Raw genomic sequence first — 51,422 nt, 5'->3', positions numbered from 1 at the left:
ATATTACATACCATATTATACATATTTCTAAGTAGAAATTATATTAAAATAATTAAAAATGTACGTATATTCCCAATGAGCAAAATGGTGCAAATTGAGCGCAAATTTGCAGCAAATTCGATCAAAACTTGATGCCAAAACTATATGCAACTGTGTCCTTTTTAGGATTGTGTTTTGAACGTTCAAGGCTTGATGCGGGGCAACTTGCAGTAAATTTGCAGTAAAAACCGCGCAAGTTTTTGTAGCGCATAACTTAGCACCAAATAAGCACCAAACATCCAAGTAGAGAACACTTGCGCACAAGAGCACACGAGAGCAAATTGGCAAGCAAGATCCGCAGCAAGCCTTGCACTCAATCAGCTGATCGAGATGGTGTGGCGACGTAGCTGGTTGGGTTTTTAAATGGCTCCTGGACCTATATATTGCTAAATTTTAATTCAATTCTTGCATTTAAAAAGGGAAAGGGTGTATATAGATGAACATATATTTGACAAAACAGACTGTGTAATTTGATTATATAAATATATTCATAGATAAGCATCACGATATTCGTAATTATCATTATTTACATGAAACGAAAGGTGAGAAATGAAATATATCGGTGGGACAAATATTGACTTGTGTATTCTGATATAAATATTTTTACACCTATAGGTACTATTCTGAATTTTGAAATTTTGACTACAAATTCATAATCAGCAATTCTAAAACTTTAGTAAAACGTGAATTAGACGCAAATTATTTCTAGAAAAAAGTCAGACACGAAAAGGGTTAAGTCACATTGCATAGTTTTATGTTATGACTACGAAAGAAATATTAGTATTACAAAACTATTCAGAATTCTTATTTCTACTTTTCACTACATGAAACGAGCTAACACGCGCACGGTAATCGTTACATATTACAAGAATTTACGAGAAAAGATTACAAAAAAGTATCAAAACTTGCGACCAATTTTTCACGCGTCAAGAGAATACTTAGAAGAAAAGATCTCTTTCTCATTTCTTCGCGAGAAGTTCGCGACATCGCGTTCTGAATTAACGTTCGCTCAAATATTTTCAGCTAAGAGTCCCGTTTTTTCGGGACTGACGACGATATGGTCCGCCGGCGAAGATGCTGCGCAAACAGTGTGACGCCTGGCGATTTGAAACCCGCATACGCCAAAAACTGTTCCCATTGGGCGACCCAACCAGATACACGCAAATCGTCTTCCACAGTTTCGATAAGGACGGCGACGGTTTCGTCAGCTTCAGCGATCTTCTGGATGCCACAGCATCGATCGTGAACGGCATGGTCGATCAGCTTTCTTGGATATTTGGGTGAGCAGTAATCGCTGTTAGTAACGGATTGTCTGATTCCAGGTTCATTTTCGAGCGCAACCTGAAAGATTTTTATTTCGTGTTAGTTAAGAAGTTCGGTTTGATTTTCTGTAACTTCTTCGGGCACAGACTGACCACTTTGTACTTTTTTCTTGCTGTTTAATGATGGCTGTGCAGAGAAAATTTACATATATAATCATTTTTCCTCGGAATAATACTCAAAGTTAAAAAGTGACATTTAAAAATGTTAATATTAGTCGCAATAGAAATTTTACTTGATTATTGGATATTTATTAAATATTTGATCACTAATACTTATTGAAGTCAATAATCTCGAATTATAACATGCGAAATACTCTCTGGATTTACTTTTCATCAGATTCTACGATCTTGATGGAGACGGTTGCATCACGAAGCGAGAAATGTTGGTCATAATATTTGCGATTTATGAGATGGTGCAAGACGCGCAGACCATCCAGCCCGCAGTTAACATCCAAGTGGACAAGTTCTTCAAGAAGATGGACGCAGACAGAGACGAAATAGTCACCAGGAAGGAATTCATAAACGGTTGTAAAAATGTACGAGCAATTAGTTTCCATAGCATCTCGCGATACGACATCGTTATTTTAATGATAATGAATAGTAGAAACGTGTATACATTTTGAAATTTAATAAATATTTTATCTTCTTACAGGATACCATTATATACAACCAGTTGAGTTTATTTAATAAGATTTGATGACCGAATGAAAACGTCCTTCAGAGATTAACGAGCAATTTATCTACACACGCGTAAAGTCATTAAAATACTTGTAAAGCCCGTGTCACCCGATTTCTCCTCTTAAATAGTACATACATTTTCTATGTCATTTATCGTGAGAATTCCTGCGCAATATGTTACAGTCGCGATATCACCGTAAATGATCAGTCCATTTCATTAATATCACATACAAAGGGCTTTCAGACCAGTCTCTTTTGTGAAATGTAAAACATGCAGGCGAGGAAGAACGCGAAGGCCAGTGCAAGTAATACTTTATCGGTGACTTCGCATTTACCATATTTTCCTAAGAGCTTTCCCGATTGCACTATCACTTGCTGTTGATGCTCCAGCTCGTTTCTCGTGTTATCAACTTTGTCAGAGGATGTTACTGAAACAAAACAGCAAAATCGGTAGAATCGTAATAATTATTCTTAAACAGACAATATATAGTGAGGCGATAATAATAAATAATAATTTATCTAACAAAGAGAAATTACATGGTGCAGAAGTAATCCTTGCGGTGGTAACGCTTTTTTTCAGGTGATTCCCAAGATTTGAAGGTCATCTTTGTTTTTTTTAATGGAATGCTGTTTCTGAATTTATTTCTCGATAACAGTTATTAGAAGAAATACAACAACCTATAATAAAGAACGATTCAAAATCAGTTATGATACAAAAAAACATTTTAATAAATTTTATTACATTAAAACATTTTATTTAAAAAATAATTTAGGAAAAAACGATAAAGGATTTAGATTTTTAAAGCTTAGTTTATTAGAAAATAAAACTTTGCTACTATAAGACAATTGTTTCAGTATATTTTCTGTTAAATATTTTTCTATTCTCATATCTCATATATTCAAGATATTCAAGATAAGATAATAGTTACTGCTTCATTCTGCATGATAGATATCTAATAAATTCCATATTTTTATGAAATGATTCAAAAATATAGTACGTACACAATATGTCCAATGTATCAGCACTTCTCTGAGTTGTCTCAGCTAGATGCCTTACGATGCTGAATAATTTGTCTGTGATTTGGCTAGAAGAATCTGTCAAACTTTGTTTGTCTCATCGTTTACGAAGAGCATTTTGCCGCTCCTCTGGTAGAGAGAGCAGATTCTCCCAAACTAATTTATCTATGACACAAGTGCTAATGACATTAGCCTTGCGAAAGACCGCCAAGAACACATTTAATTGCTCCTTATCTCAACAATGGAAAACAACTGTCTTCTTCTTCTCATTTGGTTCGGTTTCAGCGACAGACGCTAATCGCTCTATGGAGGATTCTAACACTGCAATTTTGGTCCTACCTTCAGCATTGAGTTCGTCTAACGCTTTGTACAACCCAGTGCATTGTTATATGTCCTTCATAGAAAATACATGGTGATTTGTTATTTGCCTTATCATTATAATATAATTCCTAACATATTATTTATTATTGTAAACATGATCCTACTATTTATTATTGTAAAACATGATGTTAATTTTCTCTTCTTCTTTTCTTCTTTTTCCGGAATTGATGTTAATCTAAAGTTGAGATTGAGGTTATATCTCATAGTTTATGACATAGAATCACACATATATATACATATATTTACTTGTATTAAAGCGTTCACTTGAAGATGATCCTTCACAATATTCTGACATATTAGTTCTACCGTGTAATTCTCGGAATTCATTTATGTGTAAATTATTTACTCCTACGTGTCACTCCTCTCTGTATGCTACGTGGACAACAAAACTCTGGGGCTCAATTATTTGGTCTGTTCTTTTCAGCTGCACTGCGGTCACTGCGGAACTAGTGCAATAAGTTAGAATGAGACAACTATATTTTTGGTAATTATTCAGTTTAGCCACATCATCTCCGATTTTGATGAAACTAGGCTCATTCAACGCGTTTTTGCAAAACAAACAATTTTTTTCTGTAGCAAATCGTCGCTCTGCCTTCCGAAGCGAGATATTAAGCGTTAAAGCAGATAACAGTTTAAGTTATGAATCCTGTCAGATGGATTGAATGTAACAACACGAACAAACTGCACGAAGTATATGAGCATCACCACACACACACACACACACACACACACACACACACACACACACGCACGCACGCACACACACAGACACACACCACAGACACACACACGCACGCACACCACACACACACACACACACACACACACACACACACACACACACACACATCGAAGGGGGTGCGGGGGGGCCTTCGACCCCCCCACCCGCACCCCTCCTCGATGGGTGGAACTCGCGTCCGTGGAAAGTCGCAAACTCACATGTGACACAAAGTCATATTGTTCTAGGTAATTATTTAGAAGACGGGCCTCACCTTGGATTTCGCTCAAACTCACCTATCTTGTATTTTAACGTGTAGAAGCCGAATCTGCAAATCTAAAAATGGTCGCTCGGCTTTAGTTTGCGAGAAATAAATAGTTAAAAAGTGACACATGCGAGGTTAGGAAATCTGTCATGTCGGTAATACAGAGACTTATGGATATAACTTTCAAGGCGCAACGAGAACGAGGAAGATGCGGGAGGGGGATATGTAACAAATGAAAAAGTCTCAAACATGTATATACATGCAGTACCACATATGTACACACACACACACACACACACGAGAGGTGCAAGGGGCGCCTTCGGCCCCCCCTTCCGCACCCTCCCCGTCCTCGTTACACGTGGAAAGTTATAGCAACTTTCCACGTGTAACGAGGACGGGGAGGGTGCGGAAGGGGGGCCGAAGGCGCCCCCTTGCACCTCCCGTGCGTATGTGTACATATGTTGGTACTGCATGTATACATATTTTGAGCCATTTTCATATATTAAACATATGAATTTTTAGCTCATGTATCAATGGTTATTTTTGTTGTGTAATAACCACTGATACATGAGCTAAAAATTCATATGTTTAATATATGAAAATGTCTTTGAGGAGAGGGCTTCGCCCCTTCCCAGCATGTACTATTTTACACTTTTCGACTAAAAAGAACAGACCATAAGTCTCTGTATTACCGACATGACAGATTTCCTAACCTCGCATGTGTCACTTTTTAACTGTTTATTTCTCGCAAACTAGAGCCGAGCGACCATTTTTACTTGCAGATTCGGCTTCTACACGTCAAAATACACAAGATAGGTGAGTTTGAGCGAAATCCAAGGTGAGGCCCGTCTTCTAAATAATTACCTAGAACAATATGACTTTGTGTCACATGTGAGTTTGCGACTTTCCACGGACGCGAGTTCCACCCATCGAGGAGGGGTACGGGTGGGGAGGTCGAAGGCCCCCCCGCACCCCCTTCGATGTGTGTGTGTGTGTGTGGTGATGCTCATATACTTCGTGCAGTTTGTTCGTGTCGTTACATTCAATCCATCTGACAGGATTCATAACTTAAACTGTTATCTGCTTTAACGCTTAATATCTCGCTTCGGAAGGCAGAGCGACGATTTTGCTACAGGGAAAAATTGTTTGTTTTGTAAAAACGCGTTGAATGAGCCTAGTTTCATCAAAATCGGTGATGATGTGGCTAAACTGAATAATTACCATATTTTTTCTCACTTTAACTTATTGCACCAGTTCAGTAGTGCGGCTAAAAAGAACATATTACTTAAAAGCGTACGAGATATGTCGCATGCGACAATTGTCACCTGTGACAATTATCGCATGCGACTCGAGAGCGGTGTTGTCGTTACTGTCAGGAGACTCTTAACTAATAGAGAAAAAGCAATAACAAGAGCGGGAATTTTTCTCCACATGACGATTAATAGAGATGGATACAAAAAGCAGATATAATATTGATAGATATGGAAGCAAGTAACTTACTTCCATAGATGCATCTAATGCTGAAGATCTTTTTGGATGATGGTATTGCTCTACGATATCAATAATATTGTCAGCCTGTCTTCTAGTTAATCGAAATAATTTTATGAATTGGTTTTCTAGAAGTTCAAATGGAACTTCTCGGGTTCGGAAATGTCTCCCATTTCTTTGTACATGTCTTTCTGCTTCAGTAAGCATATCAGCACCAATAATATTTACTATATTGGCCATATTAACCAACTTCTGTAACAAAATTATTTAAGAGTATACGCTCGAACAATGTGTATAACTAACTGGGATGTTTCCAAAACTTACCTTATTCAAAATGCAATAACATAGACAACAATATAGGCTATGTTCTGATATTCACTGCCAATACTGAAAATATATAGTTTATGAAAATTTATAGTTTGTGTCACGTAAACTATAAATTTTCAGCGCTGGCAGTAAAGTTGGGTAGATCCAAACTTTTGAAGTTAGGAATTAAAGCTTAAGGCCGATTTCTCTCAGTAATAAATAAGATAAGCCAATAAGAAAAATTATTTAGGCACATGTACACGTTTTCACGCACGTTTCGATCTGATTTGGCAAAATGTCCGACAACGAAGAATATGTTGCTGACACTGCTCAGGTAGAACAGAAAATAACGATGACATCAAAATATATCAAAATGATGAGAAAAACTCTTTTTCTCATCATGATTCGGTCCTTTTCTTGTCATTTCGATGTCATCATGATTTTTTATTCTACTTGGGTGACGACGAAGTTTTAATAACAATTATACAAGCAAATCCCTGTTTGTATGCAAAAGATAATAAATATTGGGTGAGTGCAAAAGTTCGTGCGGAGTTTGTGAGTAAAAGTCACACAGTGATTAGGCAAACAAAAATCTTTATTCAATCAATGATATATTCTCCATCGTTTTCTATAATCTTTTCCCAACGTTCTGGCAGCATACGGATGCCTCGATCATAAAAACTGCGCGGTTTAGATTCGAAGAACGAAGAGACGCCGTTTTTTAAGGCCTCCAAAGAGTCAAAGTTTTTTCCATTTAAATAATTTTGCAATGACCGGAACAAGTGATAGTCAGATGGTGCGATATCAGGATGCGTTAAGACATCCCATTTCCGGCTCTTCAGTTTGCGCAGCGTCTTTTTCGAAACGTGTAGTCTGGCGTTGTCGTGATGAAAGATGACTCCCTTGCGATTTGACAAAATCGGACGTTTCTCTTTTATTTCTCGATTCAGATTGGTTAATTGGCGACAGTACTTGTCCGAATCAATCGTTTCGCCAGCGGGGAGAAGCTCGAAATAGATTACCCTTGCAATCCCACCAAACAGAGAGCATCACCTTCATCGGGTGCAAACTGGCCTTTGGCATTGCGTCACCATGCTCACCTGATTGTTTCCATGTCCGTTTGCGCTGAACATTGTTGTAGAGGACCCATTTCTCATCGCCCGTCACTAGTCGATCCAAAAACGACTCGTTATTGAGCCGCCCGAGTAAAGAAACGGCTGCAGAAATTCGCTTGATTTTGTTCTTCTCGGTCAGCAAATGGGGCACCCATATATCGAGCTTCAAATCGAATCCCATCTTTTTTAAACGCCGAAAACCGTTTGATCAACCGACCGGTTGATCGGTCAACGTTTAGTGCTGTAGCAACTTCTTCTGTTGAAATTCGCGGATTATTGAGCACTAAAGTACCCAAAACATCGTCATCAATGTCAGAAGGTCGACCAGAGCGTGGCTCGTCTTCAAGGTTAAATTCTCCGCGCCGAAATTTAGCAAACCATTTTTCCACAGTTCATTTAGCTGGTGCTTCATCCTGATAAACATCCTGAATGTTTTTTACGGCTGCAGCAACGTTTATTCCCTTCCGAAACTCGTAAAGCAAAACATGCCGTAAATGCACCTTATCGATACTCATTTTTAAAGTGATATTTCTCGAAGCAGTTTGTATGAAAACAAATGATTTTTTTTTTAATAACAGCTGAAGACGTCACCTTTCCAACGTTATATAATATGTAGATGGAAGTATTAATGACAACACTTTACGACGCTTATAACTCCATCTATTGAAACTCCGCACGAACTTTTGCACTCACCCAATATTATAAAAATCACAACATAAAGAAAATGAAATGGGAAGTGATTGGTAAAGCTTAGACTAAATAGCTAAAAGCTTATTACACCTATTGTAGACCCGGCCTAATGAAAACATATAATAAGCACAAATTAAATTAAGTAAGAAAGAGATATGTATTAGTATAGTATAAGGAGGTATTAAATATATGCTTGTACCTTCCATCATTTTTGCCAAGAGTTTCATTGTACTTAACACCAGTCCAGCAGTCATCTTTAACCCTTTGCACTCCGTGCGTTTTCTTATCACTGCCTACTCTGGCAACTCCGGCAACACTTTTGCAGTGGAGCGTCTGGGAAAGAGAAATTTTACTTTGAACGGAAAAAATTACAAGTACTTGTAATTTTAAAAAGCAACTAGAGATATTGATGTTAATACTAGAATGACTCCACAGCGGAGCCACCGGAGTTACGAAATAAATGATGGATGTCTCCACAGCGGAGCCAACGGAGCGCTAAGGGTTAAATTCAATTTTACCTATAGTTATAAAATATTTAATATAGAATCAGGATATATGATTCAAACAAAGATGAATTTTATTGGTATAAGATTATTTTATAAATAATAATTTTCTGCTGACCAACATATAAAACTGTAGGTCTTTGCTTTCGTTGATTTGGAATAGATACCTTACAGCGATTTCCAATTTTACATAGACTGACTAAACGTTCTTCTACCTCCTCACGTTTTTTCTCTTCTTTTTCTTTTTTTTTTCGTTTCTACTCTTTTCCTCATATCTTCTTCATTATATTTTCCTACTTTGTTCTTCTCAAGAAATGCTTTGACAGTATCTACAATATAAAACATAATTATAGATATTTACCTTTTCACCCAAGTGTGGAAATGATACGTGAGATATCCTTTTAAAATACTATTTCCACTTTGCAGTCTTCAGAAAGAGATGGACGAGATGAATCATCAGTTGCAACGAATGCACAAGTTAATGTCCCACCGCATATATTTCATTTCTCGCCTTTCGTTTACATGTAAATAGCGATAATTAGGAATATCGTGATCTTATATGTATATATGTTTGTATAATAAATTATACAGTCTGTTTTGTCAAATATTTATTTCTATATACACCTTTCTCTTTTTAAATGCAAAATTGCAATTAAAATTTATCAATATACAGGTTAGGAACCATTTAAAATCCAACACACGTCGCAACCATCTCGATCAGCTGATTGAGTGCAAGGCTTGCTGCGGATTTGCTGCCAATTTGGTTTCGTGTCTTGTGCGTAAGTGTTGCTCAGTGTTTGGTGCTTATTTGCTGCTAAGTTATGCGCTGCAAAACTTGCGCGGTTTTTGCTGCAAATTTGCTGCAAATTGCTCCGCACCAAGCCTTGTTGCACATTTGGTGGCAGTTTGCCAGCAGAATTTGATAACATAAAGTTTATTGCAAAGTTGTTGCATATTTGCCATCAACACTTGATGTCAACTCTTGCGCGGAATTTGTTCGCTCAGGTTTGGCTATCTGGGATAATATACTAAAAAGGACAATATCTAAACAGAACCATCAACAAAGTTAATAAAGATAACATCGTAACAGCATGATTACACAACAATACATGAAAGGATTCTAGGTAAGCAGAAAGCTTTTTTTCACTCTTTACCTTCATTTCCCTGTCTTCAAGACTTTTCTAACCAAATCGTAATCATGTTTTCCCTAACTTTATAAATATAACTAAAGAGTTTGAGGTTAGGAGGTTAGGAGTGGGCTGGTCTGCACATTATGCCACAGTAAAGTTTTATCCTATCTCAGTAGCTTTAATTTCATCTCAATTATTGCGAAGTCTAAAATCTAACAAATACTAGAAGAATCAGTGGACAAAAAATATTTGTATGAAAATAATTATCAATACCTTCAATGGAGTCATTTTCTTCCTATTTTCAAGCACAGTCGAATCACGTCGAAACATAAATAGTGATGATATCACTTCCGCAACATAAACAGTGGCTGCGTTCAGCAGAACAAAATGATCAATGAGTGCTTAATGATTCTCGCTCCTGATTGGTAAATACTTCTGGGTCATGAAGAATATAAAAGAATGCTCCAATCACAGACAATAATCACTAAGCGCTCACTGATCATTTTGTTCTACTGAACGCAGCCAATAATGGAAATGTGGAAAATCCATTTTCTTGTGAATTCTTCTCTTGTGGAACTTTTTCGATATTAATAAATCTGGCACACAATACGCGGTAACATTTCCCACGAGGCAGAATTCATTCATTCATTCAATATATGGCACTGAGCAGAGTTATTATATTATAGTTATTATATTATAGTCTCCAAGATCAATAATATGCGTAGTTACGGGAAACACATCCAACCGCCGCGGTGGCGAACAAAAGACTCTCCGCACGGCAGAGGTTTACGCGGTAGCAAAACGATGTGCTGTTTTGCAATAACCAATCAACACCAAAGTATCGATCTCAATGCCTTCAATATATCAATATTCAATATATAGATGACGTCACAATGACATCATCTTGACATTACTACATAGTCTTGATGAAAAATTGACTATTTAAAGTCAAAACGACATCTTTTTGATGTTATCGTGACTTCTTGTTCTCTTTGGGCATATTCGGCCTGTTTTCTGTATTAATAGTTTTTTATATCTTCCGAAATGTACATACATATTTTGAAACATTAGAACACTACGCGCGCGCCATTTTAGCGTATTCATAAATTTATTAGTATTAAATAATTAGTATTAAAGTTAAGAACAAATATTATAAATAAAAAATAAAACCTGGAGTATAAGTTCGATAATATCCGACTCCAACATACGATGTATTAGAAGCATACATTTTAAAATTCCATAACACATATTTCCTGCATAGTAATACGTTACCGTCTAACCAATGAAAATTTCAACGTTTAGAATTTCTATTCAAGACCATCTTAAGCTCTCTCTCCTTCCCTCCCCCTCCCCCCCCTCTCTCTCCCCCTATCTTCCTCATACTCTCTCTCTCACACTCTCCTCTCTCTCTCCCCTTCTCGCGGTTTTTCTGTTTCGTTCACTCTCTCTCATACACTCTCTCTTTCTCACACACCCTCTCCCATACTCTCACACACCCTCTCTCATACTCTCAATCTCTCTCTCTCTCTCTCTCTCTCTCTCTCTCTCTCTCTCTCTCTCTCTCTCTCTCTCTCTTACATACACACTCTCTCTCACTCCTTCCCTCACATTCTCCTTTCTCTTACACACACCTCTCTCACACACACACACACACACACATATACACACACTCTCTCTCTCTCTCTCTCTCTCTCTTTCTCTCTCTCTCTCTATCTCTCTCTCTCTCACACTCTGTCCCTCTCTCATTCTCTCTCTTTCACAATCTCTCTCTCTCTCTGACACTCTCTCACACACACACTCTCTCTCTCATATTTTCTGTCTCACACACACTCTCTCACTCCCTCTCTCTGCCTCACTCCCTCACGCTCAAACTCTTTCTCTCTGTCTCTCTCTCTCTCTCTCTCTCTCTCTCTCTCTCTCTCTCTCTCTCTCTCTCTCTCTCTCTCATCCACTCTTTCTCATATTCTCTCTCTCCATCCCTCCCTCCCTCCCCCCTCTCTCTCTCATTCTCCCTCTCATTCCTTTTCCCACACACTCTCTCTCTCTCTCTCTCTCTCTCTCTCTTTCTCTCTCTCTCTCTCTCACACAATCTCTCTCTCACACTCTCTCCCACTCTCATCCCCTCTCTCTCGTACTCCCTCTCTCTCACTCTCTCTCACCTCCATTCTCTCTCACATTCTCATTCTCTCACTCTCTCTCTCCCACTCTCCTCTTTCTACACTCTCTCCCACTCACTCCCCCTCTCACACTTTCTCGCACAATCTTTCTCTCATATCCCCTCTCTCTCACACTATCTCTGACACACACTCTCTCTTACACTCACTCTGTCACATTCTCTCTCTCTCACTCTCTCCGCCTCACACTCTCCTCTCTCTCACACAATCTCTTTCATCCAAACTCTCACTCTCTCACATTCTCTCTCCCACACTCTCTCACTCACACTCTCCTCTCTCCCACACTGTCTTCTGTCGTACACTCTCTCTCACTCTCTCACTCTCCTCTCTCACTTTCCTCTCTCATATACTCGCTCTCACTCACTCTCTCTCTCTCACACACTGTTTCTCTCACACTTTCTCACACAATATTTCTCTCATATCTTCTCTCTCTCACACTCTCTTTCAGATTGTCTCTCCCATACTCTCTCACTCACACACTCCTCTGTCGTACATTCTTTCTCACTCTCTCTTCTTCACACTTTCTCTCTCTCACACACTCTCTGTTACACGATCTCTTTCTCATATTCGCTCTCTCACACACACACACTCTCTCTCTCTCTCTCTCTCTCTCTTCCTCTCTCAATCACTCACTCCTTTTCACACACTCATACACTCTCTCTCCCTTTGACACACTCACACACTCCCCTCTCGCACGCTGTCTCTCCCTCTCATATACTTTCTCTCTGCCACATGCTCTCTCTCATCCTTTCTCTCTCTCTCCCCCTCTCCATCTCACACACTCTCTTTCATACTCTCCTCTCTTTCTCTCTCTCCCCCTCTCTGCTCCCTCCCTCTCCTCTCTCTCTCTCTCTCTCTCTCTCTCTCTCTGCCTTTCTCTATCTCCCATTCCCTCCCTCACACTCCCCTCTCTTACACTCTCCTCTCCCTTACACTCTCCTTTACTCACATTTTCCCTATCTCACACATTCTCTCTTTCCCACATTCTCTATGTCTCACACTCTCTTCCTCTCTCTTTCTCTCTCCCATACACTCTCTCTCTCTCTCTCTCTCACACTCTTTTCCTCTTTCATTCTCTCTCTCACACTCTTCCCCTCTCTCATTCTCTCTCTCACACTCTCTCACTCACACTCTCTTTCTCAGATTCTCTCTCTCTCCCATCTTTTCTCTCTCACACTCTCTCTCCCTCACTCCCTCACTCTTTCTCCCTCTTCCTCTCTCCTTCGTACATTCTCCCTCTCACACTCCCTCTCTAACACACTCCCTCTCTCACATTCTCTTTCTTACACTCTCCCGCACTCCCTCACTCACTCTCTCCATCTCATTCTCTCTCTCACATTCTCTCCCTCTCACACTCGCTCTCACGCACACTCTCTCTCTCACACTTCTCTCTTTCTTTCCCGCACTCTCTCTCTCCCTCTCTCGCCCTATCTTGCCCCCTCTGTCTTTCTCTCCCACTCTCCCTCTCTCTCTCTCTCTCTTCCTCTCTCTCTCATTCTCCCTCCCTCGCACTCTCTCTCACACACTGTCTCTCTCACACTCTCACACAATGTCTCTGCCACAATCTCTCTCATACTCTCTTTCTCATACACACCTTCTCTCTCACACTTTCCCTCCTCCACGTTCTCCCTCTTTCTCTCTCACTCTCTCTCTCACACACACTCTCTTTCTCAGATTCTCTCTCTCCCATCCTTTCTTTCTCACACTCTCTCCCTCACTCTCTCTCTTTGTCTATCTCTCTCTCTCCTTCACACATTCTCCCTCTCACATTCCCTCTCTAACACACTCCCTCTCTCACATTCTCTCTCTCACACTCTCCCTCACTCTCTCACTCTCTCTCTCTTCATCTCATTCTCTCCCTCTCTTTTTCACACTCTCCCTCACGCGCACTCTCTCACTTTCTCTCTTTCTCTCCCACACACACTCTCTCTCTCCCTCTCGCCCTCTCTGGCCCCCTCTGTCTTTCTCTCCCATTTTCTCTCTCACCCCTCCTTCTCTCTCTCTTCCTCCCTTGCACTCTCTCTCTCTCTCTCTCTCACACTCTCTCTCTCTCACACTCTCTGTCACATACTCTCACACAATCTCTCTCTCACAATTTCTCTCTCATACTCTCTTTCTCACACACTCTATCACACTTTCCCTTCCCCTCCCCCTCTCTCCCTCGCTCTTTCTAACTCTCTCTCATACACACACTCTCTCTCTCTCTCTCTCTCTCTCTCTCTCTCTCTCTCTCTCTCTCTCTAAATTCTATATGATTAAGAAATCAGTTGGATTCACATGCCGCTATTACTTTACTTTATTTTTCGAATTAAATTGCACTCCATGAAATTAAATATTACGTAATTCACGTTCTGATTTCCTAATTATAATTAATTAAACGTTATATTAATATGTATACAATTACCTGATGTAATTTGATATTCAAGCAAAAAAAACGACTGCCGTAAAAATGTCGAACTGTAAAGAACATTGATAGTAGCAGTAAAACATATAACCTCTCTTTCCCTCTTCCACTCTCCTTCCACTTCCTTTCTCTCTCTCTCTCTCTCTCTCTCTCTCTCTCTCTCTCTCTCTCACACAATCTCTCACATTCTCTCCCTCTCACACTCTCACTCTCTCATACTCCTCCTCTCTGACATTCTCTCCCTCACACTCTCCTCTCTCTTACACTCGTTCTCTCTCTCACACTCTCTCTCTCACACAATCTCTCTCTCATACTTTTTCTTTCTCTTTCTCACTCTTTCTCTCTTACACTCAGTCTCTCTCACGCTGTCCCTTTCTCACACACTCTCTCCCCCTCTCACACACTCTCTTTCCCTCTCATACACTCTCTCTCTTTCTTTCACACTCAATCTCTCTCTCTCTCTCTCTCTCACTCTGTCACTTTCCCTCTCACTCTCTCACTTTCACACACACACACTCTCTCTCACACTCAATCTCACTCACACTCCCACACGCACACGCACGCACGCACGCACGCACGCACGCACGCACGCACGCACGCACGCACGCACGACACACACGCACACACATACACGCGCGCGCGCGCACATGCACACGCATACGCATACTTTCCCTCTCACACACATTAAAAAACTATTATATATATGAAAGATGTAACCTGATAAAACCCGCAGCTGTCATTCACCGCGATGACAGCCACAAACGACATGAATCCGGCCGCAAATAATATCCTTCAGACTACACGAACATTATTATTTTGATCATTTTGATTTCTTTGATAATCATTAAGAATTATCCAGAACGCAACTGCCATGTTAAACGACTCAATTGTGAAATGTTTTGATTTTCACAAATTCATATAAAATTTTTCATTTTTCACTAATTCACAGAAGTCTTTCACTTTTTATTAGTTCACGCTAGGGAAAAGATTCATGATCGCTGCCTTGAGCAGCTGCAACGCTTCTCCAATCATCTATGTTGACGCGCTTCTACTCCTCAGATTTCTGTCATTAATAACTCGATAATTATTGCGAATCTCACAAAATGGTATGGGACTTTTATGTTTGTCTCAACCCAATCTACCCTCACACTTCGGATTGGCAACTAATTACCGGACACTTCGTATGATCTTCATGATACTAATCATACACAATGTCAATTCTTTTTTTTGGCACATATTACTACCATGTACTACATATTATTACCATGTTAATTCATGTTATAAACGCATAACAATGTGCGAGACCGTGCTTGTCAAGTACGCTATTATGGTTATAGCGGACATAAACTGCCTGAAAATGCATGTAGCACGGACTGTCACCACATGCAGGTTTTACCGCCAAAATCTGAAAGTGGATGTACGTAGCATCGTAGTTCCTCTCTCAAAATGGATGCAGATGTCGCTCTTTCCCAGTGCGTAAAGTTGGTGTCGCCGAAAACGCCGTGTTGGCCGCTCTCACATTCCTCTCTGGTAATAGTCTAATTATATATAATAATCAGCAAGAAAGAGAGAGTGTGAGTGTGTATATATGTCATGTGTGTGGGACACGCGATGATGATACGCTATTGAGTCGACGTTTATACTCTGCTGCTAGTTTTCTCCCACTCTATCAGTGCGGCTGTAACTATGCTCTGTTAGTGCAGTATTCTGTTACTTGGTATGTCCCACTCGCGCTGGCTGTTCAAGCAGTTTGAAGTGTTTAAAGGTTTCGTATGGTTTCGTACTAATAGCTGAGGAATAAGCGAGATTACCTAGAATCGGCGAATTGGTGACCAAGGAACATAGTTTTTTGTTGTAAAATTAATCCAACGTAAAATCACGACAATCTATCAATATCAGCGATGGCAGCGGTCTTTGATATTGAACTACAGGATGCGGAGAGCTTACTCCCTCACAGAGACGAATCGGAGGATGACGATATTATCGAGATTAATTCGGTAATACATTCTTACTTGCTCGGGTTTTGCTATATAGTCAAAAACTTCCTACAAAAAAATCTGCAGGTGAATATCATTTTATTAACTATGTATATTTCTCTTTTTGTAGGTAGAGTATGACGCCGATCCAAACGTGAATGAGATTGTAAAGTGAGTAAACTTATATGCTACCTGGTATGTCGCACATGCGACCGTCTTTGTTATTGTTTTTACTGTTTGAATATAAAAAAAGCTAACAAAAATATTATATTTTTGTATCTAATCAGGTCAGATAATGTAGAAACAGTCGCGATATCGGAACAAAATGTCAACCTTGGACGCGAGAGAGTTGGACCACAAGATTTTGAGTTATGCAAAGTTATTGGGAAAGGTGGCTATGGCAAAGTTTTCCAAGTACGCAAAACAACTGGAAATGACAGTGGCACTATCTTTGCTATGAAGGTACTGATATATATCTTTGAAATATTACAATTACTATGCATATTTTTATTTAAATATTTTGAGTAAAAATAATTACAACAGTGAAAATAAATAAGTAATAAATACAGTTGTATTATTTGTGATATTTTTACATGTTAATATTATAATCAATGTTTTTTATGTATTTTATATTTTTTCTGTTATTAAATATTCTACACATAATGTATGCATTTAATATGTGATATATTTATTCAGGATATACATGAGTTTGTATTACAACTTTTTACTATACAATCTAGTATTACCGATGGCATTGTATTTAATTGAGTTACATATAGATATTGCATATATTGCATTATGAGCAAATTCAGGTAACTTCTCGGCTTTTTGAGCTAAGATTCTAGTATGAAAAAGTATATATACTTAACATGGTAATGTATTATAAAAATGTACAAAATAACATTATGTGAGTCTTAAAATTGTTTCTGCTACAAGTGTAATTTTTGTGGCCATTTTTATATTTTTATAATGTATTACCATGTTAAGTACCTATACTTTTTAGTACTAGGATCTTAATTCAAGCAGCTGAGGAGTCAATCATCTAAATTTGGTCATAATGACATAATATGTGCAATATCTATATGCAATTTAATTAACTACAATGCCATTGGTAATCGTGGTTAAATCGTGTAGTAAAAAGTTGTACCATGAATTCATATACACCCTGTATATGTAGAAAACTTACAGCTTTTTCTATGCTTATACTTATAAATAATTTCATTATTTACTAGAAGTTATATATAACATACATAATACTTACAGATCTTTATATATATATATATATATTATATATAAATATTTCTTATTTATAAATTTCTATATTTATGAAATAGAAATATAATTAATTAGCTTTTATATTATCTTTTGACTAGTAATATTGAACTTAAAATTTTTTATATTCATTTTTAGATTCTATAAATGTTCTTACCAATAATTTTATTTAAAATTTTACCTGATATATATATGTATTTATCACTTAAAATAGGTTTTACGCAAGGCTTCGATCATAAGAAATCAGAAAGATACAGCTCATACTAAAGCGGAAAGAAATATTTTAGAGGCTGTAAAGGTCAGTTATATTTTTATCCACTTGAAAATTGAATTACAATTAGTTCAAAAACACAATTTTTAATAGTATTTTATAAAATATAATTAAGAATTCAAATATTGTTAACTAAGTCTCGAAAAAAAGCTTTTCGTGATTAGTTTGTCTATTATTTATATTTCATACAAAATACCAATTTATGTATTTATGCTTGCATTTGCCAGCATCCTTTTATCGTAGATCTCAAGTATGCATTTCAAACTGGTGGCAAGTTATATCTGATATTGGAATATATGTGTGGTGGTGAGCTTTTTCGACATTTAATAGATGAAGGAATTTTTTTAGAAGATACTGCATGGTAAGTAAATTATGCAGATATTTTAAATTATAATCATATAATATATTTGTTTAATATAGTGTATTTCTTATATTATTTATTTTACAGCTTTTACTTATGTGAAATTATATTGGCTCTACAACATCTACATTTACAAGGCATTATATACAGGTGTCATATTTTTCTAATAACATATTTGTGTATGTGCATCAAGCATTTAATTGTAATCTCAGCAATCAATATAAATGTATCAAATATTTGATCTAAACGGGACTGATCTGATAATATTCTAATTAACAAATTATTGTAGAGATCTAAAACCAGAAAATATTCTATTGGATGCAGAAGGTCATATTAAATTAACTGATTTTGGATTATGTAAAGAGCATATACAAGAGGGCACAGTTACACATACATTCTGCGGTACTATTGAATATATGTAAGAACTATAAATATTCCACTATATATAACGTTTTTTTCTTTGCTCAGAAGTCAATTATATATTAATCATTAATTTATTATCCCAACTAAGGGCACCTGAGATTTTAACTAGAAGTGGACATGGAAAAGCAGTAGACTGGTGGAGTTTGGGGAGTTTAATGTATGATATGCTAACAGGATCTGTATGTATTATTGTCAATACATTAACAAATATTCAAAATCTATATTAACAAATATTCAAAATCTATAACAAAAAGTTCTTCATATTATATTATTTATTATTACCAATTCTTTAGCCACCATTTACTTCTGAAAACAGAAAAAAAACTATTGACAAGATTCTACGTGGAAAATTGATTCTTCCGCAATATTTGACTCCTGATGCTAGAGATCTCGTTCGGAAATTGTTAAAAGTTAGTATTTAAAAATAAGCCTTTTTTTTTATAAACATATCCTAAGATCAGTATCTTTTTTTTTCTTATTAAACAATTAAAGGTATGTAATTCTGTACATCAAATATATGTAGAATATAATCATCTCCCATATAGAGACAAGTTGCACAAAGGCTAGGCTCTGGTCCATCAGATGGTGAACAAGTAAAAACTCACCGATTTTTTAAGCATATCAATTGGGATGATGTAATATCTCGAAAATTAGAACCACCATTCAGACCAACATTGGCTAGCGAAGATGACGTATCACAATTTGATAAGACATTTACTACTTCTGCACCAATAGATTCTCCAGCTGAATGTACGTTAAGTGAATCAGCTAATAGGGTATTTCAGGCAAGTTTTCTCTTTTTATTTACAATATAATATAAGACTATAATGAATTTATATATATATATATGTTTATATATGAAAGAGAGGAAGGAGAAGGAGGGATTGAGGGGGAGAGAGGGGGGAAGGAGGGCTGAAAGGAGAGGGAGGAGAAATTTTGTATTATATATTCCAGATATTGTCATGAAATTTACATGTATATCTTATATTTAAGACTGCGTTCCGAAATTTACTGCCAGTACTGAAAATACATAGTTTGTGTCACGTATACTATAGATTTTCAGTATTAGCAGTGAATTTTGGAACGCAGCTTGAATCTAAATGTTAATGTACATATAAAATATTCTAGTAAGTGTAGATTTTTCCAAATATTTTATGTGGAATATACATGTAAATTTTTTTATATTATTTTACAATTGCTCTTTATATTTACTGAAGTTATATAGGCATATACGATTATGCAGTAATAATGTAATTTTTTTTTAGGGATTTACATACGTTGCACCAAGTGTTTTAGAAGATATTAATTCACAACCGCGAGTTATAAAAGCAAGAAGTCCTCGTAAAGCGACTATGCGAGGTTTTTCACCCCGAACCACGCATTTCCATTTTCATAATACACATTTACAAAATCACAGGTTAGAAATGTAAAAGTTATAATCATATCTATTTCCAATTATACAAAATTATTTATATAAAATATTTACATAAAAAATCACGTAAAAAAATTTTAAATTAATAATATGAATAAACTAATCTAATAATAAGCAAGGTACTGATGCATAAATGTAGTATGTACAGTACTGGACAAAAATAAATTCTTAAAGCATCTTGAACATTTTTACATTTGCGTGAATAATTCAGCAATCTTGACAGATAGAAAATAAATATATTGGGACAAAAATAAAGTTTCATAGTCAATTTTTAAGTTTTAAATAAAAAAATTCAAAAATATTGAAAAAATCTTTCAATAGTTAAATTCATTACATTTATTATCATATTTATCTTGGATAAAATAAAGTGCACTGGAACTTTTATTTAATTTTACTAGTAAAAATATGTAGACTATCTCTTGGTACTTGGTGCTTGGAAATAAGAGGAACTATATAAATAAATGTGTTAACAATTACATTCTGTTAGTTACTGGTGTTAGAAAGAGTAATATATTGATTTTTCACCAACAACTATGGAAACTAAACAAATTCGAAACTTGATAGATAGATAAAGACTGGCAGGAGACTTTCCAAAATAGGAAAATCGGTTGAAAGTATAGCAGAAAGTATAGCAAGTGAAACTGAAGTCAGAAAGATCTAGCAAAAATTTCTGGAACTCAGCATAGTAACAAATAAGACCGATCACAAATAGTAGAGGAAGACAAATTCAGTCGAGGATTATAGGATTATCCAAAAAACAGAAAAATCCGACTGCTATTAGTTGTATAATCCGGGAAATTGTTCATCTTAATATTTCCGAATGAACTATATACAGGAAACTCCGGGAAGTTGGGTTGAAGAATAATTTTGCATTGCGTCCTTTGATCTGAAAAGCTAATGAGATCAAACGTCTAGAATTCATAAAAAAATACGTTGATAAGCTATTGCTCTTCTGGAAGAATGTGATTTGGAATGATGAAAATAAGTTTAACCACTTCGATCATAAAAAATGACTGCGGGTTTGATTAAAACCTGGCGAAAAACTTATGGATAGAAATGTCCACAAGATGACCATACATGTAGAAAGCAATATTATAGTGTGGGAGTGTCATATGTAGTCAGGTTTGGGAAATTTAGTCAAGATCAATGGTATTATGGCAGCAGACGTACACATCCTCAACGAAAATTTAGACAAGTCTCTGTTAAAAATTGATTGGAAGAATGACTTTATCTTCCAACGAACTAATGATCCAAAACATAACGTTTGTAAAACTACTGTCTTTTTCCATGAATATTAAACTGCAGAATTGGCCAGCGTAATTACCATTTAAACCCAAGATTTAAACTGAATTAAAAATCTGTGGTCTATTTTAGATCTGAAGATTTACACATGCGCGCGCGCGCGCACACACACACACACACACACACACACACACACACACACACACACACGCACACGCACGCACACGCACGCACGCACACGCACACACACACACACGCACGCACGCACGCACACAAGGGCGACGTAAAGAACAAGATCAAGTTCGAAGCCTTAGAAGATGCGTGGAAACATATTGACCAGCAGCACATTCGAAATCTCATCGGAAATAAATCTTAACGTTTGCAAGCAATTATACAAGCAAAAGATGGTCATACGAAATACTAATTTTAAAATCTTTAATTTACTTATTATTACCTGTATACTTTATTTTGTTCAAGGTAAATATGATAATGAATGTAACGGATTTAGCTATTGAAGGATTTTTAATGCTTTTAAAGTTTGTTTTACTTATTTAAAACTTAAGAATATGAAACTTTCTTTTCGTCTGAATACATTTCTTTTCTATCTGTCAAGACTGCTAAGTTATTCACGCAAACGTTAAAAAGTTCGAGGTATACTTTATTTTACCCAATACTGTATATATATAAGGAACATTTTGATTCTTGGTTTAAATTTTTAATATATCAACATTTTATATTAAAACAAAATGATATCAGATAAAAGATAAACAATCATTTGAATAACATCATAAACAATGCAATAAAAGTATAAAGCAAATCAATTAGCATTAACATATGTAAGACATAATATGGTTTCACATGTAAAACTAAAATGCTTCATTTAATTTTTTTCGTTATTGGAAGAAACCCTAATTCTATTTAAAAAATTCATCGAATGCCTCATTTATTACAAACGTCGATGTTTATATTAGAGTTCAAAAAACAATTTCTTGTGTGTAGTTGTAAAATGTTGACATATTAAAATCTACATTAAGTGCTAAAATATTTATCTTAGTATACATACACAGTCTCATATAGTTAAGACGAGTTTTATGAACTTGTTACATTGAAGAGAAGTAGTATAGACAAAAATTGAATGATATTAATAAACTCTATTTTTCTATCTACTTATTTTAACTACTTTATCCGTAAGTACGATTCATTGGAAAACTGCAATTACACTTTTTTAGAATCATATGATGAATCATAAAATGAGACTATATATATAAATATATATATAGGCTTGGAGCTTGTTTATCCAAAGCTAAGATGCTTCTTGAGATGTTGAAGTCCAGCTGTCTTTCCATCTCTTGGATGACCTGCCCGGAGGTCTTCTGGTGTATATTTTTTCATCTCTCGCTTTCCTCGCTAACCTGTCTTTGGTCCTCGCTAACCTGTCGTTGTAGAGACATGGTTATTCCAGTCTCTTCTTTGTCTTGTCCATCTGATGATGTCTTATATGTCGCATATTTCTCTGATTTGTATATTGCATATCCTATCTCTCAAGGTATATCCTGCGATGGTTCTTAGTGTTCCCATTTCGGTGGTTCTGAGCATGTCTTTGATTTTGCGGGTGTCGGCTCTGGTTTCGGCTGCATATGTCATTATGGATCGAACACAGATTTTGTATATTCTGATATTAGTCTTACGGCTTATATATAGTTATTTTTCCAGACTAGTTTATTTAAACACCCCGATATCCTTGATGCTTTATTTGTTTGTTCTCGGACTTCTTGGATTCTGTTCTGGCACGCTGATACCTCAACTCCCAGGTATTTGAATGATATTATTTGTTTATTGTCTCGTTGTTAATTGCCAATTTGAATTGAACGGGTTCTTTTGTCACTACCAGCGATTTTGTTTTTGATACGGAGATCTCCATGTTATATCATTTGACTGTCAGGTGGAATCGATGCAGTATTCTCTGCAGTCCGTCCTCGCTTTTAGAAAGTAACACTGTGTCATCCGCATAACATAATATCTTTATTTCCTCTTTGTTGGTTACATATCCTTTGTCTGCATTCCTTGTTTCTTTTATGTTTTTATCCATGATTATGTTGAAAAGAAGTGGGCTTAAGGAGCCTTTTGTCTTATTCCGGTCGACATCGGTATTTCTTCCGTTAAGATGTTGATGAATATTTGTATTTTAATGTTTGAGTTTAATGTTTCGATTACTCTAATGATTTCTTCTAGAGTGTTTGTTCCTCTCTGGCATCAATAACATCATTGAGTCTGACTCGGTTGAATGCTTTGGTCAGATCTATGAAACACATGACATACTGGCTTATCATATTCTATGAATTTTTCCTATTTGTCATATGATGAATATGGCGTCTGTCGTGGATCTATTCTTCCGAAAAACTTGTTCCTCACATATTGCTATTAGTTCTGTGATTAGCAAGTCAACTATTCGAATGAAGAGCTTCATAACTGCACGTTATGCACATAACTCCTCTATAGTTTTTGGGCCATTTTTTGTCTCCCTTTTTAAATATTGGTACAGTGATATTCTTTTTTTCAGTCGTCCAGGATAGTTCCATTATCTTTTATTTTTTAGTATAGGATTGTATAGTGTTGAAATCAGTTCTTTTCCTTCGTATTTTATTAGCTCGTTATATATCCTGTCAGAACCTGGTGTTTTTCTATTCTTGAACTCTTTGGCAGCGTTTTCTACTATAATCTAGGTGATGCATGTGGCTGCCTCCGGGAGCGGTCTATCTTCTATATTCTGTTGTTTCTCTTCACCATAGAGTCATCTGAAATAGTCTGTCCAGACTTCCCTAACAATGAATTGCACTTGTATTAGGAAGTTGCATTGAAAACCGCTGCTCATGTGTAGATGGTTCTAACTGTGTATGCTGTGGGCAGTGACAAATGTGTCTTATCTCATTTTGAAATGTAAATATTTCCCACTAAAATTCAATCATCAAACGACATCCTTTGCTTGCACAAGTGCTTTTCTATAACTGAATTAAAACGCGATAAATTGTTTTTCTGATGTGTATTTCTACACTACTTTGATTTGAAAAAAAGTGCAGTTGAAGCTCATCAATTGCTTGCGAAAACTTATGGTGAATCTGCTACATCGGAAACAGTATATAGAGTAAGTATATAGAGATTGGTTTCGACGATTCAAAAGTGGTGGTTGTGACGTTCACGGCAAACAGCCAGGTCAATTGAAAAAGTTCGAAGATGAACAACTGCAAGCTTTATTGAAAGAAAACATTCATCTTCAAACACTCAAAGAATTGGCTCAACAGCTCGAAGTCGATAAGTAAATCATTTCAGATGTTTACAAGCTATGGGAAAAGTCCAGAGAAAAGGGAGATGGCTGCCATATGAATTGACCGAAAATGTCATTGCTAATCGTTTAAACATCTCGATTTCTCTGATTGCAAGGCATAAAAAGAAGAGTTTCTCGTAGCGTGGTGACCGGCGATGAGAAATGGATTTATTTCGACAACCCGAAACGCAAGAAATTATGGGTTGATCCTAGCCAACCATCAATGTCGACACCAAAACGAAATATCCACGGTCACAAAGCAGTTTTCTACTTGGTAGGATATGGAGGATATTGTGATTATAATCTGTTGAAATTGAACGAAACAGTCACCTCCGAACATTATCAACAACAATTGGAAATGATAATTTGATGCAAAAACGACCATCAGTTGTATCAAATCGCCGAAAAATAATTCTTCTCCATGACAAAGCTCACAAGGGGAGGACGCATCGACCGGGAAACGGTTTGGAACGAAACTTACGGAGTTAATAGTACTTGACTACTAATAACTCATGGTAATAGCATACGACGCAATACCTCTTCGTTTTCGAGAAAAAACGGTCTAAAGAAAAGAGTCAACAAAGTGTACGAGTTAGTAAGAAGGATATTTAACGAAGCGGCGTAGCGCAGCAGCAAAGGTAACGGACTACCGAGATGACGGCTGAGGTTCCGATCCCTGCTGTATGGTTTTTTTTATTCTGTAAGCATAAAAATGAAACAGAAAACATTAATAAATAATAAAACTGCGTTTCTTAAATATATTAGTATTTGTTAAATATATTATTAATGATTTAAATTGCAAAAAGACCGTAAATCTTATCTATAAAATATATAGTGTATGAGAAAATTTTTATATAATAATTGCAATGGAAATAGAAGTAAAAATATTGTTATGAAATATATAGGAATGCTACTAACCCTTTGCGGTCGATGTCGCCACAGTGGCGGCATTCGTAAGTCGTCGTAGAAGTCGATGCCGCCAGGCTGGCATTCATGATCGCCTGGGGTGCGGCACGGCAAAGGCTAGCGATAATGAAAGAAAACTATCCTCCCGATGCTAGATTCAAATGTTTAGATCAACTTACAGATATCCATGTTTATCGATCTCTTCGAAATCAGCCGATCGCAAAGAGTAAAACTAGTATGAGATAATTTTTCGTAATCTTATATCGTATATATAAAATATTTATTTCTGTTACAATTCTCTATGTTGTATTGAAGTCGTGTTGTGTTGAAGTTATGTTGTGTCTTTACCTCTTCTGACAATCCCCCTCCAAAAACTTCCTTTGTGTCATTCTAAATGATCGTTAAGAATGACGAAATGATTCGAGCATCGGAACAGTCGTCAGTAAAGCAAGCAGCAGTGTGCGTTTACTAGTGATACAGAACAATTCGGTGATCATATTTAAATTACATATATCATAACGATGTCAGAGAATCCTTCAACAAGCAAAATAGTTGGTCTAGAATTGCTAGAAGAAAGATCTTTTGAAAATGAAGATTTTAAAGGTGAATTCACTAATGCTCTCGTATATGCGAATTCTATTTACGAGAATAATGAATTATTATCGAAAAATCCTCTAGCGAAAATATATATTTTTACTCCTATTTCCATTGCAATTATTATATAAAAATTTTCTCATACACTATATATTTTATAGATAAGATTTAGGGTTTTTTTTGCAATTTAAATCATTAATAGTATATTTAACAAACACTAATATATTTAAGAAACGCAGTTTTATTACTTATTAATGTTTTCTGTTTCATTTTTATGCTTATAAAATAGAAAAAAACCGTACAGCAGGGATCGAACCTCAGCCGTCACCTCGGTAGTCCGTTACCATCGCTGCTGCGCTACGCCGCTTCGTTAAACCCTTCTTACTAACTCGTACACTTTGTTGACTCTTTTCTTTAGACCGTTTTTCTCGAAAACGAAGAGGTATTGCGTCGTATGCTATTACCATGAGTTATTAGTAGTCAAGTACTATTAACTCCGTAAGTTTCGTTCCAAACCATTTCCCGTTCGATGCGTCCTCCCCTTGTCAGTCTCATGTTGCTATAGCTATGAAACAAGTACTCATGGAGCTCGAATGAGAAGTTTTTCCACACCCAGCGTATTTTTCGGACTTGGCCCTAAGCGATTACCATCCGTTCCGATCGATGCAACACGTTTTGGAGCGTATCCATAATTCTGGAGAAATCGAAAATTGGATTGCTGAATGGATTAGCTTAAAAGACAGACCATTCTTTTGTCGCGGAATTCAACTTCTGCCAGAGAAGTGGGAAAAGTTATAGTTTCCGAAGGCAAATACTTTGATTGATATATTCATACATTTTGTTATTGAAATAAATGCTCAAAAACACAAAATAGAACAGCGGCTTACGATACAACTTTCTAATATATAAGGTGTTTCAAAAAGAATGTCTCGATTTGAAAATTATATATCTCTACAATCACGAACTACAAATGAATGCAACTTGTACCACGTGAACGGCTTTGGCCCAGAGATATTGATATGACTACCGCTAGATGCGAGTAGACTTGCGCGGGCTTCGCTGAAAAGCCTCTTGAATTCGTTGTACATTTTCCTCTGAAGTGCGTCCAGGACTTTTTTCCTTTCATAAACGCCCTGTTTACCAGACTTGTATCTCGTAAACGATCTTGCCTCAGAGTTTGATCTGACTACCGTTAAATGCCACCATTGGCGTCCAAACAGTCGCTATGCTTAATTGGAAGATGGCGTCTAGTCAACAGAAGGCGTTTTGTGTTCTCGAATTTAGCAAGACTGAGTCCGTGATTATGGTTCAGCGTGCATTTAGATGACGTTACAGAACTGATCAATCACTGGACAAAAACATTCGTCGTTGATATCGATAATTTCAAGAAACAGGACGTTTATATAAGGGAAAGAGTCCTGGACGCACCTCAGAGGAGAATGTACAACGAATTCAACAAGCTTTCCAGCGAAGTCTGCGCAAGTCCACTCGCATTTAGCGGTAGTCATATCAAACTCTGAGCCAAGGTCATTCACGTGGTATAAGTCGCATTCATTTGTGGCTCGTGGTTGCAGAGATATACAATTTTCAAATCGGGACATTCTTGTTGAAACATCTTGTATATTCATTGACTTCTCGCTTTTCTCGTCATATCATACCTCATAGTTTTTTCTGTATGCCATACATGTCATGTCCCATATTTGCTGTTACCCCATAAGTTAAGTTGCCTAGTAACTAAAGTTTGCACAATATTTTCGTTTTTTTTTCTTATTTCTGTTTTTGCTCGATTTATTACCTTACAGTACTTCTTTGTATTTCTGTAGTCCTTCAGGTGTTTGGTTATTGAGATATTAGAGATATGCCTCTTATTTTTTTGTTAGCGAATGTGATTTCTATTGTAAATCAAAATGTGTTATTTTTGTTTGAGTTCTTATTAATTTTCCTTTTCCCCAAGGCCTCGTTTGTAGCTTCCTTTATTTGTTTTTCTACTTTCTTACAGCTTGTTTCCACGTCGTCTTCGTCTAACAAGGAAACCGTCGGAACTATCCCTCATCGATTTTGATGAGCTTTGGATATGTTGTAGAACAACAAAAAATATTAGATACGTATTTTTTTATCGGCATATCTCAAGGTATAAGGGGTGAAATAACCCTTCGAAAAAAAGGACATTTTTATTTTATGCGAATATATTCTAAAATACGAGGTATATGAAAAAATGTTTCCTATAAAAGTTTTATGGTTCTTTATATTGTTTGTAACGGTATATTCAGATTTTTCAAAAGTGTCAATTTACAACCTCTCCCCCCTTATTTCTTTAATTTTGTAAAATTAAATAAAAAATTTCATGAGGACAATAATTAAAGAACATTTGATACCGAATCCATCCATATACAGGGTGGCCCACATAACTCTTAACAGCTGAATATTTCGGAAACTATTTGTCAAATCAAAAAGTTGTTCATGAGAAAGTTTTATGTATTCGAGGGGCCTTTCTAACTACATAAATATTAAGTTACTCCTTGCCCCCCTTAAAGGGGAGCAGGGGGTAATTTCGCAATTTCAAATGGAACCCCCTATAAAATGTTAGATGGTTGGGTTCTACGGTAAAGAGCAAGTACATTTTGTTGAAAACATTTTTTTGTCAGATGTTTCTGTTAAAAAATATGACGGTGTAAAGTTTCGAAGCTACAGGAAACGTAAAAGCGTCGTGTATCCTTGTCTTTCGTCGGTGATTCAAACGTAAACAAACATTCATACATTCATTGAGGTCAATTTGACTATTCATGAAAATCTTGTCAGTTGTATGTTACTATTCAAAAAGTTAGCACCGTGAAAATCATAGTTATCACTATGTTTGATACAGAAGTGAATATGTTATTAGTATTAGGTGAATGCCAAAATAATTATCGGCGTGCAGCAGTAATGTTTTTTGATCGTTATGGGATTAAAAAATCGCACATGTCATTTTTTTTATTGTTAGTTGTACGCAATTTACCATGTTCACGAAGCCGCTTTTCTACATTAAAAATGATAGGGGCGATTTTTTAATCCCATAACGTTCAAAAAACATTACTGCTGCACGCCGATAATTCTTTTGGCATTCACCTAATACTAATAATATATTGACTTCTGTATCAAACATAGTGATAACTATGATTTTCACGGTGCTAACTTTTTGAATAGTAACAAACAGTATAACTGACAAGATCTTCATGAATAGTTAAATTGATCTCAATGAATGTATGAATGTTTGTTTACGTTTGGATCACTGACGAAAGACAAGGATACACGACACTTTTACATTTCTTGTAGCTTCGAAACTTTACACCGTCATATCTTTTAACAGAAACATCTGACAAAAAAATGTTTTCAACAAAATGTACTTATTTTTTACCGTAGAACCCAACCATCTAACATTTTATAGGGGGTCCCGTTTGAAATTGCGAAGTTACCCCCTGCCCCCCTTTAAGGGGGGCAGGGAGTAACTTAATATTTATGTATTTAGAAAGGCCCCTCGAATATATAAAACTTTCTCCTGAACAACTTTTTGATTTGACAAATAGTTTCCGAAATATTCAGCTGTTAAGAGTTATGTGGGCCACCCTATACAGGGTGTCTCAGAATTTTGGGACACGGGCTCCGTAGGGACATAGAGCTAAGTGAGAAGAACAAAAAAGTCCTGTACCATAATGTGAAAATCGTAATAGTTTTTTAGTAATAACCGTGTAAAGTTTAGCGTTTTCCACGCCCATCGCAGCCTATAGACGCTCCGCGGCAAGCTGTGTGCGTAGGGGCTGAGCGATAACGCGTCTCGCGTTGACGTGATGGTCTTAGAGCTTTGACGCCGCGCGACAGTCAGCGCGAGCTGCGTTATCGTTCAGCCCCTACGCACATAGCTTGCCGCGGAGCGTCTATAGGGCGCGCTGGGCGTGGAAAACGCCTAACTTTGCGCTGTTATAATTAAAAAACTATTACGATTTTCACATTATGGCACAGAACTTTTTTATTCCTCTCACTTAGCTCTATATCCCTACGGAGTCCCAAAGTTCTGAGACACCCTGTATATGGATGGATTCGGCATCAAATGTTCTTTAATTATTGTCCTCATGAAATTTTTTAATTTTGCAAAATTAAAGAAATAAGGGGGGAGAGGTTGTAAATTTTGACACTTTTGAAAAATCTGAATATACCGTTGTAAACAATATAGAGTACCATAAAACTTTTATAGGAAACATTTTTTCATATACCTCGTATTTTAGAATATTTTCACATAAAATAAAAATGTTTGTTTTTTTCGAAGGGTTATTTCACCCCTTACACCTTGAGATATGCCGATAAAAAAAATATGTATCTAATATTTTTTGTTGTTCTACAACATATCCAAAGCCCATCAAAATCAATGAGGGATAGTTCCGACGGTTTCCTTGTAAGATATTATTATCTCTGATTTTCTGATCTAGTCTGATTTGGTTCTTGATTGTTCTGTTCCTAAATAGCTCTGTATTGAGTTTCTCTTTATATATAGGTTCTGGTTTCTTTTTTAGTTGTTCGAAGAGTTCTAATTTTCCTTAGTACCAAATAGTGGTCTGATCCAATGTTTGTTGAAATTAGGAAGCGCACGTCTACGGTCTGGGATGGATATACTGTGCTGTTTGAAATGATGTAATCGGTCGTTGACATTTGTCCTCGACTGTTTGTCTATATTACTTTGTGCAGTTGTTTGTGATCGAAATATGTGTTGTTTATTCTCATTTCATTTTGTGCGTAAAATTCCACAGCTATGTCTTCTTTACTGTTGGTTCGTTGTATTTCTGCTTTATTTCATATACAGGGTGTTTGATAGCTGATCATGCAGACGAAAGTTGGAGATAGATTGGGTGTAGCCGAGAAGAAAAGTCATGTACCATAATGTCAAATTGGCAATAGTTACCGAGTTATTAATTAAAACATGTGGGCCAACGAGCGCGTAGAGAGCGGAGGGCGACCGCAGTAAGCACATAGACATTTGATACAGGCGGAGTCAGCGAGTGTCGGTCGGCGAGCGCGCGTGGCGAGGGGCAACGTAAACAACAAGAGGCGAACGCGCGCGACGAGGAGCGAGCGAGCGCGAACGACGAGGAGCGAGCGAGTGCAAGCGACAAGAGGCGAGCGAGCGTGACGAAGAGCGAGCGAGCGCGAACGACGAGGAACGAGCGAGCTATAAGAAAAAGCTATAAAGAAAAAGCTCGCTTGCTCCTCGTCGCACGCGATCGCCTTTTGTCGCTTACGTTGCCCCTCGCCGCGCGCGCTTGCCTACCGACACTCACTGACTCCGCCTGTATCAAATGTCTACGTGCTTACTGAGGCCGACCTCCGCTCTCTACGCGCTCGTTGGCTCACATGTTTTAATTAATAACTCGGTAACTATTGCCAATTTGACATTATGGTACGTGACTTTTCTTCTCGGCTACACCCAATCTATCTCCAACTTTCGTCTGCATGATCAGCTATCAAACACCCTGTATAGCTATATTTTTAATCCTTGCATTTAGATCTCTTATAATTAGTATTTTTTGGTCTTTCTGTACTCTGTCTATTTTGGTTTGCAGTTCTTCGTAGAAATTGTCTATTTCCATTCTGCTTTTCCTTGCATCTAGCGCAAAGCTCGGCAAAATGTGCACGCGACGGCCGATTTTCGACTATTTCCGCCCATCGCTATTCCCTTTACCTCGCCGCTCCGCGCGCTGCCTACAAGCCGCTCGAGTCTCAGGAGCGTGTTTCCAATAGTTTTCCACGTCACCCATGAAGTATTATTGTTGGCGCGTTTTTTTTTAAGTGGTATTGTCCCTAGTAAGCCTAATCCACTGATGACTGTAACAACCCGTAACTAATTGAACAGAAGTGAAATAAAATATGTTAAATGAAGAATATTCTATTTTCGGCGTCTTTTATTGGTAAGAGTGGAAACGTCAATTTGGATATTGCATGTAGCGAGTCGCATAAGACGTGAGGAATCGTCGCTTAAAGAACACTTCTCATTTTTTATAAACTTCATTTTTGAAAAATGAAGAGGCTTACTGGGGATACCACTTAAAAAAAAAACGCGTCAACAATAGTACCTCATGGATAACGTGAAAACTATTGGAAACACGCTCCTGTGGCTCGAGCGGTTTGTAGGCAGCGCGCGGAGCGGCGAGGTAAGGGGAATAGCGGTGAGCGGAGATAGTCGAAAATCGGCCGTCGCGTGCACATTTTGCCGAGGTCTGATCTAGCGCATACAGGGTGTCCGGAATGTGATCATTAATATTTTGTGTACTGGTAGATTGGGTGTAGCCGAGAAGAAAAGTCATGTACTATAATGTCAAATTGGCAATAGTTATTGAGTTATTAATCGAAACATGTGAGCCAATGAGCACGTAGAGAGCGCTGGGCGGCCGCCTCTTGCCTCTTGCGCTCGCTCGCTCGTCGTTCGCGCTCGCTCGCTCCTTGTCGCGCGTGCACGCTTCTTGTCGCTTACGGTTGCCTCTCGCCGCGCGAGGTAAGCCATCTTCTTATACACAGAGCCCGTCCTCTCGCTTTCTCGTGCGCTCATTCGTTTACACATTTTAATTAATTACGAAATAAATATTGAAAAAATTGTAAAATGGCACAGGACTTTTTAAATTGTTTTAACGAGTTCTACTAGTACACAAAATATTAATGATCACATTCCGGACACCCTGTATATAGTATGTCCCATTTTAAATGCCCCAGGCAAATATCTCGAAAAATATGGAAGATACGGAAAAATGTTTCAGACAAAAATTGTATGATTTCAAGAGGGACAAAATAATTATATCAATTTGTTTATAGATGATGCCACTTTCGAAATATCCATTGATCACTACTTTTCTTAAATGGAAATCCCAATCTTTTATTATATCATCTTTTTCTACCAATTAGTTTTAACAACTTTTGTCTGAAACATTTTTTATTTGCTTAATATTTTTTGAAATATTAAAGGAAAATTTTGTAACTTTTTCAACATTTAACTTACGATATCTCGCTAACTATTCGTCGAAAGAAAAAATAATATGAGACTTTTTTACTTTATTTACTATCAAGAATATATTGCTATAATATTGCCCTAACTTTTGTTAATTTAATAATTTTGAAATTTGCAAAGGTCGATAAGTTAGCAAAAGGTAGGATCACTATTATAACAATATATTCTTGAGTCCAAATAGAGTAAAAAAATCTAGTACCATTTTTTCTATCGACAAATAGCGAGATATCGTAAGTTAAATATTGAAAAAGTTAGTAAGTTTCCCTGAAATATTTAAAAAAATATTAGGCAAATAAAAAAATGTTTCAGACAAAAGTTATGCAATTTAATTGATAGAAAAAGACGATGTAATAAAAAATTGGGGTTTCCATTTAAGAAAAATAATGATCAATGAATATTTCGAAAGTGACGCCATGTATAAACAAACTGATAGTTATTTTATATCCCACTTGAAACCATACAACTTTTGTTTGAAACATTTTTTCGTATCTTTCATATTTTTTGAGATATTTGCCTGGGACATTTGAAATGGAATACTCTGTATGCTGATGATGTATATTTTCACCTTTTTTATATCGAGAATGATTTTTATTATCCTTCAGTTGATATAATGATTATTATCTATATTGTCTTTGTATTCTTTCTTAATTAAGATTCTTACACTTGCTGTTGCTCTTTTATGCTTTTTTTTGCTATGTTTGAGTATATATCCTGAATATCAAATATCACCTTTTCCTTCACGTTTAGTTTCGGATAGACATACAGAATGTATAAAAAGTACCGGGACGGTAAAATATCATAAGCTAAGCATTTTAGAAAAAAATGTTTTAAATAAAAATTGTAGGGTTTCAAAAGATCTATTTACTGACACTATGAGTTTGACCTTGGTTGGTGTTGCCAAGGTCAGGACAAGGTCACCTTGAATTTTTTAAATGGGAGCTTTTATTTTTTATTGCATATTCTTGTAGCCCTTCACCTTTTCGAAGCATTATAATTTTTTCCACTTTGAGTAAGCCGTTTCGAAGTTATTGAGCTTTTTATGATAAGATGTCCAGCCAGCGTCTGAAGCAATTTCGTGACTTGTATTTCAGACACATGTAATATTAAAAAGTAATACTAATATACTAAATTTATAACAACATTAAAATTCACCTTCGAATCATTTCAAATCAATTGCAATGAATTTTACTTGAAGTAGAACGCATTACTTATACATGATATGCGTTATTTCACACGGAAAAGATAAAGCAACGTTTCAATTAAATGGTATTGTTAATAGACATAATTACAGATCATGGTCAGATACGAACCCTCACTGGATGTGGAAACAAAATACGCAATATCCACAGAAATTGAACGTTTGAGCAGGAATATTAAATAACAGATTAATAGGACCATTCTTTATTGAAGGCAACTTGACAGCCCATTCGTATGAAGACATGCTGAGAAATCAAATCGTCCCTGCAATCAACGCGATCGTTGGTGAAAACTTTCAACAGGTGTGGTTTCAACAGGATGGTACACCACCGCATTATGGACGAAGTGTTCGTATTTATTTAGACACAATTTTTCCTGGACGATGGATAGGAAAGAGAGACACAATCGAGTGGCCAGCTTGGTCACCGGATTTGACACCTTTCAACTACTTTCTCTGAGGTTATCTAAAAGATCAAATCTACAAAATAAACCTCGGAATCTAAATAATCTACGAGATTGGATTCTTGATGAAGCGGCACTTATACTTAACGAATACATAGAAGATGCTGTTTCAGTTTTATCATCGATTAGCGCATTATCAAACAATGAATGGTGAACAATTTGATACATTAATCACACTTTCAATTGCTAGTTTTCCTTTATGATCATCTTGCTTTAGCTGGCTAGATACTTCTTTGATCTTGCCTTGGCTGGCTGGATACTTGTTTGATCTTGCCTTGGTTGGCTGAATGCTTCTTTGATCTTGCCATGGTTGGCTGGTCATCTTATCATAAAAAGCTTGATAACTTCGAAATGGTTTACTCAAAGCAGAAAAAATTATAGTGCTTTGGAAAGGTCTGAAGAAGGGCTACTAGAATATGCAATAAAAAATAGAGGGTCCCATTTAAAAAAATTCAAGGTGATCTTGTCCTGACCTTAGCGATGCCACCCAGGGTCAAACTCCTAATATCAGTAAATAGATTTTTTGAAATCCTACAATTTTTATTTGAAACATTTTTTTTAAATGCTTAGTTTTTGTGATATTGCACCGTCCCGGTACTTTTTAAACACCTTGTATATCTATCCTATGTTCTTCCATCTCTGTTAAACGTCTCGTGCTCTTTTCCGCTCCAGGATAGGATGTCCCAGCAAGCGCATTTCATGTTTTTCCTCCATATTTGTTTTTTAATTTGCTCTACACATATATATACAGGGTGTCTCAAAAACCGAACCTCCCGGGTAACTTTGCAAGATCAAATTTTTACAAAAAACTTTAAATACAAAAGTTGTAGGAAATCGAGTGATGGACTTGATAATGACCTTGAATTTGACCTTGGCCATGACCTTCAAGGTCATTTGGAGATCAACTTGAAAAATTTAAGTGGGAACCCCAATTGTTTATTATATTCTTTTTTCCTACCAATTAATTTGGACAATTTTTGTCAAAACCAATCTTTATTTGCCTAATATTTTTTAAAATATTTGTGGAAAACTTGATAACTTTTTCAATATTTAACTGACGATCTCTCGCTAACTATTTGTCGGAAGAAAAAGTGATACTAGACTTTCTTGCTTTACTTAGTCTCAAGAATATATTGTTACAATAGCGCCCTAATTTTTGTTAATTTGATTTTGAAAATTCTAAAAATTAGTAAGTTAACAAAAGTCAGCTATTGTAACAATATATTTTTGAGACTAAATAAAGCAAGAAAATCTAGTACTACTTTTTCTTCCGACAAATAGTTAGCGAGATATCATAAGTTAAATATTGAAAAAGTTATCAAGTTTTCCTCAAATATTTCAAAAAATATTAGACAAATAAAAAAATGTTTTAGACAAAAGTTGTTCAAATTAAGTGGTAGAAAAAAAACAGTAATAAAAAATAAGGGTTCCCATTTAAGAAGCGCAAGTTGACCTTCAAATAACCTTAAAAATAGAGGTCAAGGTCAAAGTCAAAGTCATCATAAGGTAGCTCACTTAAATCCCTATAACTTTTATTCAGATCATTTTCCTTGAAACTTCAATATTGAAGAGTTATTTGGGGTGGGACATTAAAATGGGACACTCTGTATATATCAAATTAGCAGTTAATAATGCAGCTATATTTGTATTGTAAAAAAGTAATAATATAAATAATTAAAAGTGAAGTAAAAACTAAGAGAATGAAAAAGAATAAGAATAAATAGCAATGTGCCAAATTACATAGCAATCATAATATTACTCTAGAAAGAATAATTATAATCGTGATATTATTTTATATTTTATATCTTATATTTATGTACTGAAATGTAAAGAAAAAGTAGAAAAAAGTAGATAGTATTAAAGATGGTATTAAAGAAGTAGATGGGTATTAAAGAAATAGTCATAAAAACATAGAAAATAATAGATATGGATAATAGAGTAATAGATAATAGATATAGATAGATTTAGATAATACGTCTAAAAAGAAGATAATAATATATGTAGAAAGAAAACAAGAAATGGTAAAAATAATAAGGTGACAAAATCAAGCAGAGAAGGAAGGTGAGAACAAAAATTGAAAGATAGAAAAAAAGAGAGAGTGAGGAAGAAAAAGAGAAATATTAATTAATAAACATTTAAGGCATAAAATTGAAATATAATATCGTATTCTATATAAATGTAATATGGAGTCTGTTCTTTATAGCTGTACTAGTGCTGAACTAGTGTAATAAGTTAAAATGAGACAACTATAGCTTTTCTCATTCTAACTTGTTGCACTATTCAACAGCGCGGTTATAAAAAACAAACCCATGTTTTAATTAAAGTATATCCAGAAGAAAAGAAACTAAAACAAAATAGGGAAAAAAATGAAATAATTGGTGGAAAAAGAAAGATGGGGGAGGGGGGAAGATAAAAAAGAGAAAGTTGAAGATAAAATAAATACATAGAAGTTACACGTTGAAAGATATGTTTTACAGAAAAATTCAGACAAAAGTTATAAGGCTCAAAACGATGTATTTACTAATATTATCAGTTTGACCTTGAGTGGCGTTGCCAAGGTCAGATCAAGGTCAACTTATTTTTTTTTAACAAAAACCCCCATTTTTTATAATATCTTTTTCTACCAATTAATTTAAACAATTTTTGTCTGAAACATTTTTTTATTTACCTAATATGTTTTGAGATATTTAAGGAAAACTTTATGACTTTTTCAATACTTAACTTACGATATTTCGTTAACTATTTGTCAGAAGAAAAAATGGTACCAGACTTTTTTACTCTATTTGGTTTCAAGAACATATTGTTACATAGTTCCCTATCTTATTGACTTTTGGAAATTTCAAAATCATCAAATTAACAGAAGTCAGGGTATTGTAATATATAAAATATTTTATACATACAGATCATTTGACGCAAGACACAATCGCTCGTATATAGAGTCCTCAAAGTCCGGGAACGCTAAAATATTTCGAAAAATATGAAAAATACGAAAAAATGTTTCATACAAAAGTTGTAGGGCTTAAAAAGATCTATTTAGTAGTCATATCAGTTTAACCATAAGTGGCGTTGCTAAGGTTATATGAAGGTCAACTTTGTTTTTTTAAATGGAATCCCCTACTTTTTATTAGAAATTCTTGTAGCTTCTCTCGAGAGCTTTCCAAAACACTATAATAAAGTCATTTTTTATTAAGTTCTTTCCGAGTTATGACGCTTAAAAGTTACAGTACCGCCAGCATTAGCATTACCCAAAGTGTACCGCGCGGAGGTTGTACGGTCGGATTTATACCTTGCGCGCGCACGTGTGCGTATGTGTGTCTGTTTGTGTGTGTGTGTGTGTGTGCGTGCGTGCGCGTGTGCGTGCGTGCGTGCGTGTGCGTGTGCGTGTGCGTGCGCGTGCGCGTGCGCGTGTGCGTGCGTGCGTGTGCGTGCGTGCGTGTGCGTGTGTGTGTGTGCGTGTGCGTGTGTGTGTGTGTGTGTGTGTGTGTGTGTGTGTGTGTGTGTGTGTGTGTAGGTAACATTTTTCAAGCTATTTTTTACTTTTTCAATTAATCAAATGTTCAAAATGTCTTCCTTCTACTGTCTGGCAATGAGCTAAACGTTCATAGAAACTATTGATCACATGGCTTATTTATCCTAAAATAATCAGAGATGCTTCCTGCATTATTCGATTCTTCAAGTCTTCCAAATTACATGGTTTCGTCGCATAAACTTTACTTTTGATGTATCCCCAAAAAAAGAAGTCAAGAGGAGATAGATCAAGTGATCTAGCAGGCCACTCAATGGTACCTCTCCTACCTATCCATCGATTAGGAAAAGAATGATATAAAAATTCTCGAATTCGTACCGCAAAATGAGGTCCTGTTCCATCTTGCTGGAACCAAATGTTTTGCATGTTTGCGTCAAATAAATTTTCAATTTCAGGAATGATATGATCTCGCAATAAATTTTCATATTCTTCAGTATTTAAATCACTATCTATGAAAAATGGGCCTATAATACCGCGACTACAGATCCCTGTCCATTCAATTTTTGTGGATATTGTGTTCGAAGATCACTCATCCAATGTGGATTTTCGTCACTCTAATATTTACAATTATGGCGATTATAACAGCACCATTTATTTTGAAATGTGGCTTCATCAGAAAAAATAAAATTCAAAAAGTTAGCATTATTATCACACCGATGCATCAGTTCTTCACAAAACTGAATTCTTCTATTAAAATCATCTTCCATAAGTTCTTGAGCGATAACAATTTTATACGGATAATATTTATGTTTTTTTAAAATGTTAAAAACGCTGCCTTCAGTGATATGGACTTGTGCTGTTTTTAATACGGACAAATGAGGATTTTTCTGAAATGATTGGAGAACATCCAAAGTCTTATCATCATTAGTTGCGGATTTTGGCCTTCCGCTACGAGATCGGTCTTTAACTGTTCGCGTTTCAAAAAAACGAGACACTGTTCTACAAACGGTGGGTTTAAAAATAGGATCGAGATCAGGATGTGTAACATTGAATAGATCAGCTACTTCTTGATATGATCTAATACGGTCACCAAATTCTCGATAAATAAATAGCAATATTCTTTCTTTTTCGGTCAACATTTTTCAGAGAAAAATGTGATATAATCGGAAAAAAGAAACAAAAGAGACAAAGAGGGAGATACGAGCGAGCGCAACTCGTTTTTAGAATATGTGGACCGAGAAGCATCTCTAATCGCACCTCCGCGCGGTACACTTTGGCAATGCTAATGCCGGCGGTACTGTAACTTTCAAGCGTCATAACTCGGAAAGAACTTAATAAAAAATGACTTCATTATAGTGTTTTGGAAAGCTCTCGAGCTTTCCAAAACATAAGCTACAAAAATTTCCAATAAAAAATAGAAGGTTCCATTTAAAAAAATAAAGTTGACCTTCATATGACCCTAGCAACGTCATCTATGGTCAAATTGATATGACTACTAAATAGAATCTTTTTAAGCCCTACAAGTTTTGTATGAAACATTTTTTCGTATCTTTCATATTTTTCGAAATATTTTAGCGTTCCCGGACTTTTTGAGGACCCTGCATATATAAATTAGATAAAATTAAGCACAAAATTCCTCTATCATTTTACAAACAATATAAATGTTTGAATTATTAATTTAAAAGAATAATGAATGATTGTGCGTGATATGTTGAATGTGCTATAATGGCGAAGTCTGTCGTCATGTACTTGTAGATTATGTTAAACTGAACAAGATCTACTTTTTGTAAATAGCTACGTAAAATTTTAAGTTATTAATTAAAGAATTAGTGCGTATAGTCATACGTGGTGATGCCGCAATTCTCTACTGATTACTCGGTAATTGGCAATGAGCGAAATGCGGAATAACGTTCTTTCTTGTAAAGCAATTGGTAGAGATATCTTAAATTAGAGTTTTCTGATCTTCTATCAGCAATATAGACATGCGACTCGTGTTCACAGGTGTAATATAAGGTCATGCCATTACTTGTTGCTTGCAATTTTACTTCACTTCTAACTGCCACCTGATACTTTTCACTGCTAAAAAACAGTCGACAAGCTCCAGATATGTTTCTTCCGATTGCCTAAAACCTCCACTGATATAGCAGTATAGTAGTACATGACTCGAATAATCAGTTTTATTTTTCTTCAATATCTCGATAATTTATGCATTTATAAAATGATAAGAATCTTACTATTCAGTTAAATGATTTACATGAGCGGTTGAATATATAAATTCAAACATCCTATACAGGGTGTCCCATTTTAATGTTCCACCCCAAATAACTCTTCAGTATTGAAGTTTCAAGGAAAATAATCTGAATAAAAGATGTAAGGATTTAAGTGAGCTACCTTATGACTTTGACTTTGACCTTGACCTCTATTTTCAAGGTCATTTGAAGATCAACTTGCGTTTTTTAAATGGTTTATTCTTGAGACTAAGTAAAGCAAGAAAGTCTAGTACCACTTTTTCTTCCGGTAAATAGTTTGCGAGATATCGTAAGTTAAATATTGAAAAAAGTTATCAAGTTTTCCTCAAATATCTCAAAAAATATTAGACAAATAAAACAATGTTTTAGACAAAAGTTGTTCAAATAAGTGGTAGAAAAAAACAGTATAAAAAAAAATAAGGGTTTCCATTTAAAAAACGCAAGTTGATCTTCAAACGACCTTGAAAATAGAGGTCAAGATCAAAGTCAAGGTCATTATAAAGCTTACTTAAATCAATAGCTTACTTAAATCCCTACAACTTTTATTCAGATCATTTCCCTTGAAACTTCAATACTGAAGAGTTATTTGGGGTGGGACATTAAAATGGGACACCCTGTATATATATTAATTCTTTTAAAGTAGTATCATATTTGAAAACTTTACTGGCAGAACACTGACTTTTTTCTGTAAAGTTTACGTCATATTGATTACATAGAACTACAAATGTTTGCATATAATGAAACTATGTGCAAAAATAGAGTGAAATATTGTTCAATATAATAAATTGCTGTAATTTTGCAACTTTATTAAAATTTGGGAACTTAGAAATATATACGAGATATTTTGAAAGATTTATACGCGTAGTTAGATTTTCTGCTAAATATAGTGAAACAAAACAGCTAATTATTGGGTATGGGAATAAGTTTCCGCCCGTTTTAAATACAAATTAGTCGTTTATTTAAACAAAAAGATACAAAATGATTTTATTCAAAGTACGCCCTATTGAAAGTGACAACTTTCTCCCATCTTTCAGGTAGTAAACGGATTCCTCGAAGAAAAAAATCAAGTTTTTTGACTCGATCCATTCATTATGCCATTTTTCGATGAGCCTTTATGAGAAGTAAACCGCTCTCCAGAAAGGGCCGACTGCATGGACCGGAATCCGAAGGAGCAATATCTGATGAATACGGCGGGTGGGACAAAATTTCCCAATTCAACAATTTTCCCAAGTATTTTTGGACCGGTTTTGCAACGTAAGGCCTAGCGTTGTCGTGTAGCAGAATCGGCTTGTTATGGCTATTATCCCATTCCGGTCGTTTTTCTTTTAAAGCTCGGTTCAAACATATTAACTGCAGTCGGCAACAATTCCCAGTGATGACTTCAGACGACTTTAGAAGCTCATAATAAATAACGCTCTTCTGATCCCACCAGATGCATAACATAACTTTCGAACCGTGGATATTCAGTTTTGGAGTTGATGGACCTGGTTCACCTGGTATTACCCATGATTTCAGTCGTTTGGGGTTGTAGTAGAACCATTTTTCATCACCAGTGACAATTCGATGCAGAAAACTCTTTCTTTTTTGTCTCTGAAGCAGCATCTCGCACGTCACCAGACGTCTTTCAATGTCTCTTTCCTTCAACTGATGTGACACCTAATTTCCTGATTTTTGGATTATTCTTAACGCATGTAAACGTTTTCCAACGGTAGATCTATCAACATTTAATTCGTTTGAAAAATCTTCAAGTATTCGACTTGGATCTTTTTCGAGTAAATTTTGCAGTTGTGCATCTTCGAATTTTTTAGGTGCCTCTTCGCGTTGTCGGTTGTCATAATCACGACTTCGAAAACGTCGAAACCACTCTACACACCACGTGATACTCGACGGAGCATATAATCGCCGTAAATATCAACAAGCATTCGATGCGTTTCAGCAGCACTTTTTTCAGAATATAGTAATGGAGTAACACTTTCCGCAAATGCTGCTTCGTTGGAGTAAATGTTGCCATTTTCGACGCGAAGAAAAATGATGTTTACACTTCAAACGAATGTCTATTACTGCGATTCAAAGCTCACAAATATACCTTCAAAACACAAGTATAGCCGTTCCATCAAACACGAAATTAGTACCACTAGCGATATCTTTCTGAAATGGGCGGAAACTTATTTCGATACCCAATACACAGGGCTGCGAAAATGACATTTTTGAATCCTCACTGAGATCTAAGGATGTTTTTCTATGTAATTTTCTGCGTTGAATCCGAATATGGCCGCAAAATTTATTTAGCATGTCAGGATTTTAAGGTATTCTAACTTAAAAGTGTAAAAGTGGCCGTTTTTTGACATTTTCAGATGGAAATAATTTTCAAACGCGATAATTTGGTCAACAAATTCGGATTCCTCGTGAAAAAATCTACGAAAATACATGTTACGTCCTAGAGGAGGAGCGCAACCTTTTCGTTCGCAAGAAAGGGCGAACTTCGTTCGTACACGCGTGTTAGGGAACGGGTCAGGAACCCGACGGGGGTCCCTTTACTCGGTCACTGACGTACGACGAGCGGTCCGTTTTTCGGTCAAGGCCGCGAATCCTTTTACCGGGGATAAGACCATGAGTCAACTGTTGGAAGGTGGGGTGATTTTAGAATTAATTGGATGAAAATTAGACTATTAACAGATTTATTAAAATAAAGATGTTAACAAAATGATATTACGGCGTGGTTTAAAATATTACAATTTACTTGAATGTGTGTGATCCCCCTTCGGCGCGTTGCAAAACGTGTCTAAGCGCCCGGGGGCAGCCAAAATATGGCGTCGACCCCGGGGCTTATTTCTATTATTTGCACCGGATAAGGAGGGGCAACGGTGGAGGCCGGCATACATGGACAGCAGGTCTTAAAAGGATAGCAACCTTTGACTTTGAAAGACTGTCAGCTTGTACCACCAGGTACAAGTAACAATGCCTCTCTCTGTAGTCGCCGTGCGCTCGGGATAGCACTAGAGATGTCGCTTCCGAACGACATCTCTTAATGTTATCTGGGGAGGGGAGAGTGTCGTGAGCGTGGAGCGTCAGATAGCTCAGTGGTCTAGAGCAGTCGCCCGGCAAGCGAAAGACCCGGGTTCGATTCCCGGTCTAGCGACTACCGCGCTCTCGATATTTTTCTCTCCTCGGGACGAAAAATGAGATGCAGGTCCCGAACGCACGGCGTCCCGTCGCCACCTAATACGCCCTCCTTCTTTCATGGTGAAAGAAGGAGGGCGTACTAGGTGGCGACGGGACGCCGTGCGTTCGGGACCTGCATCTCATTTTTCGTCCCGAGGAGAGAAAAATATCGAGAGCGCGGTAGTCGCTAGACCGGGAATCGAACCCGGGTCTTTCGCTTGCCGGGCGACTGCTCTAGACCACTGAACTATCTGACGCTCCACGCTCACGACACTCTCCCCTCCCCAGATACACACTTGATGGTGTGTATATGTATGTGTGAGTGTGTGAAGTGGAAGAAGAAAGAATGAAATAGGAGAGGAATATGAGTAGAAAGTTAGTCGGGTGAGGGGGAACGAGAGCGGTCAGGTGAATTTAAGGGAGTGGATAATTGGGAAAAAGAGACAGGAGAATACGATATCGTAGGGGTAGAAGGAGTGGAAGCGCGTGTAGGAAAAGAGTAAGGAGTACCGGGGGGAAAATGAGGGAGAAGGTAAAGGGGTAGGAGTGTAGGATCTGGGTGATAATCTATTCTTAGCGCTATGTTGACTATGGCTCGGAGATAATAAACCTGAGACGCTAGGTGGTCGGGATCGCTGGTGTCAAAAACCGACTCGAGTGTTTGGAAAACGTGGTCGAGGGTTATCCCGATATTATGACAATGGCCCACTAAAACCGGATTTCAATAATAAGGGGGATTAATAAAATGGTGGTAGAAAAGGTAGAAGTAAAGAAAATGAAACTTACTGCTGATTCCTGATGAGTTGACACAAGCAAAAGTGAGAATGGCGCAGATCTGCGTAGGTGTTCTCGTTTCCAATATTTGTATTCCGATTGAGGCACCAAATAATCGTTCACTTGTATGAAGAGGAAGCCCGCACTTTTCTCAAAATCCGAATGCTTGAATACTTGAATATTGAATATTTGAATAACCTGGAATTCTGAAGATTTGAATCTGAGTCCTAGTGCTCAAGATCTGAATATCTGAGTTCTGAATATCTAAGTAAGTGTGTGCCTGCCTTTTTTTCTGAGAGTCTGAGTACGAGTTTGACTTTTTTGTGTCTCTTGCGGAGGCGGATTATCGCGGTTTTTATACCGATGATCGGAGACAGAAGCTATCAGGGTGGATAGAGAGATGGTCTTTGAGGAAGGGGTGAATTGGTCTTAGTAGGAAAAAGTCTCAGCCATTAGAAATTAAGGATGAGTTTGAAAAATCTCATGGGAGACATGAATATAGAAGGGCTAAGGGGTGGAGCGTGGATGTCTCTTATTTAGGTGGATTGGTTTGATTGGCGGAATTGATTAGGCATGACAAGTGCGATGGTGGTGGATTCCTGAGAGAGAGAGAGGGATGTATACAAGTGGCCGGCTGGAAAAGATAGAATGCCGTAAATCAAGGGTTAGAATAAGATTTTATGACCGTCAATGAAGTAGGCTTTGTTGGTTGACTGATAAGGCACGTATGGTTTTGGATTGGGAAGATGTAAGTTTCAAGTTTTAGAGCAGGAATGCTTTGAGTTGCTTTGTTTTACTGAAGGTTTGTTAGCGCAGAGTTCCAAATTTTATAGCTAGGCTGACGGACACACTTGGCGAACACTACCCAGATATAAACCTTCAACGAAGACGTGTAGATTTTTACAACAGGGCACTGTTTCCAGTTATGAAATTTTCCTAGATCGCCTTTCATTTGGCGCAACGGCTGTTTGCTAGATGTGTCTGTTTCCTATTTTATATATATATATATATATATTCCTATTATATAGTTATATTAGGAGAATTGAAGTTCGAAAGGAGAAAGAAAAAGGAAAAAGAGATTTTTTAAATAATTGTCCGGAATTCGTAGGACGTAACACCCCCTGCCTTAGACTAATGTTGCGGCGCCAACATTTGCCTACGTAGTGTACTGTTAAAATCGTATTAATTGTGTGTAATTAAGTGTAAGTTTTAATATAATCGATTCTATTCCACAGTTAAAATACTTATTTGTAGCTGACATGGTCCTTAGGTTTCCGCAAGTGTTTTGTTTTGTTGTCAGATAGCGCAGGGTTGCAGACTTCGGATCCTCTTTTCCTTTTAGTCAGGTGGTTCGTATTTCGGGTTGCAGTATGGTTATACCTTTTTGCGGTTAGAATCTGCTAGGTTGTCTCCTTAAATATGCTACAAAATAATCTGGAAAAATACTTCGAGGAGATTGACGCAATAGGTAATAAATTACGTGGTAGCTATATAAAACTTAATAATGATTGTAATGATTTGCATTAGTTTAGAAGAGAGAAAGAGAAGGCGACCACCAAAATCCCTTCTTTTCTTTTTTCGTCCTTCTATACAGGGTGTTTGATAGCTGATCACGCAGACGAAAGTTGGAAATCGATTGGGTGTAGCCAAGAAGAAAAGTCATGTACCATAATGTCAAACTGGCAATAGTTATCGAATTATTAATTAAAACATGCGAGCCAACGACCGCGTAGAGAGCGGAGGGCAGCCGCAGTAAGCACGTAGACATTTGATACAGGCGGAGTCAGTGAGGTAGCGACAAGAGGCGATCGCGCACGACAAGGAGCGAGCGAACTTTTTCTTTATAGCTTTTTCCTTATAGCTCGCTCGCTCCTCGTCGTTCGCGCTCGCTCGCTCTTCGTCGTGTTCGCTCGCCTTCTGTCGCTTGTGCTTGCTCGCTCCTCGTCGTTCGCGCTCGCTCGCTCCTCGTCGCGCGCGTTCGCCTCTTGTTGTTTACGTTGCCCCTCGCCGCGCGCGCTCGCCCAACGTCACTCGCAGACTCAGCCTGTATCAAATGTCTATGTGCTTACTGCGGTCGCCCTCCGCTTTCTACGCGCTCGTTGGCTCACATGTTTTAATTAATAACTCGATAACTATTGGCAATTTGACATTATGGTACATGACTTTTCTTCTCGGCTACACCCAATCTATCTCCAACTTTCGTCTGCATGATCAGCTGTCAAACACCCTGTATATACAGTGTCCGGAATGTGATCATTAATATTTTGTATACTGGTAGATTGGATATAACCGAGAAGAAAGTTCATGTACCATAATGTCAAATTGGCAATAGTTATCGAGTTATTAATTGAAACATGTGAGCCAATGAGCGCGTAGAGAGCGCTGGGCGGCCGCCTCTTGTCGCTTGCGCTCGCTCGCTCGTCCACGCTCGCTCGCTCCTCGTCGCGCGCGCACGCATCTTGTCGCTTACGGTTGCCTCTCGCCGCGCGAGGTAAACCATCACACAGAGCCCGTTCTGTCGCTTTCTCGTGCGCTCATTCGTTTACACATTTTAATTAATTACGGAATAAATATTGAAAAAATTGTAAAATGGCACAGGACTTTTTTAATTGTTTTAACGAGTTCTACCAGTACACAAAATATTAATGATCACATTCCGGACACCCTGTATATATAGAGAGAAAAGAAAATAATATTGAAATATTATAATAGTATCATTATAAATTATTATAAAATATTTTCCTTTTCTTTCTTTTTTTATTATATATATTTTTCTTTTTTTTTTTTTTTTTTTTTTAAGAAAATACTATTGAAATAGTATATTATGAAGTAGAATATTATAAAGGGGAAAAGGAAATTTATTGTTATAATTATTTGTCTTTCCTTACTCTTTTTCCTATCTTTCTTTTTTGTATATAAAGAAAAGTATAAAATATAATATGATTATATATATATATATATATATATATACAGGGTGTTTGAAAGCTTATCATGCAGACGAAAGTTGGAGATAGATTGGGTGTAGCCGAGAAGAAAAGTCATGTACCATAATGTCAAATTGACAATAGTTACCGAGTTATTAATTAAAATGTGAGCCAACGAACGCGTAGAGAGCGGAGGGCGGCCGCAGTAAGCACGTAGACATTTGATACAGGCGGAGTCAGCGAGTGGCGGTAGGCGAGCGCGCGTGGCGAGGGGCAACGTAAGCGACAAGAGGCGAGCGCGCGCGACGAAGAGCGAGCGAGTGCGAACGACGAGGAGCGAGCGAGCTTTTTCCTTATAGCTTGCTCGCTACTCGTCGTTCATGCTAGCTCGCTCCTCGTCGCGCTCGCTCGCCTCTTGTCGCTTGCGCACGCTCGCTCCTCGTCGTTCGCGCTCGCTCACTCCTCGTCGCACGCGCTCACCTCTTGTCGCTTACGTTGCCTCTCGCCACGCGCGCTCGCCTACCGTCACTCGCTGACTCCGCCTGTATCAAATGTCTATGTGCTTACTGCGGCCGCCCTCCGCTCTCTACGCGCTCGTTGCCTCACATGTTTTAATTAATAACTCGGTAACTATTGCCAATTTGACATTATGGTACATGACTTTTCTTCTTGGCTACACTCAATATATCTCTAACTTTCGTCTGCATGATAAGCTGTCAAACACCCTGTATATATATGAAAGTATAAGAATATATAAAATTATATAAAAGTACAAAATATATAAAAGTAAAAAGGTATAAGTATGTAAAAATATATAAAAGTATAAGAAGATATAGTATATATGTATTTATGTATTCTGATTATTAGTATTCGCTTGTAATGGGTTCAGCTTGGCCCAGATCAATTAATTCTGTTCTTAAGGAACTATAACTCAGTCGATTTGGACGAGACATCCGCATTTCGACTTCCGCAGATTGTGTGGATACAGTCTTTCGGATCTTCATCCATCCCTCCTCGCCTTCCGCCAAAAGTTTGGTTAATTGCTTAGCCTTTGTTGACCATGCTAAGGATGGTCCCGCAGGTTTTATATTATATAAGGTGCAGGGAATGGTTTGCCACGGCATCTGATGGAACTGGTTCGGTAGCTGATATATGTCAGTAAACGCTTTGCAACATATTCTCCCCAGTCGCCCAATCGTATGAAGGCGACTCCTTTTCTTGTTGTTGTTACTGTGCCTCGACACCATTGGTCGAGGTTGCGTACTGCTACTATTCTTCCTGGAGTGATCGCATGAGGTAGCAGGATGTACCTATTTGGTCTTCTTTTTAATACTCACTCCAGGTCTTCTTGCAGCTCCAGGAGCGTTGTTTTGTCATACTTAAGTTGTACCCAAAATAATGTGGGAGATTCCACTCGGATGATTTGCACGGGTAGAGGGTTTCGAGTGAGTAAGGTAGTGTTGATATGTATGATATTCATTCCTAAAATAAATGAAAAAATATATATATATATTTTGTATGAAGACAGAAGTTTAAGATTTGAGTTCAAAGGTATGTGGGATATTGTCCTTTTGTGGAGAGAGTGGATAAAGTCGTTAGTATTCCATTTGATTGGTAGAACTAGAAGGTTCGGTAATTATGAGGGGATGGGTTGGTTCCACACTGACAGTTTGTAATTCAATAGCTGCTTCAGTTTTGGTGGTCTTCTTTCCACCGATTAGAATTAATAATTGTATGAGAGAGTCCCAGAGAGCTCCTATTAAATAACAGGAACAGCCATATATTGAGTGTAGTGCGTAACCATGTAAAATGGTGTCTAATAATAGTTTAATGAACCGGAAAATAAGAAAGATCCCATTATTCCAGCACTAATGTTGCCGAAAATAAAAAATCGTCTCCAGATTTTTTCCTAAGTTGAAGAGACTAGTTTTTCTAATGAAGCTTCGTCTAAAAGGTTTGTAAATGATCCCCCTGTATCGTAGCGCTGTGGCCCATCATTTCTCGAGCCATTGTGTTGAGAAGGGCAGGCCGTTCTGCTGGGAATAATATATGATCCTTGAATTCGTCGAGATCCAATTGACTGTAAATACCACTGGTGGTTAGTGCTCCAGGACTGGTATATTTCCATTCTGGTTTAGTCATGGGTTTCAAGATTGTTGGCGAAATGGATTTTATCGAATTTTGCGTCATTTTGTACCAATCTTCTCCTAATTGGTACATCACAGGTGCTAAGGGGTTGCAGTTGACCTGTATTCCTTGACGAAGCAGTAAGTGAGTTTGTGGTGCTAAATAATATGTTTTGTTTTCTCTTATTACCGGAAGTTGAGTATAACAGTTGAGCGTTCGAGCTACTTGAACTTCCACTGGTACACGTTTAATGATGTGTATTACTTCTCCGGCTAATATCGAAGTATAACCTGATGCTTTCCTGAAATGATATGCAAATATATCTGGAGATTGAGTTGCTATCGCCAGTGCGTTCTGTAGCATTTTCTGCTCGAGATAGCATTGCTGATATAACATATTCCTGTAAAGCTGATTTAGTTGTGCTCGGAAATGTTTTTCTACATACACGAATTTGGAGTTCATGTATGTAAAGATGTCTGTATTAGCCGGGTTGTGTATCTTTTTGAAGATACTCAGGTCAGTGAAGGTTTCAAAGATGAATAGTTTCGGGTGCTCCGTTTTTACCAAGGGATAACCGTAGGCCTTTACCTCGTCTCTACTTGCTAGAGCAAAGGTAGTATCCTGTGTAGTAATAGAATATACCGTTTGGGATCCGGCGTCGGTACTGTCTTGCATTTTGATAGCGTATCCATCGAATAAAACTCCATAACTGTTTCCTTTGTATGAATTATCCGGTATGGTGTCCCAATAAGTGTTTCCTCTTTCGATATCGATGCAATGCGCGGTTTTTAATTCGCAGTGAACCCCTGATCTGAGCACCACTTGATTGGCGTTAAATTTTACTGTTGCACTTGTATTCTTGTAATGTAATTTTTACATTCGCTAATACCATGACGCTTGTCCAGCTTCCATAATCGTCGGCAAAAGCGCTTCCATAACACGTACCGTCATTTTCGACTTTTCCTGCCAAAGTTACTGGCCTACTTATGGTTTGATTAATTTTCAGTCCTGTTATATATGTGGTTCCTATTCTGGCTGTGCTATGCCAATGCATAGAATGCGTAAGCATTCTTGACGAGACGTTTCCTGAATATATGCGTATTTGCCATTTGCTACGTCCATAGTATGAGAGTGCATTCCACATCTTCTTACAATACGATCTATTTCCACCTTGCATTGTCTTACCATTATAGAATGGAAATCGTTGGCTTGCAATAATTGTAATTTTAATTTGGTGGAGTTGACCTTCTGTGGCGGTATGTCGCATTCTTCGATAGTCAGAAGCGATACGGTGGTTATGTTGGATGAAACTGAACCGCAATTATATCCGATTATTCCCTTGATAGCGGGAAGATATAAGGTGAGAATAAGCAGAATGATCCCACGATACGAATGATCTGAAATTGTGATTATCCTAATCATTAAACTTTATTCTTGTTTACTGGAATGATATAAGATATCCGAAGTCTATTAGGATGAACGATACGGCTGTTCTTTTGCAATCTGATTCTGACATTATTTCTGTTTATTATTTCTAGTACTTTGTGTGGCCCAGTATATTGATCTCCGAATTTTCCGGGTTTAGGTCCCTTTAATAAGAAGACATAATCTCCCGATTTAAAAATCTGAAGATTAATTTTTTTATCGTAATAACCTTTAGATTTTACTTTGGCGTCAGTCAAATTGTCATTTGCTTATAATTGCATTTTGTGTAATCGAGTAAATAGTTGTATCAAGTAATCATCATATGTTTTTATTTTGTCGTCTTCGAGTAATGGTTCGTTTGACAGCATTCTCGCGGGTCTACCGAAAACTAATTCGTATGGTGTATGTTTAGTGCCTTCATGTATGCAAGTATTGTAATTTTGTATCGCTAAGTCTACCCATTCCTTTTCATTGGTTGCGTATTGTTTCAAATGCGTGGTGAGATCTTTCCAAGGAACTGTTTGATTGTGGATGGAAGGCAGTTGTACGAAACCTTCGTATTCTGTAGTATTTTGCTACTTTC

General features: G+C 37.0%; 2 protein-coding genes, 1 long non-coding RNA gene and 1 pseudogene across 6 annotated transcripts; 2 read left to right on the top strand and 2 right to left on the bottom strand.

Moving 5' to 3' along the window:
* Window positions 1–852: 852 nt before the first annotated feature.
* On the bottom strand, window positions 853–1,658 carry LOC112588820 (uncharacterized). Its single transcript, XR_003113072.1, has 2 exons — window positions 1,455–1,658; window positions 853–1,380 (listed from the first exon to the last, which is right to left on the bottom strand). It is a non-coding gene; the product is annotated as an uncharacterized LOC112588820 (long non-coding RNA).
* Window positions 1,659–1,714: 56 nt separating this feature from the next.
* Window positions 1,715–2,140, top strand: LOC112588819 (hippocalcin-like protein 4). The gene is made up of 2 exons (XM_025299959.1): window positions 1,715–1,897; window positions 2,014–2,140. The coding sequence occupies exons 1-2, from the start codon at window positions 1,742–1,744 to the stop codon at window positions 2,056–2,058; spliced, it is 201 nt and encodes a 66-aa protein (XP_025155744.1). The 5' UTR covers window positions 1,715–1,741; the 3' UTR covers window positions 2,059–2,140.
* Window positions 1,908–10,469, bottom strand: LOC112588818 (vesicle transport protein SEC20-like; annotated as a pseudogene).
* A 5,203-nt stretch (window positions 10,470–15,672) lies between these two features.
* Window positions 15,673–20,148, top strand: LOC105183194 (ribosomal protein S6 kinase beta-2). Of its 4 annotated transcripts, none has more exons than XM_025299957.1 (12): window positions 15,673–15,760; window positions 16,021–16,227; window positions 16,337–16,377; window positions 16,494–16,668; window positions 17,693–17,776; window positions 17,977–18,110; window positions 18,198–18,260; window positions 18,400–18,528; window positions 18,622–18,712; window positions 18,827–18,943; window positions 19,079–19,318; window positions 19,799–20,148. In XM_025299957.1, the coding sequence occupies exons 2-12, from the start codon at window positions 16,132–16,134 to the stop codon at window positions 19,961–19,963; spliced, it is 1,335 nt and encodes a 444-aa protein (XP_025155742.1). In that variant the 5' UTR covers window positions 15,673–15,760; window positions 16,021–16,131; the 3' UTR covers window positions 19,964–20,148. The 4 variants fall into 4 exon arrangements, with proteins under 4 accessions (XP_025155742.1, XP_025155740.1, XP_025155743.1 ...); XM_025299958.1 differs by lacking the exon at window positions 15,673–15,760 and adding an exon at window positions 15,781–15,923; XM_025299956.1 differs by lacking the exon at window positions 15,673–15,760 and adding an exon at window positions 15,781–15,947.
* The last annotated feature ends 31,274 nt before the right edge of the window (window positions 20,149–51,422 follow it).

This window comes from Harpegnathos saltator, unplaced genomic scaffold, assembly GCF_003227715.2.
Source record: "Harpegnathos saltator strain DR-91 unplaced genomic scaffold, Hsal_v8.6 scaffold30, whole genome shotgun sequence".
Taxonomy (NCBI): Eukaryota; Metazoa; Arthropoda; class Insecta; order Hymenoptera; family Formicidae; genus Harpegnathos; species Harpegnathos saltator.
The sequence above is the reverse complement of the archived record's forward strand: the minus strand, read 5'-3'. Positions and strand labels throughout refer to the sequence as shown.

Excerpts from the sequence above, each read along its gene's own strand:
- LOC112588819 (XM_025299959.1), top strand. The coding sequence starts at position 1,742 with ATGTTGGTCATAATATTTGCGATTTATGAGATGGTGCAAGACGCGCAG. Across the intron at positions 1,898-2,013 it reads TCATAAACGGTTGTAAAAAT|GATACCATTATATACAACCA; the intron begins GTACGAGCAATT and ends ATCTTCTTACAG.
- LOC105183194 (XM_025299957.1), top strand. The coding sequence starts at position 16,132 with ATGGCAGCGGTCTTTGATATTGAACTACAGGATGCGGAGAGCTTACTC. Across the intron at positions 16,669-17,692 it reads GCACTATCTTTGCTATGAAG|GTTTTACGCAAGGCTTCGAT; the intron begins GTACTGATATAT and ends CACTTAAAATAG. Across the intron at positions 18,111-18,197 it reads TTTTTAGAAGATACTGCATG|CTTTTACTTATGTGAAATTA; the intron begins GTAAGTAAATTA and ends TTTATTTTACAG.